Source organism: Wyeomyia smithii, chromosome 2 (genome assembly GCF_029784165.1).
Source record: "Wyeomyia smithii strain HCP4-BCI-WySm-NY-G18 chromosome 2, ASM2978416v1, whole genome shotgun sequence".
NCBI lineage: Eukaryota > Metazoa > Arthropoda > Insecta > Diptera > Culicidae > Wyeomyia > Wyeomyia smithii.
Genome location: NC_073695.1, coordinates 275,896,178 through 275,968,266, shown reverse-complemented (window position 1 = coordinate 275,968,266; position 72,089 = coordinate 275,896,178). Strand labels below are relative to the sequence as shown.

The 72,089-nt window shown below is 39.5% G+C and overlaps 1 protein-coding gene across 6 annotated transcripts; it reads left to right on the top strand.

The window, feature by feature from the left end:
* Positions 1-16,173: 16,173 nt before the first annotated feature.
* Positions 16,174-61,638, top strand: LOC129723042 (uncharacterized). Of its 6 annotated transcripts, none has more exons than XM_055676986.1 (8): positions 16,174-16,245; positions 17,290-17,468; positions 48,498-49,284; positions 58,526-58,613; positions 58,872-58,957; positions 59,430-59,537; positions 60,440-60,499; positions 60,596-61,638. In XM_055676986.1, exons 3-8 carry the CDS (start codon positions 49,180-49,182, stop codon positions 60,680-60,682), a joined length of 534 nt encoding a protein of 177 aa, XP_055532961.1. In that variant the 5' UTR covers positions 16,174-16,245; positions 17,290-17,468; positions 48,498-49,179; the 3' UTR covers positions 60,683-61,638. The 6 variants fall into 6 exon arrangements, with proteins under 6 accessions (XP_055532961.1, XP_055532960.1, XP_055532958.1 ...); XM_055676985.1 differs by having other exon boundaries at positions 16,176-16,291; XM_055676983.1 differs by having other exon boundaries at positions 16,182-16,528.
* The last annotated feature ends 10,451 nt before the right edge of the window (positions 61,639-72,089 follow it).

Here is a 72,089-nt window from a genome sequence, read left to right as displayed (position 1 = left end):
AATGAGGATGCACGTTGTGTGCAACTGCAGATGGAAACATTGTATAAAAATGACTGCTAGGGAATGACACATTTAAATTTAATTATTTCCACTGTAGGCTCACTGTGCTCTAATAATTGACCGCAGTTTTATTGCACGGCAAGTGGGTGCGGAGGAAAGAATACTTTTTCGATAGGATTTACTCTGCTCTGCTATCCTGAAATCGTTATTGTCCTGTCAAGCGGGAGGGCGTCTTATCAAGATAGTCATTAAGCTTCTTAGCGAACAATTTCGAATAATTGTTTCAACAACTTTGACGCTCTATTTACGAGCTTTACGAGCTATATTTTATTACATTTTGGTTCCGTTTCAATATGTTACATTCGAAATTTAATTTGATTATGCCCTACCTGCATTTACGTTACATGGAATGGACCATGGTTGGAATGGACCATGGTTTTGGTGCAGGTCTGGCCGATTCCAGTGAATCGGTTCCCTACATGTAAAACCGGCTATCTGTCAACAGTTCAAAGTGGTCGATGTCTCTTTGATCCTGCCCGACCCTACTCACGGTACCGTGTGCTTACCGGCTTTGGTCGAATCTGTAGCGGCAAACCACGGTCAGCTAACTTCAATCAAAAGGTCGCTCAGTTCCGAATGTCGATTCGATATTTGCTGCAGCAGACAAGTGGTTTTGCTTGCTCCGCCTTTTTGAAAGCTGTCAGGAACACTGGCATACCAAGGTTGCAGCATGAGTGGTCGGGTTAGATTTTAATAAATCAAAACTTAGAGCTTGAGGTTATCACTGATAACTAGAATCAGAGCTCTGTGTTATTGATATTGTGTTGTAAGGAAAACATGAGATACACCCTAATCACCCATGTGCTAACGAGTTCAATTTCGATCCAAGGGTGGTCGGCTTTTTTCTATTTTTGATCAATACCAGATTCAAAAACAGTTGATTGCGAAACAATTCTTTAAATGTTTTGATGAATCTCTAAGTTAAGCAATTTAGATTTCAAATGAAAAGTTGAGAGAAAAAAACGACATTTTATTGCGCTGAACCACAGAATGTTCACAGCAACAGGGCAGAGCTTTCGCCTTTCATTGTTTTTTTTTGTCAGTTAGGGGCGAGGTTCTCAAACGGGATGCTTTATTTTGCTCTACACTCTCTTCGTGGTTTCCAATTTCATATGAGCAAGCAAATGCTATCGTATGTAAAATAAATCCTCACCCTCTTAGGGGCGGGTGAGCTGCACACATTCGATATCAGTGGTGATATCGGTAGCGTTACTATTTTTAACGACGCGTGTATGCACCCCCGGGTGAAAGGCGTTTGGAGTGAAATGGAGAAGCTGGTGTCGGTTGCATGTTTATGCAATTACAATGCTAGACATTTGAACCGCATGTATGTAAACTCTGGCTGGCTGTCGGCTCTGGAGCAGTAACATTCCACTTGGGCAAGCAAATTCTTTCACTGCCATCCCGGGAAGAGCAATTCGATGAAAGGCGTGGAGTGTTTTTCCTGCACGCTGCATTTCATGGCTCGTCTAGTGGATAAAGCGAGTTTGCTGTTAATGAAGATGAGGCAGCTCTGCATATGGTTATAACTTTGAAATAATTTATGTTATGAATGATGAAAAGTAATTGCGATGATATACAGTGAAGGTTGCATATGTTGTTGGATTTTTACTCTGATGATTTGAATACTTCAAATACTTGGTTTATGATCCATATAAATAACTTTATGACCTATAACAATTTTCGAAAATGCCCAATAAACTAAAGTCGTACATCATAGAATCATAGTTAATATTTTACCTATTATTTTTACAACTAACCATAACAATATCGATGAAAAAACTTGCGTATATGTAATCAAAATCACACACTAAAAATTTGAAGGTTAAAGTAAAGTAATACAACTCTTGATCGCGATAGGTGCTGGAGCGAACTACAATAACAACGCGTAGTGTTGTCATGGTACCCAAACAAAACTGTGTAGTAAAATAGTGTTGATCAAAAGATACTGATTTTTTACCTTAAATACAACTTTTACGCGAATCGCGTACCTGTCTAAGTTAAACCTTAAATCCCCGGGGCAATTTTACATATTTTCGTGAAATTCCTCTAACTTAGTCGAAAGTCAATCAAATTTGATCGATCAAGTTCCAAAATACCAAAAAAATATTGAGTTCATTTACAATGAACCCAGTTCAACGCAAGTTATGTTAAACATACCATTAACGAAATGCTGATGATTCACTAGAAAATTACAAAAACTTGAATTTGCAAGCTAATTTTTTTTCACGCATTGGTTGAAATCGGTCGAACGATGAACAAATGATAGCGAAATTTATGAATTTCACAGACAGACAGACAGACAGACAGACAGACAGACAGACAGACAGACAGACAGACAGACAGACAGACAGACAGACAGACAGACAGACAGACAGACAGACAGACAGACAGACAGACAGACAGACAGACAGACAGACAGACAGACAGACAGACAGACAGACAGACAGACAGACAGACAGACAGACAGACAGACAGACAGACAGACAGACAGACAGACAGACAGACAGACAGACAGACAGACAGACAGACAGACAGACAGACAGACAGACAGACAGACAGACAGACAGACAGACAGACAGACAGACAGACAGACAGACAGACAGACAGACAGACAGACAGACAGACAGACAGACAGACAGACAGACAGACAGACAGACAGACAGACAGACAGACAGACAGACAGACAGACAGACAGACAGACAGACAGACAGACAGACAGACAGACAGACAGACAGACAGACAGACAGACAGACAGACAGACAGACAGACAGACAGACAGACAGACAGACAGACAGACAGACAGACAGACAGACAGACAGACAGACAGACAGACAGACAGACAGACAGACAGACAGACAGACAGACAGACAGACAGACAGACAGACAGACAGACAGACAGACAGACAGACAGACAGACAGACAGACAGACAGAGAGACAGACAGACAGACAGACAGACAGACAGACAGACAGACAGACAGACAGACAGACAGACAGACAGACAGACAGACAGACAGACAGACAGACAGACAGACAGACAGACAGACAGACAGACAGACAGACAGACAGACAGACAGACAGACAGACAGACAGACAGACAGACAGACAGGACAGACTTCACATTTGTCATCCCTGGGTTAAAACAATATCGCACGCTAGCCTGGGGGCTAATGCGGTCTCGATCAACTCGATTATTAGTTGAGAGAATTCGTTATCGATATTGTTTTTGGCACATTTTGCATGTGTAGGATAAGTACAACGATACACCGTGCCCCAGTGCTGAGTCGAGAAAATTTCCAGCTCGAAAAGATCCTCGACCTGATCGGGAATCGAACCCGATATCACAACCGTGTGGGAGAGCTAGCCGACCGACATCGCTAACCACAGAACCACGGGGACCACATCCCTGGGTTAACCAGAGTTATATTTCCCTCAAGCCTGTAGCAGAAATGTCACTTTGTGCTTTACTTTACTTGTTTGTTTGTTGTTTCTTATACCCATGTGACGTCGAAGTCGACATTAGTCGACAAAGTCATTAGCCAGCTTGTTTGGAATCATGGTGAATTAAACATGGTGATAAAAAGGTAGACGCAGAGAGAAAAAGCATGTCTTCGCTTTGATGGTGAAAACGGAGCATTGCTAACCGACAGCAAAATCTTTTTTCGTGTTTGCTCATGTATCCTTCCTCACTAGACTAATTGAAGTCCTAGTTTTGTGTGTTTTGATTTGTTTTCAAACGCATGAATATTCGAAGCTAGGTATGCAAGCAGCATTATCATATTTATAATTTGAAGACATCTAAGCTGAATTTTATGATGCGATATATTTTGTGCAGTGTTTGTTTGTTAACAAATTCGGACAACTGAATAGAAATTGCAACACTGTTGGTGAGAGTTTTAATAAAAATTAACGCACTTTGTTCTGAAAACCTTTGGTATTTCATTGTAACGTAGAATGCAACGATAAATATAGAATTGAAACAAAGCGAGTTGATTTTGAAACTCACGCTAAATCTGGTTTGTGTAACAAGAGAGTTTCCGAACAAAACGATATCACGCATTAACCATTCTAAATTTGATTTTAATGCCAACTGAATATATACACTGTGTAAACCCTGTGGATGTGCTGATTGCGAGTCGAGTTAAACCCGTATCTGTTACAGGGGGATGACATGACGACGCACAGTGCACACATAATAAAGAAAAAAATGGTTGCCCAAAATCTTTTGGATTTTTTTTTAATATATAGTACGGTCTTAATAAGTCAGTATTTGAGGTCTCATTTGGTATATTCCAATATACACATCTGATTGATTTGGATTTCTAAGGTTCACGAATTGCAACCATTTTTCTGCTGGTTTCCGCGCAATGTGCCACGGGACACATAACTTAAATTCCAAACGCGACTCACTTGTGTGTAGGTATGTTATAAAATCCCAATTCCGCGTTCGCAGTTTCTCACAGACTAGAAGAGGTCCGCTGGTGCTCAGCTTAATGGACAGCGATGTTTCTTCGATTATGTTTGATTTGCTTTTGAACAAGGGTTGAACATGTTTGACATATTCAGAACCAATAGGAAATTAATCAGTTCGATCTGTTTTACGTATCATTCGATGATGGTGTATAGGTGTGTAAGAGCGAACTGTTTCCGAGTTTTTGTCATTCCAGTATCGATTGATCTCAATAGAACGAAGTAGAGCTTCCATTTTCGACTAATGTGATCGAACAGCTTTTTTGGAATGCAAAAACAACGGTAAATAATTCGAATTTATTTCGAAAGAGACCGACATGTTTGCTGAACAAACTGCATAATAACGGCACACAACGAAAAGCACAAAGAATTCCTATCTAGGAAACATCCATAAGACTATACTATACTGGACGAAGTTTGCCCTTTGAAAAACATTTTCCATAGCACTTAAAAGTGATCTCACCTTCCTCCTGCTGCAATCACATATTTGTCGAGCAAGGATAATGAAACCGGGAAAAGGAATTGTTTACGACTCTTCTTCGGGCTTCGGTGACCTTTAGAAAAAAGACAAGACAAAGTTCGTATCGTTGCCGCTCAAAGTGAGAGAGGGACTTTTGTGTTTCTTTGATGCAACAATTCCCCTGATAAAACGGTCCATGGATGCTGGAATGTTGGTGTCGGTTGGGGCGCAAATAAAACAAGTTCAGGACCTTTTTCCGGCGGGTATCCCTGCTGCAGGTATTTTCTCTGAACACTCGGTTGAAATTGTGACAGGATACGTACTAATTTGACTGCACAAACTGTTGTTTGAGTTTAGTTACTGAATTGGTGTAATTGAAAGCATAAATAAATTGCTGAATGAGTCTTTACTTAGGGTGAACCGGTGAACAAAATGTTGTGGATTTTATTTCGATTCGGCATACCTACTCCAAATATATGCTAACAACGGATATTGACAAATCATTTTCAGCTTTTTTTCATCAGCGAAAATAAACAAGCATTTTAAACAGATGCGAAGCGTTTTCATGTTGATTTTTCGAATTGGGAGTAAACATATTGTAAACTACTAGCCATCAATCAATCACGGCATCCTACGACCGCTGCAAATCCTCTCGGCTGTTTTCCTTTTTTTTTTGCTTCGCAAACAAATCGGATAAGGGATTGAATCAATTTTGACGTACTCCTCCCGTTCAGAAGTTTGCCGCCATGGAGAATGCTTAGTGAAAGTATCAAAGCGAAGCGCCACAAGGCTTCCTTTTTTCTATCAGGAAACAAACCACCTACAGTCCACTTCCTTTGTAGTATTACCATCGACTGCAAAAGTTATAGCGCATCTACACAGTTATAAAAACATCAACCCTATTAAGCGGCTATTGAATGCTGCTTCCTCTAATTTTCTATTTGTATTTCCAGGAAGATATTAAGTTCCCTCTCTTTCAACCAGAAAGTTTTTCTTCGATTTCCAATCCATCTTATAGCAGAAAACCAAACAAGAGGTCCAGTCTTCAGGATGGAGAAGCTTCTTTTGCCCAGCTTGAATTTCCTCAAACTAATACGACCGAAGCTCGTCCGTTGTGGCTTTTATCCGGATTGGTGTCGCGAACGATTGGCCTTCCACGAAAAAAAAATCCCACTAACGAGTTTTGTGGGTTTTTATATTGCTTGCTCGCGGTGATAGTTCACAAAATCTATCTCACTCAATAGAAAGTTTTCCTGGTAAAAGTTGATAGTTGCAAGAGCATCCGATGGTTACCATGCCAACTGATCCATCATCCAAATTCAGGTGTCTTCGATTCGAATGAAACTTTGCACACGTGTTTGGCTTGGCAAACAAATTTCCCGCAGGTGGAGAGTTTTTTATCAGACTCAAGGGTAATTTATTAAAAGGGCGTATGTATTTTTCATTTCAAGCATTGTAGCTCCAAAGCCTTTGGTTGTATGGAAAATAACGTATACAGATTCAACTCGTAGTCAGCAGCGAGGATAAATCATTTGTTTTTAGTTTTTAAGATACTTTATGAAGTAAGATTTGAGTTATAATTGGCTAATAACTCATGGGCTGATGGGAACATTAACTTGTATTGTGCCGTGTCAAATAAACGTTGATTGAACAAAAAAAACCTATATAGATTTTTTTCACATACCCCAAAAATGCAGTATGGTGTGCAAGACACGTCTTCAATGATGATGTCGAATTGCATAAGCCTTGTTTTGGTTTTTCACCTTCTTACGCGGATTTCGAAATTCACGTATTGCACGCATAAGCAACTTCAGTACATGTGCCCTTTTAGTAAAATACTATTGATTATTGAAATCAGCCTTCATGATCGAATTTTTCAAGTTGTTTTTTTTTTCACATATGGCTAAAGTTTTAAATATCAAGAACCACGGGCTTTGAGATTTTCGACTAATTCGCCAAAGTCTCAGTTGAAAATTAGCTTATTGAAATTTTGAAGATCCTTCCTGAATTGAATTGACTAAATTCATCAATCAGAGGTTGACGACATAACCTTTAGTAAATTGATACTTATATTGGTTCATTCAAAAGCAAAATAACGACTAGAAATACTTTCATTAAAAATTGCAAAGTTTTTTTTATGACAACATTGTCTATCATTAACATTTAAAAAGTGGATTTTTTTCGGATAGTCGGGTTCGTCGACTTGGGTACCACATCGATATTCAGCCGCTCTATTTTCTCCAATGATTGCTTCGAGTAGTGGGGCGACGCCAGATTTGGCCAGAACACCGCGTCTTCGCCCTTATGGTATTTCTTGATGATCGACGCAACTTCCGGCAGGCACTTCGTACTATTCTCCGTTCACGGCCAGTCCGGAGCAAAAGAAGAGCGGCTCTGATATCCCTTCTCGCAGATTGTCAGTCACAGCAGCACCTTGTTGGGGAACTTGGTGTGAGAAATGAACTTCACCTCGGTGCTCACTTACTTCGTGGGGGAACTAAAATATGAAGTGCCCTGCCAGTCGTTGCCTGCCAGAGTAAGATAGGTTTCATCGTACATTACCACCGCAACGTCGCGATTCGCCGGGAAAATCGACTTGACCCTCCTATTCAACTGCTGCCCCTGAGTCATTGCCTGCAGCTCCGAAAGCAGTGGACGGGACTGCCGCTTCCGGACATGTCCGGTTGCAGCGATGTAGCCACTTTTCTCACGGTCTTCCTCTTCAACATCCTTTGGAGTTTCTTGTCGCTCAGGGTCTCATAGTGCCATGATGTTGTAGATGCCAGAACGGGCGTATCCACAAAAAGAAGGTCTGGTAGCATGTGCATGTTTGAATTTTCTAATCAATTTCGATTCGCATTTAAAGTAATTTTTGCACTATTTTTTTCTTAGATTTGTTCCGAATTTGTGATGTGTTGACATTCCTACCCAGTAAACAAAAACTTTCGTCTTTTCCCTGCGCTAGAAATACCGATGATGTAGGCGTTGATGTTTCAATGTAAATTGATGTCCGTTTCAACGCGACGGAGTACCGTTCTTTGAAATTTTCTGATTTGATTAATGGGTAGTTTTGTCAGTGCGGGTGGAGGTAAACCCATGAAAAATCGGCAAATTTTGTCCATTTGTTTAATAAAAACGTTATGTCAATGTATTTTTTTTTGCAGTTGGTTTAAAAATACACTTAATTGGGGTTATTCAATTTAATTGTGTGAAGCGGTAAATTTCAGTGATAATTCCCTTTAATTTTTTTAATTATTGCATGGTAACCTTGCAGAGAAGCGTTGATTGGTAACCTTAAAAAAAGCATTGATTTGGATTGCCATTTACCAATGACACGGGATGATTCTAATTCTCTTGTTATTCTCCACTCCGTTCACACTGCAAGCAACAAACAAGACATAACGATCATACACACACGCTATCGGCACACTCACAGTTATTAGTAGTGGACATCCAGACATGTTCGGCAATGCTGTGCAGTACTGCGGTCCGCCGGTTAATCCGTCTGTTGAGGAACGCTGTGATCGAATGAGTCATCTGCTCAGCCTAGCTGCACTGAAAACAGTTGCTCTTTCCGCTGCGGGTCGAGCCAGTTTCCAGTAAAAGTAAACCGTCCTCTTGCTGCGGTGAACGGTTATACAATGAAGACTAAATTTCTGCATGCAAGCTTTTATACGCGACTACTGGGAGTTAAATTCCCGGTAGGCGTGGCTTTGTGGACTACAGGCAGTAAAACAACAACAACAACAACATATCGGTTATAGAGTCAAATCGTTTGTACATTTTGACATTTTTCAATACAGGTAAACCTCGATATAAGGCAACTTTATTTTTATTTTCGTTACGTTACATCGAGTTAGGGAACATCCATAAATGACGTAGCATTTTTTTTAGATTTTTTTGACCCCCTCCACCCCCATCGTAGCTTTTCGTCACAAAGTCAGGACCCCCCTCTAGATATTTACGTAGCTTTATAACAACCCCCCTCCCCCCACCACAACATATTTTTTTTGCAAATTTTATTATTCAAAACATACTTTTAGTCATAAATGAACAAGAAAAGACAAGAAAGTAATATAAATGACCCTAAACAGACAAAACAGTGATAAAAAAAGAACAATTAGAAAAGATCTAATTTTTTTTCTTAGTTTCATGTTTGCTACGTAGCTTGGCTTGAACCCCCACCCTCCCCCTCGTCCCATTTCGTCACAAAACTGCAAACCCCTCCCTGCTCCCTCAAATGCAACGTCATTTATGAATGTTCCCTTACGTTATATCGAAGCAAAAAAATTTTTTTTAATTTATGCAAGAATGTTAATGGTTACTCAAAAATACGCGAAAACCTATTTTCCATAACCTATCAGTATTTTTGAACCTTTCTCATGCCCATTTAGAAAAATTTTCAGAAGCAAAAAAAAATATTTTTTTCATTTGATACAAGAGGTCACTTAAAGGTGCCTGAAAACCTATTTCCCATCACCTATCAGTATTTTTAAACCATTCTTATGTCCATTTAGGACAATTTTCAACAAGCAAATTTTTTTTTTGTAATTGATGCAAGACTGTTAGTGGTTACTCACAGTTGCGCGAAAACCTGTTTCCCATCACCTATCAGCATTTTAAAACCTTTCTTATGCCCATTTAGAGAAAATTCAACAAGCAGAACATTTTTTTTTAAATTGATGCGAGATTGTGAATTATTACTGAAGGATGCGTGAAAACCTATTTCCCATCACCTATTAGTATTTTTAAAGTTTCCTTATGCACATTTTTGACAATTTACACATTGGTTTCATTGGTTTCAAAACTTACTACAAACATTTTTTGAAGCAATGATAGCCAAAAACAGTTTCTGTATCATTTATTTTCAATTTCAATACATTCTAAAAAGTTACGTTATATCGAGGTAAAAGTTACGTTATATCGAGTTACATTATATCGAGGTTGCCTTATATAGAGGTTGCCTTATATCGAGGTATGATTGCACTAACAGCACAAAATCACAATTTTCCGCATTTGTGAGAACGCATAGCTAACTTTCCAATCGATTGCTGTTAGAATGAAGGACATCCGTTGAAAACTGACTGAGTTTTTGTACCACTATATATGTTGCAGTAAGACGTAATTCTATATCAAAAAAGTCAGTGAATGTTACCATAGGGGCCGTGATCAGTCGTTCGGTGCAAATTGGTGGAGATACTCTCACGAAAGCGCAGGACGGCACTGACATCCATTTTCCGGATCCTTGTGGTCAGCTACTTGGTATCTGTAGCCCGCCAAATATTGTTAAGCACTAGGGCACCGAAAACCCCCTCGATCGGACGACACTGGGGCAAGTTGGTCTGGTGCCGTTCCTTGGGTACGTACCGCATCTGTTTTTCCTCAAGGTATGCCAACGTCTTCTTGGAGTAAAGGGAAGACGCCTTGTTCGGCCAGAGAACGTGCTTCCCATCAGAATGATGCTCCTTCAAAAACGAAACTTTTCGTTCCTCAGGCACTTTTCTGGTTGATGGCAAGTCCGCTCGGTTTGAACCAGAGCTTTGAAATCCTTTCGTCGAAGATTCTCAAACTTATTCACCTCAGAGGTTGTGGACGCCTTGTGGATGGTTTCGTACCGGTGCAGCATGAACAAAGTCCCGCGTTGATTCTACGTCATCCACCAGCACTAAAATTTCACGGTAGCTATCTGCTCGTCCGTGTTCTCAGGGGACCTAGTCTTCTTTCGACAGACGATGCCCTCAGATCTGAGAGTTCTGTGGATATAGAAATGGGAGCAGCGAATGTTTGGGCCGTCGTAGCGCAAACTCGTATCGTCCTTGTTGTTAAATAGCTTATTCAAGAATTCCTTCTTCGTTTTCGTCATGATCTTCGCCGGACGGCTACGATTGGTCTTCCGCTCAACGTTTCGGGGTGCCAGCGTCCGGTTAACAGTGCTCACGGGCACATTTTCGTACCAAAAGTGGTCTTTTTCCTTCGACTTGATGAAATGCATTCGAAAGACCGTACAACGCGCTCGTGGAGTGCTTGTGGTTTCGACGCCATCTTTGATCGAATTGACAGCACCTGAGCGAAAAAATAAACGAGTGACCGATTTCTAGGGAGCCCAGAGAACAATTCTCTCGGTGAAAAAAAAATTGTATTGAATGAAACCAGATAAATAAACTGGCTTTTGGATGTATACATTTACAGATGTGCATGAATGAAGGTACTTGCCTAGAGAATTACATTGGCATTTGATTTGTGGCCAAGAGCGTAGAAAAACGTTCTACGGTAACACTCAGCCAGAGGGTATAAATAAAAAATCTAAACATTAGGAGCGTCCCGAAAGTTATTCAATTTCAAATGCCCTCAACTCAGTCAGTGTTCAACGAATTTCCTTTATGCTTACAGAACTTTATTGGGAAATAAGCTACACTCCCATCAAAACGCATAAATTGTGATTTTGTGATGTTGATTATTGCACTGTTTCGATACATGTGAAGCTTTGTATTGAACGCAGATTTCGACCAATCTAAAAACGATGCTAAACACCGTCCAATACGGATATTTACGAAATCAAGAGAACATGGGTATTTCCGTACCAGCGGGACCAGCGGACCTCGTTCAAACGCACTCTAATTTACTGTCATAGTAAGAATTTCATTGAAGATTTTGGGCACGATATTAAAATTGTGCCCGGTATGACTATTGATTTGTTATGAAAATAGGAACCATAATCGGTTGAAAATTGATTTGAAACGGTGCAAAAACGAACCCAGTAAGCTTAATCTCTACACACATAGTTCCATTGGGGAGAAGCTTCAAGAATGAAAAAAAAAATCAATAACCTCCTTTGAGTTGAGAAGGGTTGGCACGTAGGAATGTAAGATTTTGTGTTGAAACACATAAAAAATCATAGAAAGAAACCAAAGCAAAATGTTGTTATGTGTAATCAATGTTTTATCCGCATGCACGAAGAGTGAGAGAAGACCGGTGGTTTAGCGAATAGACAACCAAATCGTATCAGGAAAATCACTTACATGCTTCAGGAGCAGTCATGTCGTCTCGGCAACTATAAGTCGAAAATTTTTACAATTTTCAAACTCTTAGCTTCAGTAGAAATTTTGTAAAATATTTCAAGACTGTATGAAAAAACAAGATCATGCCATTAGCATGATATTGCTGATACTTAAAAATGGATAATGCGATACACTGCCGGTACCCGCATAACTGTCCTATACTGATTTTGGTCACTTTTGAGTTATCGTCAGGAATCGACTTAATTGTTATCATATTTTCTGGAAAAAAATTGAAATTGATACTTTTGTATGGAAAAACATGGAAAAAAATACCAAGTTGTTTTTGTCCCATATTGAAAGTACCCGCATTACAGTCCCACTGCATAGTGGTACAAACTGTAAACATATAATTTTACTCCAGATTAGTATATATCGTATTATTTCAGGCATATGGAATTATGTCATTTAATTAACTAGACTAATGTTGTTTTTCTGTAGTACAATCTACGTTGCCAATGATGCTGCCGGTTGCTGGTTGAATTTATATGTGATGGGACAAAATATGCGAGTATTTATGAAATGCACCCGCATATTTTGTCCCATTTTGTCTTTTTTTTTTTTTCAAGTTATATAACGTAAAACCAATTCCATTCATGATTTTTTGTTCTCAACGTTAAACTTGTGGTGCCATGAAACTGTTATGGTCATTGGTTCTGGATGTAATTGCTGGAAATCCGAAAAGTCACGGATAATATTTAATCGCCATTTTCTCAACATGTTGTTTTTCATTATGGGACAGTTATCCGGGTACCGGCAGTACACACATCGTCAGAAAACCACTCAAGCAGAAGATATTTATTCTTTCAATTGGTGTGAAGACTCACCGGGAACCCATAATATGCTTAACAGCGATTTCGGCCAACTCTCTATTCGCTCCTCAGCCCAAACCGTATACTAGGAAAAAAACAGGGAGCTGTAGTATTGATTGACTGACAGAGCAAGACATCTAGCCGATGATTGTGAATCCGAAAACTGAACTCACTGTGAAGTGGAACGAAAATAATATCTCCTGAATGGGCGAATTTTGATTGATCGTACAGTAGGGAGGGCTGTATTTTATTTTCGATTATACCGTGCACCACCGCCGAACTCTCTTTGTTTTATTCTCTACAGCAGTGGGCCCTGTCTGGCGAAGATTGATACGGATTTGAAATGTATCCTAAGTGGGATGATTCATGGAACACGCAAAATTCACCCAAACTCACCCAATCATTATTAGATATCCTCAATTTGATAAATTGCTTTGTTTTTTAAAGATTTACATTTAATAGACTGGGTGATCACCAATCGCCATATTTACTACAGCTCAGATAAAACGCAAGCATATGGCTGAAGATTTCACGATATCAAGCGGGCGGTAGGCCACGAGATTAGGCAGTGCACGGGAGTCACGTTTCGCGGTACAACTTTCCCCCAGGATGGAGTTTCTTGCTACCGGAACAAAATAGCCTAGTCAACGGGGGCTTACACGTTATATCCGATACGTGCCGCCAGCGGTTAGTTTGTGATTTGGACTCACGATTAGACAATGGTATTAGCCTCTCCCACCCAGACAATCCCAACGGATTTCCTGTGCGGAAAAGTCACCATGTTTTGTTGTGTTTTGCAACTAAAGTGCTGCTAAGTTTGTGATAAATGAACGGAGGTTGAGTCCTTTTTGCGAAACTCACCCACAGAAATATCATAAATAAAATAGCATTATGCATGCCATAATTGGAATTCATCTGGGATGGAGAGTTGTTCCGTATCCGGGTTCGACGTTAAATATATACTCTTGACACGGGGAAAGGTCAACCTTGCACGATGAACCAGACACCGAACGGTAGGTAGTCACAAAGCAGGAGAATAAATCATTCTGGATCGATTTTTTCGGGCGTCCTTTTTCACCTGGTTTAGCGCCAAACAGATCCGTGTGTGAATTCGTTTTTTTCAGGGGCTTGTGCGGTTTGAAATTTCAGATGAAATTTATCATAGGGCATCATGTATCTTGTGCTCTACTTCTTATGGACAGTAAAAAAATAAACCGCTGAAAATTTGAAGCGATTCAAAAACTAGAACAGAAATATGCTGTATAAAATAGTTTGTTATCATTTTTTGAAGTAAAATAGTACTCCCTCTAAAAACTAAACTATTAACATTGAATTTCGAAATCAAGCATTTATAAATAGGAATTCTTAACCTGAAATATAAAATCAACTTACTTGATCTTTTAGCAGTCTATAATTGAGGATATTTATCTCTGAATGCAACCCAGGAGCTCTTTAAAAACCGAATGAAACCAATGTAAATATCGCGTAGAATTCTTTCAAGAAGTACTTTAAAATTAAAAAACTATAGTTTCAATACGTACCGACAATGGACACTTTTTTAAGCTGCATGATGTTCTTCTGGCAGAAATTCACTGGGCTAAATGAAATCAACGAACATATCTGTTGGAATTCTCATAATTCTTGTAACATCACATGCTGATTTGCTGTCTATTATTTTCATACGTACAGAGTCCTCCCTTTAAAATGCTTTGACCACAGCAGAAATTCGGCTTAATCAATTAAATCCAAACTAGAAATTCGCAAAAACCAATTTACAGCAATGCAAAACTCACGTGTACCCTTACTTTTCGTTTGCAAAACTCTCTTGATAAACACTTTTTTATTTACTTGACAACCGTGTTGACAACGACACTGAATTTGTTATCTACCGCACGTATCATATCATGGCAACCTGATGAATGTGTTCTTGCACTAAAAGGCGAGAAAAGTTTAAAATTTGTTTTCAATTAATTCTACCGAATAACTCATATCATCAAAATTAAATTGACCGTTCCGTAGAATGAAAATTTACCGGTCTCCTCTCTGGGTTCAGATTTTTTTCATCGCCAACAAAAAAAGGTTTCAAATTTTTAATCGAGCGAAACCATTGCAGAAGGGAAGCCCAACACTGGATTTATTTTTTGTTCTTATACTCGAATAAGTTTTATATCCAACAATTATAATTTACAGCTGTTTGTTAGCTTTATCGCCTTTAACTCAACCACAAGCTCAAGTTGTCAGATTTAATTTCGTGGAATAAAACGAAATAGTTTTTACAACCCTCCTCGTCACATCACATCAATTAACCCATGAAAGGCAAACTTTCAATACCATTCAACTAATTTGCTTTGTTTCAAACAAACCCTTCTCGTCGCATTAATCATTGTCGTGACCTAATCGTGAAAAAATCGCTCAGCCAGGATTTACGTTTGTCAAATTACTTAGCACAGCGCCGGTCAGGTTTCTGTTTTTCATGGGGGCCAGGAAAAACTAGATGAATTCATTGCTCCGAATAAAGCATTTAACGAATCGACCCCGACCCGACATCTAATCATAAATTCAGGGCCCTGCAGCTGAAAACTCACCAAAGTCGAAGGAGGAAAAGAACGGTCATTAAAAGGTGATTGATGGTTCAAGTACGCAACAGAAGACGAAATTGCTGGATTCAGCTTTGATTCGGAGGTGTTGTGAAGAAGCGGGAAATTTTGCGTTTGCAGTTTATCCACGTAGCTTCTAAAATCAAAGCTGCTGTTGAAACTGGTTTTTCGTTCTACCTCAACTCAACAATGTCTAGTTAATGATGCTGACCTCGGTCCGCTGGCGGAGGAGATTTGAATTGTTGTCGTTGTCGCGTTTTCCACCAACTGGCTCGATTCAGCTAACAACAATTAATTCTCCCATCGCCATCATGCTCTAATCCCCAACTCAACCTAGAAAGCCATTAATATTCTCTAGACTTACTAGTACTGCTTAACCGACTGAAGGGGAGACGACTTCTTGCGACAATACTGCGCGTTATCAAACAAAAAATTCTAAACCCTCATCACTCCACTGTGACAGTCGCTGATTTTTTGTGATGAAAAATGAAATTGAAAATTTTCGTCTGCCCGTCGGAGCCAGGAGCCACTTGTTGTTATGTGTCGGCAGCACGCTCCGGACGTTCGCTCGTGCCTAAGCGTGAAGTGAGTTCTCACGTGGCATCAATTTCGAGGTCTTCACGGCGCATGTTCCTCGATTTCACGACAGTCACTCACTTCCTGAACCGAGGAAAGCTCAACGCAATAAATATCATTGCACTCAACGTCGCTTTCTCCAGTGAGTAACAGACTTCCGTTGCGGGTAGTATTTCGACTAGCAAATCCTGACTAGGATCAGAATCCCCCCGTGGTCCGTTTAAATTTATTATTACTAAACAAACATAAAATTCGGTGTTGTAAGTGATCACATCTCCTCCTCCTCCTCCTCCTTCTATGGTGACCTCATACGAAGGATAGACAGTGCAGCAGAAAAATGCCTCGAAAAGAGGCTTACCCGTGATGCTGGCGGCTTTCGTTTTGTTCGCCGGATCTAATGTTTCCCAAATCTGGCGACGAGTGGTGTCATTGTGTATGTGCGGTTTAGGGCCCTTACCGGTGAAAGCGGTACCTGGAGGCTTGATGGGGAACGAAAAGTGAGTTTTCCAGTGCTGCTTTGGGACCGACCGGCGGGTTTTCGCCCGCATATTATATCGTAATCAGTTGGGCCTGGCAGTGGCACGTGAACCGGAACACACGTCGGAACAGAATTGATAGATTGGAAGATGCTGAGCCAAAGCATACGAAAGTAATGCATTAAAATGTGATCAGGATTTGCCACTCCTGGCGAGAGACGGACCGTTGATGGTGGGATTTGATGCGGTGTTACGCTTTCGGGGCGACCGGAATTAATTTCGTTTGAGGTGTTTTATCGAGACCCGGTATTTTCTTCTCTTCTTAATTGTTATTCATTGGAAAGACTTGATGGGATTTCTTGTTTTGAGTTAGCAGCGGTAGCATTTACATTGTTTGTGTAGCAATGGAAATATTTGGGCTTAAGTTGTTTAGAATTTTCCACTCAAAGCACAGTAAACTCTGAATAGCGAAGAAAAGTACGTGCAGAACTAAATATGTCAAAGTCGGAAACTGGGAGCTCAGTTCCAGGAACAGCAGCTTTCCGCTTTCTGTGTGAGTGTGTTTGTGTTCGTTGCATTGCAAGTAATGTGACGGAAATAAGAAATGCTTACTTGGAGATGGCTCAAATGTGCACCAGACAGAATCAAGACTAGACACGGTCGACGAAGCACGCCATTCCGGTAAATATTCCAAGTGTCATTTAAGCTGATGAGCTGCTGCTCTATATGTGTTTTGAACTAGAAAGGTTTAGTACTTTCATCCTGCATTTGCTATTCTATAGGGTTTTCAAAGCTTCTTGGACAGTACCGATTTTTAGAATGCAGAATGTATCATATCGAAAGGAGTTTTTTCAAGTGATAGAATAGTGACATAAACGATGGGCCAAAATGTGTGCAAATTGTGTTGAACGTTGTGTGACCATTTTAAAGTACATCCTAGCATATGCAATAAATTTACTTGGTAAGTCATTAACACTAAACTGTCTTCTTTCAAAGTAATTGTTATGTTTTAGATGACTACAATGAATTTATTCACATTCCATGTGAGTATTTTGACTTTTGCTTCCTCCAGAGCTACAGTCTTTAGTAGAACATTTTTAGATTTAGCAAAAATGTGTAAAAAGGAACTCTGAATATTGTAAAATTTGAATTTTGATGAAACGATTCGAATATTCCAATTTGCTTATGAACATTCATCAGCATTCGCAACTACGAAAGTCAAATTTTAAGAGTTAGTATATATTTACTCAATTAAATCAAATTTGAAGAAATAAAAAAAAAATTTTCAATATAAATAATCGATCTGAATCAATTGGCGGAATAATTACTAATTGATTGATTTAATTTTGTTTCTTCAGTTTGACAATTGAAGAGGACAATTTACCTCTCAATACTCAATTTGATAGCCTTTTTTGGTTTTTCGGCTCCTAGGGCATACTTTCGTAACTATAGCAAAATCTGATAATAATTTGATTGATTGAATAAATGAAATGAATTGATGAATAAATGAAAATAGAAGCCTTTTTCACGGTACATGAGTAAAATCGTATCCCAAACAACACTTTTAATATGAAGAAAATTACGTCATCGCATTCGATTCTTTCTTTATCAAAAGCGAAAAACTATCACTGTAGACACGGAGATCTGGAGCGTGATTCAATGTCTGGTCTGTCTTGTTTTGATTACCAAGTTTTCATTTTGAACGGTCGTGAACTTACTAAGTTCACTTTGAAATAACACTGCAAAAGTTGGTTGATATTCCAGCATCAAAAATATATTAAGAATGCGAGTTAAGACTCGTTCAGCTCAAGTACCTAAAACTGCTGCTGTCGCGTTTCGAGTGGAAAGATTTTGAAAAGCTTGTAGAGCGTATTGTAGCGACTGATATAAATAAATAAAAATTTATATATACTAATCCCACGCACAGAATTAAAACGGATGTTTATACAGACTTAGTCTGAAGTAGAGATAGTATAAGGTACGAAACCTAACGATAATTACACTGTGCTACAAATGAAAAAAAAAATGCAAGAACTTCTGAAGTCACCTAGTGTAGGTTGTAGGTCTTGTTGAGTGTAACATTCGCTCATACTAGAAATTTTCCAAACACCCCAAAAATCTGAAGTTATGGTCAAAATACGGTTTTTTGGACCTAAGTGAATACAATTTTTTTTAACTCAGTCATTTCTCAACCGATTTTCAATATTTAGGCAGTTTTGAAAAGAAAATGAATAGAGCTTTCAAAATACATACTGGTTTGTACTAATATCACTAATACATGTTGAGTTATTTGAGTTAAAATATATTTTTTTAGATTTTTTCAATCAATTTTTCAATTTAATTTGAAATTTGCCACCTGTTTTTGTTAGAAAGATACTACAGACGAAACAAACAAAAGTGGTTTTGTGAAAATCGGTGAATATTTGGCTGAGTTATATATTTTTTAAGAAAACCAGAATTTTTGGCTTCTATCCCACAATTATTTCGCGGTGCTACAAATGGTGGAAAAACACAAGAACTTCTGAAGTGACCTAGTGTAGGTTGTAGATCTTGTTGAGTGTAACATTCGCTCATACTAGAAATTTGCCAAACACGGGTTTTTTGACCACAGGGCATACATTTTTTTTAACTCAGTCATTTCTCAACCGATTTTCAATATTTAGGCAGTTTTGGAAAGAAAATGGAAAGAGCTTTCAAAATACATACTGTTTTGTACTAATATCACTAAAACATGTTGAGTAATTTGAGTTTAAATATAATTATTTAGATTTTTTCACATAATTTTTTAATGGAAGGTCTAAGAACTGGGTTTTGATCATAACTTCAAATTTTAGGGGTATTTGAAACTTTAAGTATGCGCGCTATTAACACCTGGCTAGAGATATTACCCACACTAGGTCACATCAAAAGCTCTTGCATTTTTTATCATTTGTAGCACCGTGAAACAATTGTGCGTTAGATGCTAAAATATCTGGTTTTCTTAAAAAACCTATAACTCAGCCAAATATTCACCGATTTTCACAAAACCACTTTTGTTTGATTCGTCATTGAATATTATTTCAAAACTTTATTGCATTTGTAGTATCTTTCTCACAAAAATAGGTTATGTCAAGTTATGTTGAAAAATAGCATGTACAAGTTTAAAGAACTATATTTAAACTCAAATAACTCAACATGTTTTAGTGATATAAGTACAAACCTGTAAATATTTTGAAAGCTCTGTTTATCTTCTTTCCAAAACTGCCTCAATATTGAAAATCGGTTGAGAAATGACTGAGTTAAAAAAAATGTATGCACTGAGGTCCAAAAAACCATATTTTGACCATAACTTCAGATTTTGGAGTCGTTTGGAAAATTTCTAGTATGAGCGAATGTTACACTCAACAAGACCTACAACCTACACTAGGTCACTTCAGAAGTTCTAAATCGCTGTAGCACAGTGTTATTTTTTATGATAACACATCAAATGCAAGAAAATCATTGACATTATTTATTATTCATTTTAAATACTACGGTGTTAAAATAATTTTCAGAAAAGCGAAGATGAGAGCAACATAAAATGACAATAAGAATAGACGATAAGAAAAACCTCGCATCGCAAACTCATTTGTGATGAATCGTGAATCGTAGTAAGCGGATTTTGGTTTTGTTCGCGTTTTAGCAATAGGTTAGTAGTATAATACCAGTTTTTCGCTGCTCTGATCCATAGTTTGATATAAGTTAGTGCTTAAAATCCAGTGCTTAAAATAATACTGTTTTGATTTAAACTTCGTAGACGATAGAATAAAAATCTCATTGTTATAAATAGTGTAATAAAAAGTATGAACAGTATTCAAAGAGAATACGCGGTGGGTGAAAAATAAAAAATATAACAAAAAATGAATCCCAAACTCTGCGTAACGGAACCCAAGTAAATATCGAAACCTTGTGAAGTTTTGAACCCACGAAAAAAAAGCTCCACTTGTACAAAGTTTTCATTCATCCCAGCGAAATACTTTCGAATCAGACTAAAGACCAATGGTAACTCTACCTTCCCTGGTGTGAATCAAAAAAAAATTAACATCATACCGTGTAAAAACCACGTGAAAATTGCAAAATCTATGCAAACAAACCGCATCAAGTCCGAAATTTGTGCAGATTTTAAAATTCTAATATAAAAACCGTGATAAACAAACGTAAGAAAAATTGCGTATAAAGGACCTTAGTATACCTTAATGACTTAATTTCTTAAAGTTTGCTCACAAAATCTCTGACTGAGAAGTGTTTTTCATATGAAATTTTCTCAGAAGCACAATAAAATTGGTAAATTCCAAATTAGAATATACTCATTTGCCAAAAAATGCAATATAATTTTTCAAATACAAAAAGAACATATCTGGTTTGTGACTAGAATTTCTTGGTTAATTTTCTTCAAAATTCAATTTCTATAATGTTCATTGATATAACATACCTGGAGATATAAAAAACTTAGCAAAGAGGATTGCTTAAAACCAGAAAAATGTGCTTTATGCCTTAATAATGCTTTAACTCGAGTTTTACTAATAATACCTTGGGGTGATAAATGGTTTTCAAGTAAAATTTTCTCAGAAATACGATAAAATTTTAAAATTTAAAATCAAAATACACTCAGTTGACTCGAAAAGCATTTTCTTTAAGCAAAAATAATATATTTGATAATACTGCTGCCTAAAATAGTTTAATTTCAATTTTGTGAGTAATATTTTCCAAAAACAAGGAATCATATAAATTCATACCCATAATTAAAGGAAAAGAATGTTTTTTTTTTTTTAACACAAAATGGCACTTTTTTTAAATAAGGGGGACAATCGTGCGGATTGAGGGATGCCCCAATTGGCACCAAGATTGAGACTTAACCATGGCGACCTTATACTTTATAACTTTAAGTAACATCTGAAAAGGTCGTTGACACGTTTATACTTTTTTGGCACACTTGAGACGACTCATGTACCATGTACAATCTTTCATTAGAATGTTTCGATTTCGGGCAAGCATAACTTCTCATTTTGGAACTTTCTTGCAGAAAATTAGTTGGCGTTTGAAAAAAGTGACAGTTAATGTTATAACATTTCGACTCTCTCTCAACGGCTCTCGTTAAACTTTGCTGTCTAATCACTTATGGTCTTTTAATAATTTTGAATTCTTTGTTAGTATAAATATACTGTTTTGATCCAAACGTCGAACTGTCTCAAACTTCGAACACTCCAGAATAAAAGAATAAAATCAAATTATTATAACTAGTGCAATCACCGGGCAATCAGCAGGCGTTGAAAAAGTGACGGTCGGTGTTGCTGTTGAGACGGTTTGATTATCTATCTCTCACCGATTAACGCTGAAGTGTTCGGAATTTATACCAAAGCCGAATTCTGAATTCTCATTAGTGAGCATGCGTAAATGACGTAACTTTTTTTAGTTTTTTTTTTTTTTTTCATTCATGGCCAGTACAGCTATATCTGATCGGTCAGAATATGAATTTAATTTAATTTATCAATGTACCTAGTAGCGTAAAGACGAACCGTTTTAAATTTGCTATTAGGTTAGTAAGTGTCCCACACAAATACACTTAAACAACAAAATTCTTAATTAGTTGTTTCAGTTTCACTGTTTCAGAAGTTGAGCGTTTAACAGCAGGATGTATCGAGTAATAATTAATCACACCTCTAACGAACAGTTCTAAATGAACAGCAAGTCGAGTTATTAGGAGGAATTATTAGGTTCTGCACACGTGGCCTTTGGGATGGCAACAGCTTCTCGAAGATCAGTTTGCGCAAGGACACGCATGACGATTCAATCCGTAAACAAAGCGTACACAACAATTTAGCGTGACTCGTAGCTTATCCATGGAGTCTGGACTTGGTTTTACGTGAAGCAGCTCGCCAAACATGAAATGAGGTAACATCAACGCTTTGAATAGTTTCAGGTGTGTGGCGATGGGAGAAGAAGAAGTAGAACCGTATAGTGATATGCATATAGGGGAACTACTCCATTATTCATCTCATTAAGCCGATATTCACGAAGAATGCACGGATTAAACAACAAATTTTCATGAAATCATTGAACAAATAAACAAAATACGCTTACGTGCTCTTATAGAATCGTTCGGTATTGTATATTTAGTAAACTAAGCTAGATTTATCCTGAATTTTGTAAAACAAACCATTTTGCACAATGCTTCCATATCCATCTCAAAACTTAAATCACTGCTCAATTATTCATCTCACGATGTCCCCATATTCATCACACTGCAATGCACTGTTAATCATGAATGAATCACATTATCATGAATCAAAGTAGCCGCAGCCCGTCGTAGTAGGTTACCTAGATATCCGCTGTAGTTGTTTACGTGCAAATATGGTAACCTAGGTAACCACTGCAGTGCTGTCCATTTAAGTCAATTATGTCGGAATAATTCAACATTTTCAGTATGATTTGTTCGTATTCACAGAACCCGTTTGGCAACTTTTGATTTTCTTCAAGGCAGTGAATACAGATGAAAATACATACAGTTGAAATTTGGGAATTGTAGAAACTCATCTCATATATTTCTGCTAATTCAAGCTTGTTTTTGGAAATTTGAGGTGAACGTTTCAAAGATTAAAGTATTCTTAGTGTAGTGAGTGATTTTGTTTTGTGATTAAAATAAAAAATGGTCCGCAAGTGATGAGAAAAACTTTGGTTGGCGGCTGAACGAGTCCCGTTGTAGCCGTACAGAACAATGCGCGGCTTTTGTTTTCTGAGGTAGGTGATTGAAATAAATAAGTTTTCGAGTGCAGATGCCCGACTATTATATCAAATTTAGAGCTTTTAAGTGAGTTTTTGAGGAATCTACTAAATGAGAAATCTAAAGTAAACTAAAAAGATTCCATTCCATGGATTAGCAGATCGATTTAGTTAGAAAATAGGCGTTGTTTCTGTTTTCAATTGTGTTTTCATGTTGTATGAGATGAATATATGGGCTGAGATGAATAATGGAGCAGTTCCCCTATTTTACCGCATTACTGGTTTATTAGATTATGACATATCAAATCGGTTCAAAAATCGCATTCTCCGTCCACTCTATAGATCCCATCCATTGTAACAGAGGGTAAAAGATTGATTTGAGATGTAGTACTTCTACGGTGACCCTTCAAAACAACTGCTTCGCTTTTCGTTTTGTTGACGAATAGCTGACTCCGCTGGGGCCATAGTAAAAATGAAAGGAAAATCCGTAAGCATTTGAAAGTGGAAAATTTTCGTGACGCTCCCGTTTTTTTGATTTTTGTTTTACTCCCTTCTCTCAGAATATTGCCGTAATACGTAATTCTACGTCAGAAAAATTAACACAACTCTCAGCGCTAAAAATTTTTTGTTATTTTTAGGAAAAACGTTCCCGTGTGTAATGAAAACGAAATATTTAAAAAAAGGAACGCTTAAGGAGGCGAAATTTTTTTTAAGTTTTATGAATTTGATAATCTCACTCAACCTGCTGAACTTTATCCCAATCACTGCAGGTCCTTAAAAAAGAGTTTCGGGGAAACCGCCATAACTCTACTAATAATTGATATTTTTTAGGGACAAATACTTTTTTTGTTGTTGTAAAACTGTGAATCTTACTACAGAAAGTTATGAATCTTACTACAATAACTGTAGGTGCAGCAATAAAAAATAAGCTTTCAAAGTTAAATAGCAGCTAAACTGAAAGAGTTAGATGCTTGGTGTCAAAGAACAACTTGTAGAGTAGACTTCAATGTTTAATATGGTTAACAACAAAACCCATGTTTATCGCAGATTTTAGAGCGAAAATTTAAATGATTTAACATTTGTCCCGTTCTAAGTGCTTCTTATTCTCTCTAATTCGACGTTTTGATTGCGAAATTTTCCAATAAAATCGACAGAATTAAGCTAGCTATCATACTTCTTGGGCTATGCCTCGTTAAAGGCAAGCATAACCGAAAACTGGAATAAGTGAATAACTCTGCAGTAGGTAAATTTTGGACATATGCGTAGAAGGATTTTTTTTTCATCTAATAGAGTCCTCTATCACTCCTCAAAGGATTTTCAGTGAGCTACCTAACACTCTGTATAACTTGTTTAAAATTTTAATCATTTTTTAGGATAACGATCCTAATTCAAACAATTGAAAATATTGTGATAGAATGTTTCATCGTGAAAACGAACTGTCTGGATCATAAACCATTAAATCAATCAATTTTTCATAAAACTCTCTTTGCTGATTAGCACTTGGGATAAAATTTAAAAACTTTAGTTTCAGTATCTACACGCAAAAGTTAGATGGTAAGAAACAACATCGACATTGTGTGAAATAAGCACAACTTTTGATTAAGTTTAAAACTTGCACACGAACTTTTTTACTCTCATTGATAGAAAAAAAATGCAAAATGCAGTACTTCATTTTACAAAAAAAAACGTTGCCATATAGCGATATGTAGTTAACTACAAATTGTACTTGAGTATAAGCATAGCTTGACGAAGGGGTTCAAAGAAAGTTAAACTTCCCATTCTTTTATCGCCAGCTATAAAACTGTAAAACCATCTACTCGGGGTAAGGCACTACGTAAAGCATGTTTCATTTTCCGCGACCTTAGCATAGCTTCGCAGATTCAACCCGCACGATGATTATTATCATCACCATAAAGTTGGACTCGAGCTTCTATTGAGCTATCAAAGTAACTCGCACTGTAAAATCAACCAACATAAGCATGAAGATTTTTATCAGGACTACAGACACTCCGACCAGCAGCAGCCAGTACAACTTTTGGGATAGTGTTTGCCAAGAAAATATCCAGTCATCTCAAGCTCAATGTTTACACGACATAAACACTAGCGTAGCGGAAACTTTCGGTAACAGGGTCTTGTCGTAACAAAAATTTATGTCTTATGTGACTCGAGCCCAATCCCCCTCTGACCTACGGCTGTAATTGGCGACAATTTCAATCCCAACAAATTACTTTCGTACGAGGTTTGTTACAATATTCAGTTGATGAGTTGAAAATTGGTCTAGTAAAACTGTGCGTGTCTGGGAGCTTTCATTTCGGAACAGCTTAATCAAATTGTACTCTGTTTAACTGTCTGGTAATAATTGTTACAGGAATGTAACTGTAAACGATTCTCACTTTATGAATACCTTATCACCAACAGTCATAAAAATCTCCTGAAGAGTATATATTTCAAGCAGAGTACTAATGAACCATAACAACAATTCATTAGGACTACCAAAGTTTGGCATCTTTTCGTTAGTTATTGATGCTTCAACCAGCCAACCGAACTGTTCAACACTGAACTTGTCAGTATCATACAGCCAACTTTTTCCCTCACACTATCTGATTATGGCTTTCCAAGTTTCATGACGGTTGCCACAGTAAACCGTACAATTTTATCCGCCTCTAGCGTACGTACAGCCTAACTCGAGCTTGACTGGCGGGATAGACCGAAATATGACTTTGCTCAGATTAATTCGCACTGATGAAGGAAAGAGAATTCCCATACGGCAAAAACTGTCTCGCTGTAACAGAAGCCATTTCACCAAATCAACTGAACGCACGGATTTGAGTCAAAAACCAGAAAAACAAGCTGCTCCCCCAATTCGATTACAATTCCGCAGACTGAGCCTTTCGCATCGGGTTTTGTGTGCGAGGAGTCAGTATGTCGAAGCACACGGTGTTATTTCACGGTTTGACTGTCTGAAAACGGCTTCATTACATTTCGCGAAATTCACCGATAACGAGCACCTACAGACCAGACCGTACGTGTGGGAAATCATCAACTGCGCCGGAATGCCGAAGCCCTTTCGCAGCTACAGGAGGGAAAACATTTGTTTTTGGTAAACATGTCACCTGCATTGCCATACCGACAACAGACGGGGTGTGTGATATGAGAAGCGAGCGCACCAAATTATGCTGATTATCGAAGCTTCGAGCTCCAGGATGGTGGTTAAAAAAGTTTCGGGTTTCAAATTAGTTTAAATTTTATCAACATTTTTAGTGTATAAAACGAAACAGCAAATCCGGTCACATTTTTATGTCAATAAGTTTCACGCTTTCTATGTACCAGTAATTGCTTGTAATAGCTTTGTAAACATTACAGCTTCTCAGTTTATTTGCTGTGGGAACTGTTCGAAGAAGGAGTAAACAGCAACCACAAAAGTTTAAATAAACACGCAAAAACTTTACTGTGTGGCTTCTGTTTCAGATCTGTACACAAACACTTTTCGGGCCCCTTTCGCAGCAGACTTTAACTTGATAGCAGAGTAAACTTCTTCCATGGTTCACGAGACAATCATACGTTCCTCGGAATTGAACCGAAGTTTATGCGATGTTGAAAATCAATACACAAACAGAAAGTTTTATTCATACATAACTGATGAAGGATAAAATATAATGAAGAAAAAATAGCGTGAAAAATCCTGACTCATGAATATAACATCCCTCCGGTAGCCAAACATCGCAATGAATGAGAAAATACTGCACCAGAGTCTGTACCACAGAATAATACACAGCAGGGAAAAGCGGAGTGAAAAAGTGCGTAGCATTTACATTTTTATTCAATGACTACGTGAATGGGGAACCGCCGCGCCGAGCAAGAAATGTCTGGCGGGTCCATTCCGTAAATCAACATTACGCAGTGAACTTCGAGGAATGAATCGGTGCTTAAAGTTGGTATTTTTAGGTTACGAGTTTATTTAGGTATAAGTAAATAACAGTTTAGCATAATTCGACGTAGGTAATCATTTACAAAGTTGTGTTGTTAGCGATTTCGAGAATTTTCCTTCTTGCGTCTTATCGAATGCTAGAAATACATTTAACGATACAAACCCATTTTTAAAAAATTCTGTTACATTTTTTGTGGCCGAAAATAATCTTCCACTGCTGGAACTGTTAACCAGTATCACAAGTAGCACAATATCGAATAGCGTGTCTGACGTACATCAAGCCAATCTCCCAATCGCTGAAACCTCAAATGTAAATGAGCCATTAATGAGAGTGCAATTGTTAATATACTATTTTTTGTTTCTTGAAGGAGGGAGCATCCACGAACAATAACATTTACAAACCAAAAACGAATAAAACTGGCTTCGATAAAGCAAACAGGTCTTGAACAAATACCATCAAGACTGTGACAGAGTAAACCTGAGTAAAGTGCGTATTTGCGAAGCTTCATGTCTTATTTCAGAGTAATTTCTACTTTGAGTTTTGATATCAAGTTTAAATACCGGAAACTTTCCACACATCCGGTTGAACTGATAAACTCGAAAATATCAACATACTTTTGACGGAGAACTACGTCTCTAAAATGAAAATCTAAAAACGGAAAGGAGATGAAATATTTATATCATTTTTCAAATTCCTATCGCTTGGTAAATTTTCGACAGATCCCCCTCATTCTTGCAGCAATGCATTGAAAAATTATCTACGCATCCGCCCAATTGCAGAAAATTGTAATTTTACTATGCAAACCCTTTCACTATTGAAAATTGTCAAGCCTTGCCGAAACGTGAGTGAGAGCTTTGTTTCCATCCAAAACGAAAAAAAAATTGTCTCCCAGCCGCATAACTGCAATATGCAACACACAACAGTGTAGTAAACTGTTGCGTGGCTGAGAGTACGCTGCATCTTCTACTAAGAACTTCTTCGATTTGAAGAAACAGATCGTGACCGCGAATATTTCTCGTATTTTCCTGAATTTTCGAAATCCTTATCTGTCAATCAAATATCCAAATTCGAAATTCAGAACGCACTTAAAAATTTAGACGCTACGAAAGGTCCTGGACCTGACAGAATAGCTCCAATTTTTCTCAAAAACTTGTAAGAAGAACTATCTACACCTTTGCTACACCTTTTTTAAAATGTCTCTGAAGAATGGAATTTTTCCAGAACTCTGGAAAACTTCATATTTAGTACCAATTTTCAATTCTGGGGCTAAATCTGACATTCGTAATTACCGTGGAATTGCCATTATTTCATGCAATCCAAAATTATTTGAATCTATGATTCTAGTTACTTTTAATGATTATCCTTTTTCATTAAGACTTTATGTCAGATGATGCACTTAGAAATAAACAAATAAACAAATAATAAAAAAATTCTTTCAGCAAGTAAAGAACCAAATTATAACTCAACAGCACGGCTCTTATGAAGGCCGATCAACTACCACAAATCTTTTGCAATTTATAACTTTCACTCTGACTGTAATGGACAATGGCAACCACGTAGAAGCTCTCTATGCGGACCTTAGCAAGGCATTTGGCAGGATCGACATACCTTTTTTGCTCTTCAAGCTCGAAAAATACGGAATGGAAACAAATTTTTTGGAATGGCTGCAGTCATACTTAACAAAACGAACACAAATATTTCGTTTTCAGAAATCTTTTTCAAACCCAATAGAAGTAACTTCTGGGGTTCCTCACGGTTCTCACCTGGGCCCTCTTCTTTTTATATTATACGTAAATGACATTTCCTTCATTCTCAAATCAACACGTGTGCTTGTATATGCTGATGACATGAAGCTTTTTATAGAAATAACCAATGCAGAAGACTTCGAAATATTCCTGAATGAAATTAATGTATTCTACACCTGGTGCAACAAAAGTCTATTACAACTCAACATTAAAAAATGTAATTCAATAGCCTTCAGCAGAAAAACAGTAACACCACGAACAGGCATTTTCCTAGGAAATCAACCAGTAGAAAAATGCAAAATCGTAAGGGACCTAGGCGTAGCCTTAGACTCTAAACTTACATTCATAAAACATTATAACACCATATAAACAAAGCAAATAGTATGCTGGGCTTTTTAAAACGCTTCGGCCATAATTGTAAGACCCATATACAATCAAACTATTAAATAAAACATACGTCCGACAAATTCTGGAATACTGTAGCATTGTATGGGATCCCTATATCGTAACACATGAAGAACGCATTGAATCTGTCCAAAAACAATTTCTTTTGTACGCGCCCCGTAAGCTAAATTGGACAGCATTTCCCTTATCATCATATGAAGCACGCTGCATGCTTATAGACATACAAGCACTTAAAAAACGCCGCGAACTTTCAATGCTTCATTTTATCAATGACATTATTCCAAAATTATTATCGCAATTAAATTTTTATGCACCCAGTCGTCAATTAAAAAATCGTAAAATATTTTCGGAAAATTCCCACAGAACTAACTACTCAAAAAATGGCCCAATAACTCGCATGATGCGTCACTATAATCAACACTGCGAAAATATCGACATCACTATGAGCAGAAATCAAATCAAAAAACGACTGACTACTGGAAATAATGTATAGAATATAAGAAAACATTGTATCATTGTAACTGTAGTCTACATTTGCTTGACGAAATAAATAAATAACTCAATAAATAAATAAATATCTGCTTCCATCCAATATGTAAAGAAAAACTCGCTTGTCATTCCGTGCCGCAGCACGATACAGGAATCCATCGGTCCTTTTCCTCTGGTTGTCAACACGAATGAAGTTCAAAACAAAACTTAAAAAAGTAAAGCCTCTTAAAAGCCTCAAAAAGAGCCTGTTAAAATTGTTGTCTGAAATAAACCACACGAGCTCCGTAGCCGCAAGGTTACAGAGTCCACTTTGGTAAGCGGGCTGTAGTGGGTTCGAATCTTAGTAGAATCAGGCCATTTGGTTATCAAAGGACTTTAAGCATGGGTTTATCCCCAGGCTCCCCACCACGTACCCTTCCTTCAATCTGAATTCTACAGTAACCCTGTTGACTCTCCTTCTAACAAAAATAAGTCCCTATTATAATAAAACTGGTGTGAGTAACATATGAAAGTTCTCTCCAGGGAATTGTAACTAGGCGATATTGTTAGGATGGACAGAGGCTCGGTATAGTAGAGCAGTAAGCTTGAAGCGGAGAGGTAATTACACACAAGCACTGATATGAATGATAGGCAGCGTATGACTTACTTAAATAGTGTTACTGCTAATAATATGAAGTGCGGAGTACAGAAAACACCTGGGCAATATCACAATGGATCTAAGCTCTGGTCGCAGTGATGTGTCCACACAGAAAAAAAAACCTCGGGAACATAAAAATGATGAAAACCGGTACAGCTACGCTGCGCAGTAGTGTGATGTTCACCACAGTTCGATAATACTGTGCATAAACAGCGGATACAGTGCAAATCCAATTGGAAACATCGAAAAGAATTTGAATGTCCGCCAGCCGCACAACTGTAATATGCCACACGCAAGAGTATAATAAGCTGTTGCGTGGCTAAGAGTGCTGAACATCCTGTGATCTGCTTACTTCGAATACAAGAATACAAATGATGTTATCTTGCTTTTAAAACTTTTCAACGAAAAAACAGTTGGAAATAAAAAATAACTGAATGATATTGACAAAATCAATGAACATTCTAGGAATTTCTTTGATTTCCATGAAACTTTTTTACTTTGTAGTTGTGGAAAGCTACCTTACCTTGCTGTACGTAAGAGTCGTCTCCATTACAGTCTGTCCATGGCTGCAGTTCGCCAGCTCTGCAGTCTGCGTAGGATCCGTCCTGATCGATCCACCTTGCCCGCTGTGCACCTCTCCGTCTCGTCCCTGACGAATTGGTTTCAAGAACCATCTTTACCAGGCTGTCGTCCGACATCCTTACAAAATGCCTCAATAAATATCATAAAGTATACGACTAACCTGCAATTGTTTATTGTCGAAATGCTAACCCAGCACCGGAACACCTAGTTCAATGAATTTGCACATTTGATTTTAGCGTGAAACCCTTAAAACGTTCTAATCTTGCTTTTTTTCACGCCGCAGTTTTTTCTCTTCCGATTTTGTTTATATTCTCACGCCGGTAGCCACGAGAATGTTTTCTACGAATACCGGCACGTACGAGTCGCGTAATCACTCAAACTACGTATACTTTTCTCTTTACACTTATGATCATCGAGATCGTATCTAATTTTCACAAAAACTCGACCGAAATGGGCTAAAACTTGCCTTTAAAGTGTAGCACGTCGCGAAATTGCCGTTTTTGCTTTTTTCTATTTTCAACTCGTTTGCACCTGTCAAACTGTGCGCCCGTGTTGGCAGCAAAGTCAGCACACTGCGCGAGCATTTAAAGCATATAGTTTGAAATGAGTTGTGTGAAGTAGTAGTGTTTTCATTTGTGAAGTGTGATTTTAGTGGTTTTTGGATCATCATGCCGCGTTTAACTAAACTAAAAAGAGCAGTGGTTGCTCGCGAGAACGCAAAAAAAATTAAGAGAAATCTTGTTGATCCCTTGGCATGGACATATGAAAATCCGTGGAGCAATCAGTTGGATAAATCGAAAAAACAAAAACTTAAATTCCTTTTCATTTGTTTACCTTTTTATCCTCGCAATTGTTTTGAATGTGAGTTTTCAAAAGCTGTGCAGCACCACAGAACGTTGCAGCACAGCTGATCGAAGCCAGCCGTTGACTTTCGGTGGTAGCAGCAGTAGTCAGTAGGTGAGGGAACAAATTAGCTAATAATCTGGCAACCATGTACTGTTTTACCGTGTTGCACCAATACAACCACATATGAGTGTAAAGATGTAGTTGTGTCAACAATGATGCAATGATGCTTGGATTTCGTCCCATTTCACCTTAATAACACCAAAAATTTCAAAGTAGACGTAGACGTAAAAGTCTACGGACTTAGAATTCGAGATTTTCTCACGAATACAAAACGGGTAATACCTATCACTTCAAACTATTCCTTTCAGCACAAAATGGAATCTTTTCACCACATGAGCCACCGTATGGAAGCTTTGACTCTCAGTAAAGCATCAAAACTAAAGAAATTGGAATATATTTTTGAAATTGACAGTTAGTCCATCCAAGGCTTTTTGAAGAAAGAGAAAAGAGCCCAATTAAGATAGTTTTTCACAACACTCACCCACATAACAGAAGCTCTGAAAAGGGTAGCTGTTGAATATGACGTTGCCTAGACACGTCAACTTCGTTCAAAATTTAAAAAAAAATGGAGAGGATATAGTCTACACTAGTAGGAATACCCTACTCAAAACAATATTGGGATCTACTAAGGACTCCATTGCACAGTGGTTCAATAAGGCAAAAAGTGGAACTTAATTCCATAGCGCCTTTTACTTTCGTCCTAGCTTAAAAGTGTCTTCGGAACAATTGTTTGTATGAATGACCCGCATAATCGCAAATTATCAAAAGATATGAAAAGTTTACTATACTAAAAATAAAAAAATAACTTTTTTGTGTTAAGAGATAGAAGAATAGTTTATTCGGCAAAGTTTTAGAAAATTCAAAAATATGAAACTTTGTCGAACAAATGAAAATCCTATCTTTTTTCGGTACAAAATTATGAAGTATATTACATGAAACTTACTTAAAAGTTAGTTTTTTGTACTTAACTTTTGTTAGTTGAATTTTACACAAAAGTGTTGTTCGGAGAAATTGTTAGGGTACACAAAACACACACTTTTACCACAGGCCATATATCTCCAGAACTTTTCCTTGAAAAGTAATATCATATTTTAGCTTTCTTTCGATAACTTGAAGAACGTATAGGTTGAAAAGGGCAAGTGGAATCATGATGTCAATACTTTTCCTTGAAGTTAAGCTGAACTACTATAAACTCCTTCAGGTTCTATTTGTCGCAATTCACCCATATTAGAGTATGGCGAGCATATGTTACAGTAGGATTTCATATATCAGAAATATTAATTTTTTTGAGTTAAGAGATAGAGAAATGATTTATTCGGCAAAATTTTAGAACGTGCAAAAATATGAAGATGTGTGGCCTTCAACAAAAACGTGTGTTCTGTATGCCCAAATGCTTCTTTAGAACAACGTTTTCTTGTAAAATGTAACTAACAAAAGTTAAGTGCAAAAAATTAACTTTCAAGTAACTTGTACAAAAACACTAACCCTATACCCAATAAAGACAGGAATTTTGTTTGTTCAGCAAAGTTTCATATTTTTGCACGTTCTAAAACTTTGCCGAATAAACCATTCCTCTATTTCTCAACACAAAAAAGTTAGTATTTTTGAGATATGAAAACCTACTGTAACATATGCTCGCCGTACTCTAATTTGGGTGGATTGAGACGAATAAAACCTAAAGGAGTTTATAGTACTTCAGCTTAACTTCAAGGAACAGTATTGACATCATGATTCCACTTGCCTTTTTTTATCCTATACGTTCTTGAAGTTATCGAAAAAAATAGGCTAAAATATGATATAACTTCGTAAGGAAAAGTCCTGGAGATATATGACCTTTGGCAAAAATGTGTGTTTTGTGTACTCTAACAATTCCTCTGAACAATACTTTCGTGTAAAATGTAACTAACAAAAGTTAAGTACAAAAAACTAACTTTTAAGTAAGTGCCATGTAATATACTTTATAACTCTTGTAAACTAACTCATCCGCACACGCAAGATAAGTGAAATAAATAAAATTTGAGCAAAATCCATAGAACACAAGAAGTCTGCTTTCAGCTGATGCAGACAAGAAGCCAACCTATCCGAGCCTAGCTTGCTTGAGGTCCATTGATTTGTTGTTCTCGAGCTGCTTGATAGCATCGTTAACTTCACTTATTATGGGGGGCGGCTTGTCTCCCTCATCCGCTGAGCTGACAAAGTCGTTACTCCTACCGTCTGCACCATTCAGCTGTTCATTGTAGTGCTGCGGCTGCCACGACGGCACGAAGGGCAAAACTTGAAACACCGTCAAAACTTGTAGGTAAAGGTGGCAATTTGTCACATTACCCTTGATTTTACAGCGACTAGAGTCGAGTCCAGTTACTTGACTTTCCATATGTAACACTCCTCTTTTTCTAAATTCCATTTACGGAGAATTTAACCCGTTTTGGACCTGGTGTACGTTTTATCAAACAGTACTTTAGGTTTTTTTTGCGAATAAGTAAGAAGTGATAAACATACTCGGCACCTCACACATTTTTTCTATATTTGAACTAAACTAAAATAATGGAAACTATTGATAATTATACACTAAGGTCGCTTTTTACGCGGTTTTTTTAGGCGACTATTTTTACGCGGATTCCGGAATTTAAGCAGTATTTTTTCTTACGCGGATTTTGGAATTTACGCGGTTTCCTTTTACGCGGTTTCCTTTTACGCGGCACGTATCTTCCGCATGAAAGCGACTCTAGTGTACATTCTAGTAGCTAGCAGATAACATTTATCAATGTTCTACAATCAATTTTTCGCTTGAGCCCACTGTAATGAAAAATTAACAGTAAAACACTCGGTTGTGGAAAGTCCAAAAAAACTTGAATCATTATTTTTACCTGGTCAGAACAACTCTAAGATCAATAAAATTGATCGAAATAATATTCATATTTCTAAACGTTAGCCCCTAGTTGACGATGGTTGACATTCGAAATGGCACCGTCCCCAGCAAGCAGTCAAGCAGTAATGAAAATTTCAATGTCAGCTGCTACCAGAATGGACTCATGATGATAAAATTTTAGCACGTACCGCACTGCAGATGTCAGCGGAAATGGACATTACGGTTATGGAATAGACAAGCCCCTATAACGTAGCAAATAATAACTTTATTTTGGGAATGTTTATCATTCATCGTGGCGGCATTCTGTTCGCTATGTTGGGTTAATATTATAACAATACTTGGAGAATATATTAAACTGAAGTTGCCTATCTTACTCGAGGAAAGGTACTAGAACGGAAATAAAGCATTAATTTTGAATAGTTATGAACTTGGAACATAAAACATTAGACATGGATAACTAAAGCTATTCTAGCTTTTGCCACCCTGCGGAAGTCTTCCCTTTTTTGGGTTAACACGGGTTGTAATTACCGACGTACACTTCCGAGGCTAAAGAGTGCGTGTTGATGCTATCCTGCTGATAGAAATGGCCGTTACACGTTTGGGTTGTATGATTCGGACTGCTGCGAGTGACAACGTCAATTATGAGGTAGCATAAATTCATCGTTCGGCTGAATATCGATGAACTAACACCAACTAGCTTGCAACATTGGAATAGTAGGTACCTGAAAGCCATAATTTTGGCGGTTGTACTATCCTTTGATGTCAAACAAAACGTCATACAATTTGGTTCGGCTGTTTTTTAATATTAGTTGCCAGACACAAAGCAAACGAAAAGCCAGCAAAACCATAAACCCTCCCATTCCCGTAGAACAATCGGCCACCAAACGGCACTCTAGCTAACCGTCGTTGGTATCATTTTCGTTTCGGTTGTAATCTTTGTGTTTGCATATCAGCATTGTGGTGGGGGTTGCCTTGGCATCGGATGTTTGGATGCTGCACGAGGGAAAAGTACATACGCGACGAAGCATGATGGAAAAAAGCAAATCATTTCTCCAGTGGCTCAGAAATTATGCAATGACGCTCTTCGTTTCTTTATTTCGGACTACGTTCCGTTGGATTGAGCGACGATTGTGTCGCTCTGTTCTTCCCCTCTAGCGTGACACTGACATGTTGGAGTGAATATCGCGATTAGCTACTCCAGTGACAAATTGGAAATTGGAGCCTGTGTTTGTTTTTTTTTTTACAGTTGACATTAAGACCGTTATTCCCCATCTGCGGTCTCGATGCGCATGCTGCGTCGTCGTAGAGTAGAACAATTAAGATTGACAGATTTATATTCCCAGGCGATGATAATGAAAAACATTGCATCCTTGCTGCTTGACAGTTTCGTGATTAATTAAAGTTTTGACCCGAATGGAAGGGAAGCATATTGCACAAACATTAGTAAAATGCTTGCAACAAATGCTGCGTCACTTACTGCGATGTAAACGCGTGGTGTTTTCTGCTTCGAATTTTGTGCTTCCGTACGCAGTTGAAATATACATAAATGTCCTAGAATTCTAGAACAGTTGGCCATCAAAGCGTAACGTTCAACAGTAGAGTTCCTAGAGCAACGAGTGAAATGCGGTCGGAATGTTCACGGTTTGTTAGGCCTCGAAGAGTTTTGCCTTCGTTAAGCAGCACTTATCGATTCGGCTTGCTTCTATCAGTAGGTAGGTACCATATCATATTCATGAGCATTGAATTAGCTTATGTCTAAAAGCTGACGTCATACACTTTGTTGCGATTCATGCGTTTCTCATTCCAAGCGAGTTTTACTTGTGCTTACCCAGATTACTCCCACCGGAGTAGACATTCGGCACTGGCCCGGATTTTCTGTCCCTTCAGCCCCTTCATGGTGTGTGTCAGCAACGATAAGCGTTAGCAGTACGGTGTCATAATTTTCGATGCCTGTCTACTCTTCCTCCCAAAGTCGCCTCCGGTTTCGCCAAGTTTTGACACGGGAATGAACATACAACATTTATCGTTGACGGATTAAGCGAAAATTCATTTACTGCCACCGTGGAGGACTTGGGGCGTTAGACTGTTGGCGGCTTTTCACCGTAGGTTGCGCTGGCATGTACAACTTTTCGTACGGCAGCGAAAATGATGTTCATTATGTCAAGCTATTTTCTGATTACAGTTCGCAATTGTACGAGATATCACATCGGACGCCCTGGCAGAGAAGCTCTCGTCATTAGTAACGCTAACTGACAAGGAAGGACCCCAGACCCCAGTGGTCCGTAACGTGTTTATAGTAGAACAATGTTTCAACATTTTATAGGGTTATGCTGAAAGGGTGACTTCTAACATTCTGGGATAGAAGTGCAAATTAAAAAACCGAAAACATCGGGAGCGTCATGCCGGTAACTCAGTCAGTTTTTAACACATTTCCTACTTTCTTGCAATAATTGATAAAAATTTAGTAAAGTATTTATCAAAATGCGGAAAATTGTAATTTAATGATGCTAACTATTATGCTATTTGAAAATGTAGAGCCTAGTTTTGAACGCAGATTTCGACCCATCCGAGCTAAAAATAACGCTTGGTAACCGAGAAAAATCTCACGGTAAAAAACCGCGTGCAAATCAAACGGAAATCACCGTGCTTACTATGATTGTCACGTCTTCGTGTTACCGTCTTTGACTTGAACATATCTTTAAAACCTAAATTAATCCACCTAGCGATCAGACCCAGCCTTTCTCATTCAAACTTATTATTTGTAAAAATAGATTTACATGAACTCTTCAATCCAATAAATGTGTATTCACTTATGGGTTGTAAAATAATGATGTGGTAATAGAAGTATAAAATATGAAATTTGACGTAATGTAAATGCTCAAGAAATAGCGAAATAAAAGAAATGACTTTTAATTTCGAACAATACAATAACGAGCGATACCGGAAACATTCAAATGGTAGGATACCACATTTAAATTATATTGTGGCCACATATATTGATCAAAGCAGGTATAGTTTTAAATAGCCTTTGAATTTCTTTTCTTTTCATAACTTTTGAACCACACATCAAATTGTTATGAAGTTTGTTGTTTGTAAGTTTGAGAGATGACTCGTTCGTATGACACTAGTTATGTTCAAATAAGTCGTGTAATAGAATTTCGTTGTTTTATTAACAATTAAATACATAACAGTTGCTTAGTTCGATTATAATTAAATGAAATGGGAACGTATAGGGCAGCCAAACTTTGAAACCACGTGTTAAATCATAATTCATCAGTTAACCCTTAACTAGCCCGTTCATCTGATAATACTATTGATCAAATCGGTTGTGTACTTTCTGAGATAATGAAGTTTCGTGATTTTCACAATTCGGTACATTACAGACGAAGTTACAGTTCGATTACAGAAAATTTTAATAGGGTGTTATGAGTCAGCTAGACCTTTCATTTGACACTAATTTCGTGAAAATCGGTTCAGCCATCTCTGAGAAAAGTGAGTGAGTTTATGTATTCTTCGGAATATGTTTCTTTTCATAGCTAGATTTCACATTTTTAAACATAACAGGCAAAGTAATATTCCGATTGCAAAAAAAAATCAATGGGGTCTTATGGGGTAACTAGACCTTACATATGACACTGATTTTGTGGAAATCGGTCCAACCATCTCTGAGAAACATGAGTGAAATTAAACAGTATTCAGAAAACGTTACTTTTCATAACTTTTGAACCACATGTTCAATCTATATAAAATTCAAACGTTAAGGGTTTTTAAGATAGCCCGTTCATTTGATACCATTTTATTGAAATCGGTTGTTTGGTTTCTGAGATATTGATGATTTCGTGATTTTTACATTTCTAAACATAACCTCTAAAATAAAAATCCAATTACAATGAAATTTCATAGGGTCTTATGGGGCAACTAGAACTTTCATTTGCATATAATTTTATTAAAATCGGTCCAGCCATCTCTGAGAAAAGTGAGAGAAAATAAAAATCTGCACATACACACACTCTCACACACACACACACACACACATTCATACATACATACAGAACTGAGTCGAGTGATATATGCCATTCGGCCCTTTGGAGCACTTCCATATCTTCGGTTTTGCAAGTGATTGCTATACCTTTCTAGGAGAAAGGCAAAAAGTTAAAATAGTATTAATTAGGAGTAAAATATTCGTGCTGAAGAAATAGCGAAATAAAATAAATGACTTTGAATTTCGTACACTTCAATCATTGAACTAGGCTTATTGCGGCTGCGATTGTTATCAACTAATTACCAACCGTGCCATAGGTGCTTATAACGGGAGTCACTTCACGGTGAAATCAGAGTGAAGTGAACAAAATCCTATTACGGGACTCACGTGAGTGAGAAAAACGTCGCAAAGTGACATCTGCCGCGGAATCTGGGTTATTATGAGTGTCACATCAGTGAAGTGAGAACGGAAAAAGCGACGTTTCGCGTGGAATTATTTCACGACCATTTTTAACGGTGAAATGATTCCACGAAAATGCCATAAGTCTTAAAGTTGATCCATTTGTGATCTAATGGTAAATATTGGATTTATACTTCAGTAACGAAACAAATCAGAATTTGATCCGTGCCTTAAAGCGGCAAAGTTTTCATTATTTTGTCCGATGAAAAAAATGCAAACTAGTTCAGGAAATTTTCGATACCGCAAAAAAACATTTTTTTTTATGCCGAATGTCTTAGAAATGCAGAACACGTCAAGATCTGGTGTTATTTTAAAAAAACGGAAAAAAGACTTTCTGGGACTTAGAGATTTTTGAGCTGGGAAACAATTCAAAATTTCATGCGCATATGCTTGAGAGCTACAAAATCTACCAAAAACCTCTCCTTATACCTTATCTTTCTACAATGTCACCATCAAATAAAATCGATTGCACGATGATAACCAACACAGGTGAAACATTTCTCCCGCGACGAGAGATTTCCTTATTAAAAACAGTATTAAAAACAGTTCCGGTGTGTGTGCAGGAACGGCACAACAAATCAACTTATTACGGTTGCTGTCAAGCAATGAAAAGTTGAATTGTAGTTATTGTGGCAAGTAGCAAAGCGCAATCATGCAACCAAACTTATTGCGCTCTTAAAGAGGTAAAGCCAGCTGCTAATAGTATGCGGTACTCTTTCCATGTGGTTTTAAAGCAGTTTTATTGCCATTCTTATAATTGCTTCAATAAGCTTGGCAAGGGTGGGCTGTAAAGCAAACTTATAGCGGTTATCATGAGGTTCTGAAAGTATTTCTAGTTTTTAAAAACAGTTTTGCGAAATTGGTCATGAAAACCGCTAAAAGAATGCAATACGACTAAAATTGTTACTTGGGAGATGATGTGTCTGCAAGTTATGTTCTCACAACTTGTCGATGATCTGTCTCAAGGTGAACCTCTGATCCTTTGTAAATCGTCCCGCTCGAAAACCGCACTAGTATTCACTAACAAAGGCTTCCTGCAATGGCCTCAGTCTATGGAACAAGATATATGCGGTATTGAGAAGAGTTATGCATCAAAATTTGCTACAGTAGAATTTATGTCCCTTCGTGCAGATCGGACATATGATTTCTTCCACCAAGTCTGCAGGTAGTTTTCCTCAGACCATACTCTTAGGATAATCTAGTGAATTGCTCTATACAGCTGGTCGCTCCCTTCTTTTTAAAACTCGGCCCTCAAAGACTCTTCTACCTTGCTTACTGTTCAACACCACTTCGAAGTGATATTTTGAACGCCTGGCTACCTGCGATTTATCGATAATTAGGTTCCCCTCTCTGTCATTGCACATGGCAAGAACTAGCACGGTTCGGTTGTTAATTCCGAGTGGAAGACCAGCCTAAGTAAAAGACAAAAAAGGATTTCGCTCTCCTCATCTAAATCTAAATGTTCAAGCATAGTGGTTTAACTATTATTAAAAATGTGTTTCACCTTAAACTCAATCGATCAGAGTGTGCGGTGCGAAAAACCTCGAACTAGATAAAGGCTACTCAGTTCAACTTTGATGCCATCACTGCTGTAAACAGTTGATTGGTAGAATTGAGAGATGGATTCGAAAATTAGACATGAAGGCCGCACAACGCTCTTGTTGCGGTATCATGAGAAACTTCGTCGGAAAGCCAATTACAGACCTTACTCAAACGTTCATCAGCGTTTTTCCATTTTCAATGAATGTATCTTCATGAGAAAATCTTCATGTTGTCACTTTCCAGTTGTCACCCGATAAACAAAGATGGGAAAATTCGGATTGTTTTTTCATTAGAACAACAAACCAACAAACTGTACCAATTTCGCCACTGCGATTGCTCTGGTGAAAATAAGAGTGAAAGGATAACAAGCAGATTTAAATTTATATGAAAATATGAAAATGAAGAGCATTGATTGTTTATTCTCTGATGATTTCAAATATGCAAACGTAGGGTAATTCTATATGGTTATGAAAATGGTACCAATTTATCGAGAACCAGAGTTGCGGTTCGGTCTAGAAGTGATTCAGATTTGGTTTGAATATGGTGGTGATACGGTGAACATGGTAGCTTGTGTACCGCTAGTGTCTCAATTAAAAAGTTTTTTTTTGTGTGAAATCAAGTGCTTCAGGTGATCTAGTACTAGTGATCCGACGGCCAAATTGGATACCTAAACGGATAAGTAGAAGTGTCTTTGCATGCTTTCGATTTATTCGTTTTTTTATTGATTTAATTTGTGTCAGCGCCGACCATCGCGTCTATATCACATAGACGCTACGGCTGCTGGGTGAAATATTTATTGTTATATTTTTCCATTGTTCGCTGCCTTTTGCCTTCGCCGTTGCTGCTGGACGAGTCCAGCCGGCGGTTGTTTGTGCGTTTGATATGGACTGTGCAAAATGTGGTAATATAGTTCGTGTTAGCGATGATCCCATTGTTTGCGTGGGTAAGTGCAAGTCTCGATTTCATTGAGTTTGCACACCGCTCACTAAAATAGCGGCGAAGGTCGTTAACGATAATGAGAATATTGTTTTTGAATGTACTGCATGTTTATCGGCCCAAGATGATGGCGGGATAGATGATGTTTTGAGTGGTGAGATGACAAAGATGATGGGTACTTTGTTATCTATCTCTGAGTCGCTTACAAATACTCAAAGCGGAATCGAAACTAAGATAAACATCGCGGTTGCTAACGGTATCTATACTATTTTGAAATCGATCAGCAATTCTCTTCGTGAGAGCATGGCATGCATTGAAGCCAATGTTGCCAAAAAGCTTGAAGATTTCAAAATAGAAGTAATCGAAAATGTTAATCGAGAGAAAAGTGTGCCAATGAATAGTAAGAGATCTAGAACTGAGAGAACGGTTCACTCTGAACTGGACTCTATTCCCAATAAGAAAAAAATTATTTCGAATAAATATGATGAACCGATTGAAGACGCGATTATGCAAGATAACGAGGTTTTTTTCTCAAAAATCTCCGACATACGCGAATGTTTTAGCGGGATCGATTGGGAATACGGTAAATAAATTAAAGCGCGCTGAAAACCGTAAGACTCGGCCGGTCATTGTGATTAAACCAGTCGAGTCTTCTCAATCTAGTGAAGACACTAGAATTTTTTGAAAGAAAATTTGGATCCGAAAGTACACAAAATTAGAAACTTTAGGAACGGGAACGCTGGCTCGATAATTGCTGAGTGTGCAATAGGGGATAATATTGAAGACTTGAAAAAAAACATTGGAAGCAATTTAGGTGAAAGGTACAATGCTGTTATTCCTACAAACGCTAAGCCAAAATTGAAAATTGTGGGAATGAGTGATCAATATTCCCCCGAAGTCTTCATTGACTTATTGAAAAGTCAAAATGATGGCATCGGAATCAATGAAGTCAAAGTTATTGCGCAATTTGAAAATTCACGCTTGAAATACAATAAATATAATACAATTGTTGAAGTTGATAGGGACACATTCGACCGCCTGATGTCTGCTGGTAAAGTAAGCATTGGGTGGGATAGGTGTTCTGTTCAAGAGGCCATTAATGTTCTGCGTTGCTTCAAATGTGGAGAACAGAGTTTGTTAATTCCGAAACATGCTTTAAGTGTAGTGCACAGCACAAGACATCGGAATGCTCATCAATTGATTTTAACTGCGTAAATTGTTTAAAATCTAATAAAGATTTCAATTTAAATTTGGACGCTAAACATCCAGCATATAGTACACAGTGTCCAGTATTTCGGAGACTGTTTGAGAAAAGAAAGAGCAGCATGTTGTTAAGTAAATAGCAGCTGAAGAAAACGCAATGTAAAAGGAAATTAGAAATGATTTATTTGAATATTGCTGGTTTATCTACAAATTATGTTGCTTTACGGCATCTTGTGGAAACAACACGTCCAATGTTAGTATTGCTAGCGGAAACTCATATAGTGGAAGCTGATGCATTTGATCAGTATAGCATTCCGGGTTACAAAGTTGCTTTTTGTCTTTCACATTCCAGACATACTGGTGGGGTTGCTATTTACGCCAAGGAATCAATCAAATTCAATATTCGATTAAACGAATCTTTTGAAAATAATTGGTTCCTAGGAATATCAGTTGAAAGAGGCATGACGGTAGGAAATTTTGAAATTGTGTACCACTCCCCCAGTACAAGTAACCAGCGTTTTTTAGAAACTTTAGAAAAGTGGTGGGATAATTTTATTGACTTGAGTAAATTAAATGTTATTGCTGGCGATTTTAATATCGATTGGCTTAATATACCAAATTCGAACCAATTGAGGCAATTAGCAGATTTTTTCAATTTACAACAAACGGTTTTTCAAGTTACAAGAATTTCCAGACACTCTCGTACATTAATTGATCACGTGTTTTCGAATTTTGATAATGTTCACTCTTTCACTGAGGCCGATTATAAAATCACAGATCATGAGATGATTTGTGTTGTACTTGAGAATGATCAAAACCGTGATAATATAGTAAAAATTAAGTGTTGGAATAGATACTCGAAGCAAGCAATGTCTCAGCTTGTTTCGAGAAGCCTGAATTTTCAGCCAATAACAGGGATTTTCGACAATAAAGCAGCTGTTCTAACACGCTAAAAGAGTGTACCAATAGCCTAGTTTCCGAAAAGTGTGTTGAATTGCATAATTCGAACAGCTGGTACTCTTTAGAACTTTTGCGTTTAAAACGTAAAAATGATAAAAAGTACAAAAAATTTTGCAGTAGTAATGATAGCAATGATTGGAATAGGTACACCGTTGCGCGGAATATACACTCACGCACCTTGAAAAAGGCACGATGTGAATATATACAACGGAAGATTGATCAACATCAAAATAATACCAAAGAGTTATGGAAAATTTTAAAATCATTAATAAAAAGTAAAGATAGTTGCCCGCAAACCATAACTTTTAATGGCTTAGAAGAACATTCGGCGCGAGTGATTGCAAGTAAATTCAACAGTTATTTCGTTGATAGTGTTCAATCGATCAATCAGAGTATTGATTTGGTCAACGAACCTCTCGAAATAATACAGCCGGTCCATAATAACTGTAATTTTTCAGGTTTTCATCCTATTACTTTTGCACAGTTGAAAGATATTTGTTTTTCTCTTGAGAGATCGGCTGGTATCGACAATGTCAACGCAAAAGTAATACAAGATTGCTTCCATGTCATTGGACACGATCTGCTGGACCTTATCAATGAATCACTGCAAACAGGGCACGTGCCTCAGGTTTGGAAGGAATCACTTGTGGTTCCTATCCCCAAGATTAATGGGACGGATAAAGCCGAAGAGTTCCGCCCCATTAATATGTTGCACACATTAGAGAAAATTTTAGAACTAGTTGTGAAAGGCCAGCTGATGGATTATTTAAATAGTAATGATTTGCTAATCCCAGAGCAATCAGGTTATCGAGAGGGTCACTCTTGTGAGTCTGCTTTAAATCTGGTGTTAGCAAAATGGAAAGAAAAAATCGAGGCTAAAGAAACTATTTTTGCGGTGTTTTTGGATCTAAAACGCGCTTTTGAAACAATTTCTAGGCCCTTATTGTTACAAAAATTGGAGCGCTTTGGTATCGTAGGGACAGCATACAAATGGTTTGAGAGCTATTTGTGTGCTACAACTCAGAAGACTCGTTTTAATGATTCTGAATCGGATTCCATTGCTAATACACTTGGTGTACCGCAAGGAAGTGTTTTAGGGCCCATTTTGTTCATTATTTATATTAATGACATGAAGCGAGTTTTACGGTTTTGCGATATCAACTTATTTGCTGATGATACTGTTCTGTTCATTGCGGCTAAGAATCCTAATGACGTTGTGGCACTTTTAAATCAAGATTTACATTATCTGGCGAATTGGTTGAAATTTAAACAGCTTAAATTAAATATTAGCAAAACAAAGTACTTAATCATTTCTTCTGCCAACTCCAGACCAGACGTAAATATTGCAATTGATGGTGAGACGATTGATCACGTAAACGAAATAAAGTATCTTGGAGTGATTATTGATGACAAATTAACTTTTAAGTTTCACATTGACAATGTCATCAAGAAAATGGCAAAAAAATACGGATTTCTGTGCCGTTTGAAAAATGAATTGACTATTAGTAATAAAATTAGTCTTTATAAGTCAATCATTTCACCACATATAGATTTTTGCCCATTCATATTATTTCTTGCAAACAATACACAAATATTGAGACTGCAGCGCTTACAAAATAAAGTTATGCGATTAATATTAAGATGTAATAGATACACTTCCTCGAGTTTTATGCTGGACGCATTGCAATGGCTTTCTGTGAAGCAAAGAGTATATTTTCTGACAATGGTGTTTCTATATAAAATTTTTAATAATATGCTGCCTCGATATTTGTGTAATCGAATTGATAGGGGAAGTGATTTTCATAGGTACAACACTAGAAACGCGGATGATACTAAAACACCAAATGTTTTTTTTGGAAGATCACAGAACTCTCTGTTGTACAAAGGAATATTTTTTTTCAATTCGATGCCAAGACAGGTAAAACGTGCAGCAACAATGGCGGAGTTTAAAAGGCTTTGTATTTCACACATAAAGTCTGTTTTGTAGACAGATTATATAGAATTTTTTGTAAATTAATGACGAAGATTGTAAAATTTATGTATTTTTTTTTTTTAAATTATTGGGTAAACTAAGCTATTATGTTCACTGATGATGATGGATTTTTGTTTGAATTAGTTGTATAATATTTAATAGTAGAGTTTAAAAAAGAGTCGACTACACATGTTTGAGCCACGCGCGCGTAGACTGACATAGACAATCTGGATATTGAGTACATCAGGATTAAACCCCTGAAATTGAAACAAAAAGCATATCGGGTTGGAAAGTTGCTTTTTGGTATGAAATAGCATATATGCTGTTATTCTGATTTTTAATATTTATCTGTTTTTACGATTTTGAACTAGGGTTGGGAGAAAAAACTGAAAAGGCTTGGGTTCGCCTGTGGACTGTAAAGCTTGTTATCGAGAACTATAGTATCACAGGATCTCTCTCGTAGTTTTGGATCGTTATCCAGAATCAATTCTGATTAGTTAACACTCCTAAATGTGAGGTTCAATTCCTAAGCAATTCCAGATAATTTTCGGGTTGGAAACGTTCTGGATGAGCCTTGGATCCATGATGGTATTGGAAAATCGTTTTTTTATACTCATTGTTAAATTATTGGTATTCTTTTGAAGGGTTACTATGTCTGTATTAATAACCAGTCCGTTATTTGTTTGCCAACTGGTTACATTGTATGACTCTATATAATATCTTACTTAGATAAATCGACCAGCTCAAACCGATGTAGGGGTATGAGGTGGGACCATCATCATCATCATCATATCATGCGTGGTCCATGTAAATTGTACATCATCATCAGTAAACGCTCTCTCACACACACACTGCTTTGTTAAATCGTGGTCAAAGTTTCAAAGCGTTATCATTCGAAAGTTACACATAGCACAAACGAACAATACCCTGTTTGTCGAACCACCCAAGGGAATAGAAATGTTTATTTGGTTCATTGCAAGTATTGCCGCTACAACAGCAAACTACCTACACGGCAAGCCAAAGCAAACAGGAAACTTTTCCCACAATTTACCACTTCTGAAAGCTTATCTCAAACGATGGCGCATTCAATTGCGAGGAAAAGTCAGCCACGTGTGAAGCATAAGCAAACGGACCACTTGCAGAGGAAAGGCTCTGGTATCACCGTACAACTCTACGTGCGATTGCTAATCAAGCAAATGCGACCATCACTTGCTGATTAGAAGAGCTACTCATGTCAGATTAATTTACTAATTCAATCCATACACTTGTTGCTTTAGCAATGAAACAATGTGGATATTCAACGAATTTAATCAACTGATTTGTTGACAAAATTATCCTTCTTATCAAATAAATTATTTACATTGTTTTTATCAAGAACTGAAAATGAAGAGCATCACAGAGTATTTTATTCGTGGGAAGTGGTACATTTTAATCACAAAATAATCAAACAAATGTCTTACCATTTTGCAGCTCATCGTCCAGTTTGCAGCTCGTCTTTTCCATTTGAAAATTGTCTTTCTCCATCCAATTTCATTTTCTCCAGCTTCACTCTGAGTCACGAACAAAGCGCCGGTGTTGCAACACCCGCCTCAAGCGCTGTCCTTGTTTGCCGATGGGAAAAATTTAGAGCAGCACTCCAGCAACACTCTGTTCCCATGTATAAATACTTCCGAGAAGCGATAGCATATATTCCAGATGCGCCCAAACAGGCCACTACCGTTGTATTTTCCAATGATTAGGAAATTATTTATCGAATAAAAGTACTGGAAAAGAAAACAAAATTATGTCTGTTCAGGTCCTCCGGCTACTTCGATCTTCCATAGCTTTTATGATTTACACTGAAACAAAATTGATAACGTTTTTATTTGAAAGCTCTCATTTGACAGCAAAACAAGCACAAAAAATCAGGTCACAATGACTCCATCATTCCATTAGGTAAATAGATTTTTGTTTTGCGGTTGGTATCGGTTGTCTAGCAATCTTCAATTCGCCAGCTATCGCTTTTGTTTCATTTCGCCTTGTCAGGAATAAAATACAGCAAAAAAATCCTTCGACAAAGACCGCATCACGATGTGTGCGTGCACATGTGCGTTGCGTCGTCCGTTAATGCCGTGAAGTTCGCCATTAAAACGCTCCACCAAAGGTTACCGCCTCCCGCTCGGGGATTCGGAATGATCAATTGTTGGTAGTAAAAGTGTCACACAGTCCATTTGCCACGGCCGATTTGATGAATTGCTCCGCTCATGGCAGAAGATGTGTCAGTCCCTTATCAATTGTTAATTGCCACCCACTTGAGTTCCGGTGGATGGAACGATTGATATCGACCCTCGGCTTTTTCGATTGATTAGTTTGTACGGCCGAAAACGGTTGATTGACGACCGAAACGTTCATCGCACGCAACCCAATTTTGCACTTGGGCTTTAACCAGGTGCGGTGTGGAGCAACGTGCCAGTTGAGCCGTTTTGTCGATTGTTTTTCTCTAGTACGAATTTGATTTGCTTGAAAACAAACAAATAATTAAATCAGTAATTTGTATCCAACTAAAATTAATTTTCTATTCAAACAGCAGACAAGACCAGTCCTACACAAATCGTAGCTAAGAATTTTCTTTCATTTCTTCTTTCTTCACTCCGAAGGTACTCTCACTGTCGAAGCTCAAAGTTCGCCATTTAGCTGTCGTCAACGATGCGCCCACTGAAAAGCAGAGCAGAATAGAAGAGGGAAAAGATAGAGCAACAAACGACCGGAAAAACAAGCACCATTTATCAATGTACCTTGGGAACAGCCCTTTCGGAAGCTAAGCTGGTCGGCGATGGTCTGCAAGGATGCACACAGTGAAGACATGAATCAAATTATTCGCATCTTTACTGACTCAGGTTGGCATCTTCGGCTGGATGCTGAATACGGTCGCAGCACGATGCCATCAGACTGAAAACGGAAATTGTGTTATTTTTGTTCAGGTACAAGTTTGCGGGTGGATGTATAAATAGCAGCAGTGGAAAGAGCTATTAATCTAGTTCTGCTTGGCGTCAGAAGAAATGAAAAAATTGTAAGTGGCAATGAGTGGAAATATGCGCTAATGTAGCAGCACAAAGGCGTTCTCGTGAAAACAAGTACGGTACAAAACAAACACTCAGTGAAAAAGAACAATATTAAACTTTTCATGATCACAAGGATAACAACGACAACATCACAGTTAAGATTTTTCTCCATCTAACTCTTAAAAAACAAAATCATTACTAATTGCTGCACAGCACTCGAAAGTCATTTCCGCTACTCAGCCGTTGCACGCTAAAACGGACTTAGTAGTAAACCACGATGAAATCCGCCATCCTCTACCCCTACGGACCTCTACGCGCGAGTGGATGCTGCCGAATGCTGCACGCGAAACATTTAGCACTGACGAGTGCAATTTACACGTTGGTAAGTGTAATGCCTTTCTGCCACCAGCCCCAGATCCATTCGCCACATTTCGGTCCCGTAATGTAGTGTAAAATTCGTCCGACATCCACAGCGGCTGGGCTTTCAAAACGAGGGTGGTAATTTCAACAGCCACCTAGGTTCTAGCGTTTTTTTTTTTTTTTTGCTCTACAGAAGCTATTCCAATGGCTAGTGGAGGTAGGTAGTACCTGCCTTCTTTCAAGAGCTTTGATGTTGTTCGTCTATTCAGCAGGCTTACATTACCGGATAATGGCCACAATTACCATACATAATTACATAAATCTTCATCCGGTTCCAGCGAATGTTTCACAACGGCCATAAATTGATGGGTAATGAAAAACGCCATTATGGCCGTTTAAATTTGAAATCAATGACCCGGATAGTGATTAGCTGTCTGCTACACTGCTAGGTTCACTTTTTCTGATAATTAACTCGATTTATCGGCGAAGTCTGCTGTCGAAGCTCCTGGACTGGGACTCAAAGTAATTTTCGTTGCACTAAATGTAAAATTGGTATGCGGAGTAAAAGCTTTTGGAATCTGTCAGCATCAGATTACAGTGAAATTTTGTGAGGAAAATGTTAAGAAATTTTACATAAAAGGTAGTATAATTATTATCTAATCTTCTTTCAATTTATAATACTACTCTTTCAGAAAAAAATCTTTTTTATATATCCTACCTTCTCCACATATTGTCAAAAACTTTTGGAATTTCCTTTGAATTAGAATATGCTCTAGCTGCTATTTGGGGTCGTCTTCAGCTCATCTTGTTATTCGTTTATGATTTCCTTCAAATGTTATTCAGCTTTTTAATTCTATATTGGTTTGTTCCTGCAATGGCTGGTTTTGTTCAATGGTTTTATAATGTGTAGCTGTTCCATCAAATATAAATGAAGCTTTCGTGAAATCAGTAACCTATTTTTGTAAAGAACAATTTAACTGTTATCGTGGAATATTACTTCTGCAATGTTTTTGTTCGATATTTTTCAAATTAATTGTCTTTAATGTGTTTTCGATTGGACATTGCTTAAAAATTGTTTTGGGATTTCAAATTGTAAAGCGAATAGGTTTTTGAGACGAATGAATTCTACCTTTTTGGGATCAAAAATTAGAGAGCAAATTCGATATTACTTTTATGCAATTTCAATTTCAAATAATTCAATTTTGATACCTGGCAAAGGCCCAACCTATTGCAGTAGCTACCGTCCGATTAGCTTGCTTCCAGCACTTAGCAAAATGTTTGAGAGGTTCATGTACTCTCGAGTCCTAGGCCACGCCGAAATGAATAATATTTTGCTATAAGAATAGTTTACTTTTCGAAGAGGCCACTCGACTATACACCAATCAAAGCCAGTATCCAACATAATACTAAGAAACAGGCAAGTGTTAAAATCTATAGTGATGGCGTACTTAGATAATGAAAAAGCCTTCGATAATGTTTGGCATAACGGATTGATACACTAGTGCAATTTAATTTTCCAACCTATCTTGTCAAGATAATTCCAAAGTTACCCCAAAGTTCGAAAATCCAAACTATGCAGAGCAGGAAAATTTGTGTGCCTCAGGGTAACATTTTAGGACCCACCCTCTATAGTCCTATGCCTACACTACCTGGTGGTGGGGTTTTGTCACGGGTTGCTGACGACACTGCGATTCTATACAACGGAAAAGTAATCAACGCAATGGTTAAAAAGCTCCAAGCGGGACTAGAATTGTTTGTCGAATATCTGGAAAAGTGTAAAATTTGTGTCAATGGCCAGAAAACATACTGTTTTTATGTACAGACTAGTTTCCTCGATATAGATACGGATGGATGTCGTAAACGTTGAATAGTCCCAAGCAGGCTTGTAAACAGTCAGCATATTTATTTGATTTCGATACTTTAGCGTGCGTCACAGTAGGCTTTCGCTCGTAAATTTAAAACAACCGTCGCCTCTCATACAAAGACTGGATGGTTAGAGATGCACACTGTCATTCGTTTGGCGATGTTATTTTGGCCTGTTTCTGTTTACTTCATTCTATTTATGTTGAGAAATATTATTACAAGATCAATGTTATAGGTAATTTCCAAAATTTCCGCCCACAACGTGCGTAATTCTCATTTCTAGCAAAAATGTCAAAATACGTATGAGGAAAAAAAACGTCGTGGTGGCAAGTACGCGTTTGACATGTTTGTTCAAGAAAGTATTTAAACAGCGAGCCTTACCACCGTCGGAGGATGTCAGAGGTGCCTTAAGGGGTTATATACCTGTTTGGTCGAGATGAGGGAAGGTTGAATTTATTTTTAAGTGCATAGCACCATTTTCATTGCATCAAAGTGGTATTTTTCTGAAAGTACAGTTTATCAACAACAAAAAAATACGTTTGATTTTGAGATATACCAATTATTACTGGAGTAATGGCCGTTTCCCCGAAACGCTATTTTTTTGCAGAGGCGGTTATCCTGATAGAGTCAGCGGGTCAACCGAAATCAAAAAACTCGTATTGTTTCATTAGTTTAGTAGTGTGCCGTGTCCTTGAACGATCACATTTATGAGTATTTTGTTTTCAGTGTAAACGGGAACTCTTTTCCCAAAAAATGCACGTTTTGAGCGCTAAAAATTGCATTCAAATTCTTTTTACGGCAAATATAACTGTATGTTTCAAAAAGCGATCGTTCAAGGACCGGTGAATTTAATAACGAAAATTTAAAAAAAAGATGAAAGAAATCGGTTCAGTAGTTTTCCCGCAATCAGGATCACGGCAAAGTCATTTTTCGGAAAACACTATTCCGAGATACTTAGCGAAATCTGAACGGCCAACTCTTCGAACACTTGCAGTATGGTTTGTACACGGTGCAGTTTCCGGATGAGCTGACTAACATCTACCCAGCGGGGAACCCATCAACCCTGGATTTCTTCCTGGCCAACATCGAGCTGTCTAAACCAGTTGCGCACAACGATCTGAGCTCAGACCACCAACCTGTCGTAGCTGAGGTGGGGATCAGCGTAGCTCCTGCCAGCTGCCTGCGGAAAGACTACCACCATGTAAATTGAGAGCGCTTTGCTCGAATGGTGGACAACAACATCGACGATGCGCCGCCGCTTGACAGTATAGAAAACATCGACCAGGCGTTGGAGGGTCTCCAACGAGCCATTAACGTGGCCGACGGAACGTGTGTTCGACGTGTTCCTGTGGTGGGGGGGGGGGTAAATTCCTTGCAATTTATTCTCATACCCGGCTACTAATAAGATTGCGGAATGTGCGTAGACGCCTGTTCCAGAGATTTCGAACGTGTAGTTTGGACGACCACTCCAGGCCATTTTGGAAAGTAGCTAAGTGCTGAAATCGCACCCCAAACCAGTTCCTCCCCTCGAGGTCGGAGAGAGGCTTCTTGTTACTCCGGTCGAAAGAACGAATGCGGCTGGTGCGGGTGATGAACAACATCAGAAGGGACAGGGCTGTATCCAAGTCCACAGTCATGGCATTGTTGGATGTCGAAAAGGCATTTGACAATGTCTGGCATGACGGGCTGGTATACAAGCTCTATACCTTCAACTTTTCACTATATCTGATAAAAATCATCCGTAGCTACCTTCGGTCGTTTAGGGTATCGCTGAATGGTTGCCTATCAAACACCAGCAGGGGTCCCGCAGGGCAGTCTGCTGGGCCCTTTGCTGTGAAGCATCTACGCCTCCGACATTCCTTTCCTAGGAGCTGACTGCGTGCTCTCTTTGTTCGCAGATGACACTGCAACTGCCGTCAAGGGAAGAATGCCTCGCAAAATCACCAACAAACTTCAGCGATGCCTGGACGCCTTTGTCGAATATGCTAACACCCGGAAAATCAATGCCTTTTCTTGCCTTCAAAACTCAAACAATCATGTTCCTCCATCGACATTCTCCCAAACTGAAGCCTTCTTCATCATGCGTTGTGGTCATGAACGGGGTCTTCCGAAGTCACTTATCTTGAACTGCTATTCGAAGAGAAGCTTCTCTTTCGATCACATGCGGACAGGCTACTGGTTAAATGTTCCGCTTTGGTTCGGTCACCCGCTTATTTGTCGTGGATCCCGCCTCTCAGTAACAAACAAACTGGCAGTCTACAAACAAATAATTGCCCCCGCAGTCTTTAGCGTAGCTCCGGTGTGGGAGTCATGTGCACAAACTGACAGGAACAAAATCCAAGTGGCGAAAAACAGAGTTTTGCGGATGATTCTCGATTGTCCCTATGATACAAGAATCACGGACCTCCACCAGGAGGCGGTAGTTATGAAAGTAGATACAATAATACACGACACAAAAATTAAATTTGTGCAAAAATGCCAAGATTCTAAACACGCTTCAATAAGCGGACTGTATATAGTATATTAGGTGTATACAGTAGATTAAGTTATATTCAAATTGTACATAGTTGTTTATAGTTTAGTTACTTTTTAAATTTTTAACAGATACCAAAGCCACTAATATGCTCATTATTCAAAATGTACTTGAAAACCACCATCAAAACTTTAAAAAGCAACCAAAACACAAAAAACAAACAAAAATGAAAACATTAATGTAGGGGAACTGCTCCATTATTCATCTCAGTCCAGACATTCATCTCATATAGCATAAAAACACAATTGAAAACAGGAAAAAAACGCATATTTTCTTCTTAAACCAATCCCCTATTTCATGGAATGAATTCTTCTTAGTCCACTCTAAATTCCTCATAAAGTATAATCCTCAAAAACTCACTTAAAATCTCTGAATTTGATATTATAGTCGGGCATCTGCACTCGAAAACTCATTCAATGCAATCACCTACCTTAGAAAACAAAATCCGCGCATTGTTATATACGGCTACAACGGGTCTCGTTCAGCAGCCAACAAAGTTTTTTTCTCTCCACTAGAGGACCACTTTTTATTGTAATCACTAAACAAAATCACTTACTACACTAAGAATACTTTAATCTTTGAAATGTTCACCTCAAATTTCCTAAAACAAGCTTGAATTAGCAGAAATATATGAGATGAATTTCTACAATTTCTAAATTTCAACTGTATGTATTTTCATCTGTTTTTACTGCGTTGAAGAAAATCAAAAGTTGCCAAATCAGTTACCGTTAGTACGAAAAAATCATACTGAAAATGTTAAATTATTCCGACATAATTGACATAAATCGACATCACTGCAGTGGTTTCCTAGGTTACCAATTTTGCAAGTAAACAACTACAGCGGATATCTAGGTAACCTACTACGACGGGCTGCGGCCACGCTTATTCATGATAATGGGATTCATTCATGATTAAAAGTGTGATAAATATGGGGGCGTCGTGAGATGAATTATTGAGCAGTGAAGTTTTGAGATGGATATGGAAGTATTGTAAAAAATGGTTTGTTTTACAAAATTCAGGATAAATCTAGCTAAGTTTACTAAATATACAATGCTGAATGATTCCATGAGAGCACGTAAGCATATTTAGAATATCGGCTTAATGCGATGAATAACAGAGCAGTTCCCCTAAATCACTAAACCAAACAAACTCATAGAATTACTACCCCACCGTTGGAGGAAAAAGAAGGTGATTATCGCAGTGAAAAGTGGTTCTACCGTGTCCATTTACAAGCCTGGTTCCAAGAAGTGTGCTAAGTTGGCCTGATCTTCGATAAGAAACTGCTTACTAGCACATAGATATATTTTTGCACCCGAGTTTCCAGTCGATTTTGTATGGGAAATCCACTAGTTTTTGAACAATTTCATTCTCCAAAGATGTCCAGTTGAATACTAAGAACTTTTCCGGAGGAAAACTGCTGCTGAAGACCGTAAGGTGCTACGATGTTTGTAGATAAAGTTGTCTACCTCAAACTGATTGAATAGCTGACAACCGGCTCAATATTGAATTTTTCCAGCGACACTGCTGCAGCATGCTATTGGTGCAGACTTACCTCGATGTTTCTGGGATTTAGCAACAGCAACCTACTGCAGTATTATTGCTAGATAAATTGTGCTGGGCTGTTCGTCAGATATTCAGTTGTTGTAGGACTCATGAGGAACAGAAAAAGGGCATTGGAGCAAGTAAATAACACTTTCATTTTTTTCCATATAACCGAGTTCCAGTTTGATACACATATCGTCAGTTGAATTCAATACTGGCCGGTACAATTCAAAATGTATAGTTTCGAGAAAATCGTGTTTGGAAATTAGCGTCAAATATTTCTTTTTTCCTATTTTTGATTGAACCTGTTTGGGTTTATTATGTGCATATAATAAGCAAGCAACTCAGCTTTCCACGAGCGGTAATGGCGAACACTGAACGCAACCCGTGTTTTTACGTGTTTAATAAACTTTAAAAACACTAACAAACAGATTTGTTTATGGGTCATTCCATACGAAGTGACCACGAAAAAGCACAAACTTGGACACGACCATCACGAATTTTGCTCAAAGTTGGGAGAATTATTCATCTGCTGTCACTTTGGAAAAATCCCAAATTTGGTGTCGATTGGACCCCCCTGTTTATTGCAAAGTCACGCATTTTTTGTTCAAAATCTCTTTTTTCTTTTTCTCACAATTTATAGACGTAATTTTGATGGTTTCATCGTATTTGTTGGAAAATTTAACGTAAGAAACACTTATCACGTGGTAATATGAGCCAAGCTCGAGATATAGCATTTTTACGAAAATAGTTCTGAATTTAATTAATTTTTCGTAAAAATGCTATATCTCGAGATTGGAATTTTCCCAGAAATACGATGAAACCATCAAATTTGAAATAAAATTAGCTGCATTTGCCGAAAAATGCAAATTTAGTTTTGAAATACAAAAATAATCTATCTGGCAACACTTCCGGACAAAAAAAAATATTTTTTTTGGATTCCTTGGTTTATTTTCCTCAAAATTCACCTATCACTATTTTTCGGGTGTCTAACGTCTATAAATTCTAAAATAAAACAATTACGATATTTACAACTTTTTTCGCAAAAATGTTATATCTCGAGATTGGCTCATATTACCTCGGGAAGATAGTTGTTTCTTATGTGAAATTTTCCAAGAAACACGATGAAATTATCAAATTTAAAATAAAAATAGCCACATTTGCTGAATAATGTAAATTTAGTTTTCAAATGCAAAAATAATTTATCTGGCAACACTTCCGGTCAAAACTATTTTTTCTGGATTCCTTGGTTTATTTTCTTCAAAAATTATCTATCAGTATTTTTCGGACATCTTACGTCTATGAATCGTAAGAAAAAGAAAAAGGAGATTTTTGACAAAAATTGCGCGACTTTGCTATAAAGAGGGGGGTCCTGGAAAGCGGGGGGTATTCCAATCAACACCAAAATTGGGATTTTTCCAAAGAGACAGTAGATGAATAATTCTCCCAACTTTGAACAAAATCTGTGATGGTCGTGTCCAAGTGGCATGTACACTTCGTATGGAATGACCCTTATTTTGATCCGTGTATGCAAACGACGAAATTTAAATAACAAAACGCCCACTGCTTGTTGAAATTGCTATGCTACCTTACGGCGTTGTTATATTTTGTACTCAGATACTGCGATTGAAATTAAAAATGGGCTGCCTCAATTGTCCGTCATCACCACTCGTAGAAAACTGGATACAAGCTGTAACCTCATTTTTCGTCTTTTATAGGATTTTTCAGATTTGAGCTATTTATTACTCTAAAGCTTTAGCTACTTATAACTTATAACTCTGGATTTTTTGAAAAGGGTCTTTGTGACATGAAATTTTACAGTATTTAACAACGTCTGCCAATAACATTTCAAAACTGCTAAATTTTGCGTTGTGCCAGTATTGAATTCAACTGACGGTATATATTATACGCTAATAATAACACTGGTCTTAGTGGTTCCCGTGGCTCTGTGGTTAGTGATGTCCATCGGCTAGCTCTCGATTTTAAAGGCTTGATTGAAAACTTCTCTAAAGCAAAATGCAGACGACAATGCTTCACATAGTTTGAAAATTTAAGAAATTATACGCTAATAAACGTAACGTAATATACGTGATAAACGCTATCAAAAACAATTACGTGCAATTCTCTTACCTCTGAACCTCTGAAACCCTTCAAATCCGGCCTTGCTGCTAGGTGAATTGGAATAAGATACTTTAAAAACTAGAAGCTTCTGAATGTAAATTTAAACGGCACTCTAAACGGGTCTCCTACGAAAGGCAGAAAATCAAAAGGCAGAATCACGAAAAGCAGAATTACGAAAGGCAGAATATTTCATAAGGTAGAATAACGAATGGCAGAATCAAAAAATGGTCTGTTTTCTTTTTAACAACACACACTCGCGGCCTTTGGCCGACTTGATTGTCCAAGTGTATGCTGTCCATACTCGCTAGCGCTCGTTCGGACTTAACTAAGGGAAAGAAAACCTGTTTGAATAATCCTAGAAAACCAGTAGATCAGTTGTTTGTATGCGAGAGGCCGCCGCTTCCGACGGCGGGTCGGCGGCCGACTCGGACCGCAGAAACCACGGCGGCTTTGTGCCGCCTCGGTTCCTTGCCCTCGATTATGCGTCTTCGCCGCATGAATTGTTTTATGTTAACTATAATCAGCAAGCCGTTGAGACTAGTGTAAGTTATACCTACCATCGAAAAATTTCTCTCCGCGAAGCCGTGAGACTTTTTAAGACCTGAGCCAAACCAGTTTGCGCGTTTCGGATTCTATAATTAGGCTTGATTTGCACCTCACATCAAAACTGGTCATTGCTTGTGACCAGTTATTATGTCTGGTTACCAAATAATAATAAACAATAAAGGTAGCGTAGCAGCTTTCATACCGTGACCAGGATTCGCACCAATTTGTCATCACGCACTTGGCTATCGTGAGTCAGGTTTTTCCTTTCGTGCCCTTCGAAATTCTGCCTTTTGAAATATTCTGCCTTGTGTGTACGCCCATAGAGTTCTGCCTTTAATGATTCTGCCTTTCGTGCTTCTGCCTTTCGTGCTTCTGCCTTTCGTGATTCTGCCTTCTGTGGCGAACCCCTCTAAACTGTTATTACGAAATGAGCGAATTCCAAACCGCCTACTATCATTGTGGAATGAGACGAAAATTTACCATGGGTTAACTGTCTAATGTCTACAAAGCCGGCCGCTGCAAACGCGAACGCTTCGAACATTGTATACGTATTTGAGCCTTGTAACATGCAACATATTCCGAAAGCATTATCGTGCTCAACAACAGTCTAGTTTCTCACACGTTTTTCTTTTCTTTTTTTTTCTGACTATCCCATCAGAACATTTCCATTCTTGTGGTGCTGCTCTACTCCTGGCGGATTAGTGTCAATGTGAAGAAGTACAGCGATCTGGAGGATGTGTACTATGGTATGTATGCACTGTTGGCAGAATCCATGCAAGTTTTTTTTAGTACAACCTCTTAGCGAGTTGAAAGTTTTGTTTGCCCTGTTCCGCCAGTCGTGAAGAAAGGGCTGCTTGGACTCGTTGCAAATAATTCAAATGTCACTAGGGAAAGATCCTGGTTGCTTGAAAGCTTAGCATCCATTCATTTTTCATTTTTTTTTTCAATTTCACTGCTACTGCTGCTACGTACGGCCTTATGCAACATTTGGGAAACCGCCTCAGGTGTGCAGATTGCATACTTCGCCATCATCGGAACACAGTGCTCGATGATATTGCTAAGCGTGGTTCTGCTATTCGGTATCTACAAGGTAAGATAGCACCGGCAAACTGAATTGCTAAATTATGGAACGCTGCTTCCATTGAATTACTGTCTCGTGCAAAAGTTTCCAATTCGACATTTGTCAAAGTTAATACAACCTCCCGTAGGGTATTAATTTGCTCGTCATAACGGCGGTGGGACGCAAAATAAAAAGTAATAATAACGATAAAACATCGAGCCAGCAAAGTTTTGACAACTTTATCAGTTTGTTTTGCATTTTGTTTTTCTTTCATGACACGCGGCCAGCACAATAGGATTCGGCCATGCCACAGCAGCGTCAAATTGTGATGCTTGTGGGAAAATTTTAATTAAATTAGTTAAGCTTTGGATTTGCAGTAGCGGGTTGCGTTCGCTGTGGCGGTGATTTCGTTCAATTTCTAATTAACTCTGCTTATTTTCTTATTGCCTTTCGCTTGGCACCTTGCCCTGATAAATACTGAATGGATGGTGCAAACCCAAAGGAGAACATCGGTCTCGTCGTCCCGTGGATAATCGGATTCATTACTTTCATGGCGCTGGAAGCCGTGGCAATGGTGTACTCCAACGTTCTTCGGGATCACGTCAATCGGGTTAGTATGCTTATAGATATACTAGTTTTCTAGCAGTAATTTAAAACAAATGGATTAGAATACTCTCATGTTTGTGCGGTTTTGTTAAACCCTTTTTCATAAGGTTTTGTAGATTACCGCAGCGAGTGCGATGCAAGCTCAGAGCTACATTATGTGCCATGAACATCATACTGTGAGCTGTTAACGTCCGACTTAACTGTTGAAAATTCAAAGTTGGTTTGTTTGAGCTTTTCGTCTGAGCTACCGTGCAACACTATTACCACTCACGTAATGTTTTTTTTTTTCTACTAATGAAAGCATAACGCTCTCGAAACTTATTGTTCAACCTTGGGTTACTGGCGATTTATTAATTTGGTTCAGCTTATAGCTAACTGTAGAGATGGAAATAATAATTGGTTTATTGAAAAAAAGTACAATATTTTAATTCGCTTTATTCCATCGCACCACTTAAAGCAAAACTATGATCGACACTTTCAATTGGACTCTAAAATATCGGATATGGCAGGGTGAAAAGCCACGGTTAGGGGCTAAAGAAATGACGACAGAAACATAAAATAAACATCTCAACCCAATATACCAGTGTATATTTTTCTATTTTCGCGTTCTTCCAATTTCCTGTCTACCGAAACCCGGTCTCAGCAGTTGTTATTTATTCATACAATTCCGGCCACAGCAGCATTCGCCCCCGACCGAAAGAGCCGGGCGCATTAATTGGGCGTTGTGTACAACGCAAATAAATTAAACTGATTCGTGCTCGAAATTTCACTCGCAGTCGGAAGGCGAGCTATGGAAATGAAGGCCTTCCTGCTTTCTCCTCTTCACACAAACAGCAATAATATCCTTGATCATGAATTCAGCCGCTCTAACGTTGTTCCCGTGTCCGTCTCATTTTCACCCGGCAGCAATTCGACTCTCTGTGCAAGGCTGAGGTGGCGTTCTTTGTATCGAGGGCATTTATCAACGTAAGTAATCACGGTCCCGGAGCAGCGGAGAGCCATTTCCGGGTGGTCGTTACCGGGTTTTGATATCTAATTACGTTCATCTCTGTTTTCGCGCAGGCACTGGCAATGTGGGCCGTTACACGTTTCTACAATCTGCTTCGAGCTGGCGTTACGTGGAAAGGACCGGAAGTGATCGAACTATGACACAACTCGAACGACACGGAGAAAACGCTGGCGTCTCTCCGTGACGAAACTCACCTAATAGTGCGGATTCGCAGTTCGGAAGCCGGAGGCGGTATCCACCGTGGTAGCCGAGATATGGGCGACGAAGAGGACGTCGACGATAAAGATGACGACGAAGACGATGACGCCGGCAACAATGGTGAGCCCAGACGAAAAGCCCGTCGCCGAGATGCTGCTGACGGGGACGATACTGATGACAATATGATTGATGCTTCGAGCAGCGTCGGCAGCCGGGGGAGAAAGGGTGGTCGCCTGAGAAGATTTTCACTGAGTGGCGATTCGGATGACTGTGAAAAGAGCGCCGGCAGTGGGAGCGACGAGGACGATTCACTTCTGGTCGCGTACGATAGCAATTCTGTGGCATCCGTTTGACAATATCGAAAGTTGGCACGGATGGTGGCGGAGCTCCAGCGGCAGGCGGACAGTGCCGTGTTGTTGTTCTTGATTATATTTTGTATTGAGGTTTATGCGCAGATTTTTATATTTTTCTAGGTTACGCTGGGAGCGACGGCTTAACGAATAGTTATACCTCGAAGTGGAAACGAATTTCTTGTACATACTTTTATCGCTTCCAATGTACCGAAGAGAGTGGATGTAACGTGTACGTGAGCAAGAAGCTTCAATTAAGGTAGAAAACAAACAAAAAGGAATCATATATTTATACGTGTTTAGGTTGCGGAAAGCAAAGGCTTTATAAATATTAAGCTGGCCGGATTGGCTACCAGCGTAAAGCTAGAAAATCCAGTTGTGGAATCCGTATCCCAACACACATAATACATATATTGAAGTGGTACAAGATAACAAAACAGAAACAAAAGAAAGTAATAAATGAATGTACAACCCTGAAAAAAAATATCAAACAAGCCGAACTACACAAAGGGCTATATAAATTATGCCGAAATTATACCGCCAATAAATTGCTCGCCACATGTATGAAAGAAAACCCGATAAACCCGTAAAGCAGATTGACTGTGTCCATGCAATAGTAGACGGATAGTAATCTTGACCTTAATTTGTTAACGAGCCTCTGGAGTGAAATATTCACTCTCTCTCTCTTTCTATTCCTTATATGCATATGCGGGTAAGAAAATTAATCTCACCAACTGACAGTGATCCTAGCCGGCGAATGGTGAACAGCAAATAATACACATTCGGGAAATGTTTGCTCTGCTGGCTGAAAAGGGTAGCTTGTGATTCATATCTAATCTCACAAAAGCTTTTATTCCTCTAGACTGAGCAGGTGCAATCTATATTTCTTAGAGTCTAGCCGGGATAGCTGAATTTATTTTATTATCGTTGAATACCAAATAGAACAAAATTAAGTTTTTCATCAATTCAGAATTTATCCTCATTTATTGTTTGAACTTACCTATCCAATAGCTTCCTACTAGCTTATCCATATTCAACACACTGAATCGTACATATATCACAATCAGCTCCAAAATTTGACACTGATTCACTTAGCTCAGACACCGCTCAAGAACAGTACTAATCCGGTAAATATTACCACACAGAACCGAGAAAAAAAACATGAGAACGTGTTTATCTTCCTGATTTTTTGTGGCATCCGTCGTCGTCGGCAATAGAGATGGCATAATTTGCCGGTGTTTTGCCGTTATGTAAGTGTGTGACACAACACGACTCAGCACAGCACTAACAACCCAGTGGCTGCCCTGCCACCCCTTTTCAAGTGGTACGTGTTTCGAATGCAGAACAAACTCTGTCTCTCTCTCTCTCTCTGCCACATGGCCTCACACAAATCTGTCCCATGTTTCCTCTCTGCTGGTACCACGCAAATAATTCCGAACGACCGGCTTGCTATGTTTTGCTCCCAGTCTAAAGAAACTAATTTCATTAGGAGATGCTACAATATCGTAGTCAGCTGGAGGAATGATGTTACGACGGTATCGTTCAAAATTAAATAGATGATACAACATACAAAGTAGTTTTCTTGTCAAATGTATGTGACAAATTTTGCGAATGTTTTCCGCACTTATGCATTTTTTTGAGAATCAAGTTTCCACAGATATAAAAAATTAAATCCATGTTTGATATTTTGGGTGTAATCACGAATACCTACTTGATCCGATCTTCCTTCTTTCTTTTTAGCTGATGATATAGCTAATAATAACTTATTAATTAATTACCTAGTTGAGCGGTTTTTCAGCACAGCTTGCTACTGGTGCCAGCTAACGGGATGTGATCGATACAACTGTGACAACTGTAGTATGACGTTAGTCGTTGCCTAGCTCAATGCGGCTTTGATTGCCTAGAGCCTGGGCGCTCTGGTGGAGTCTATTTTTCGTAGTATCTACTTTCTTATTTTTCCATTTAATTCATCTTTCTATTTTCATCATAGAATTATTCATTTTTCAACTTCCTAAAAAAAAAAAAAAAATATAACTTCGAAGTTTTCTGTTTTGTAACAGTGCGTCTTTTGAAGACTACCTGAAGGATAGTTTACATTTTTTTTGCAAGACAACCTTTTTTTTACCTTTGTTATACTAAACAAAGGTTATAAAATCGGTCCAAAAACGCAAAATGGATCCAAGACCCGGAGGGCCGAATCGTATATACCATTCGACTCAGTTCGACGAACTGAGCAATGTCTGTTCGTGTGTATGTGTGTGTATGTATGTTGTCTGTATGTATGTGCCGCAAAAAAACTAAAGCACCTTTCTTACAGAACGCAATATTCGATTTTGATGTTCTTATACGCAAACAAAAGCTACTGTTCTCCCCCAGAATGCTACCGAGTGGATTTTCGATAAGTGGCTTAAATTTTAAATTATTGATCAAAGAGTATTATTTATTGGAGACATTTACCTTTAAAGGCAAAATTAATGGCACGGAGGCCATGTGTTGTATATCAATCGACTCAGATCGACGAACTAAACAATTTCTGTATGTATGTGAATGTGTGGCTGTATGTATAGATGTGTAAATATGTTGTTTATATGTGTAGTATATCAAAATCGAACAAAAAAAAAATAACAAAAAACACCCTTTTTACAGTACGCATATTCCGATTTTGTTGTTCGCATGCTCAAATGAAAGCCCCGGAGCTCTTTGAAAATCATACTGAGTGCGATTTTTTATTGGTTGCTTGAACTGTAGAGTTTTGACCAAAGTTTATTTTAGGCATGGGATATTTTACTTTCTGGATAATTTATCTCTCTCTCTCTCTTCATGCTCTTCCTTCTTCTCTATCCCTCTTTTTCCGTATCGCTATTTATTTCTCAAAGGAAAGCAACAATCATGGACAACTTTGCATAATTTTTACACTTTTTCGTAGTGCGTCTTAGCTGGTGGAAAACAATTAATTTTAGAGCAAATTGCAATGCTTACTTAGCTTCTTTTCATGCTTGCGAAGCTTCCGTCCACACTTTCTTTAAAATATATAATCAATATAGGTTCTAAATATACTTTTAACTCGTGATCAAGAATTTAAAAAATTGTGAACATCGAGATGCGATTATTTGTAGTTTGGATAAAACTGAAGCAACTTTACATGGCTATACACGTTTACTAGTGTTTTTTTTTTTTTTTTTTTTTTTTAAGGTGGCGGGGAAATCTGCAAACAGACACCTGAGAAGAGAACTCAGGGTGTGGGGATGAGACTAGGGGAGAGATGCTGGGGTAGTTACACTCGCCCAGACACCTACTGATCCCTGTCCCGACCCACTAAAACCCCTCCAGTCTCCAGCCCTGGTCTTCCCGGAACGACGGTTAAGTATTACGTCGGGGAGTGGCTTTTGTGCGTGATGCACCCTCTTTACTCTTATAACCTCCTAGCTAACTACCTGGAGACTGGTAATTAGCTACCACTGGCGTGTTGGTGGTTGACCCGCCACACACGTTGCAGCTCCAGAACAATCTGAGAGGCGGCCGCACAGACCGCGTTCCAGATGTCCGGGTCGTCGCACATCCTCCGGACTAGATTGTCCGGAGTAGTGCCAGGCCCGCTCACAGCCATCATGTTGCTCCTCGCTCTTGCGAAACGGGGGCATACGAAGAAGACATGCTCAGCAGTCTCCTCCTCCTCCACGCACTTGGGACACATGGGGGACACCGCGTGTCCGAACCTGTGCAGATATTGCCTGAAACAACCATGGCCTGACAGGATTTGTGTCAGGTGGAAGTTCACTTCGCCATGTCGTCTCCCGACCCAGCCGGATATCTCCGGTATGAGTCGGTGCGTCCATCTGCCCTTTGTGGAGTTGGACCATTCCCGCTGCCATCGGAGCATCGAGAATAACCTTCTGGTACCTCGTATGCCCCTTGTGTCACGTTGGTCGAAACACTCTCTGTCCTCCTTGATGGCGATGCTGATAGGCATCATGCCGGACAAGACACAGATTGCATCGTATGAAACCGTACGATACGCACTCGCAACTCTCAGGCACATGAGCCTGTAGGTACTTTCCAGTTTACCACGGTAACTGTTAGTACCTAGCGCTCTGGACCACACTGGCAAGAAGTCTTCGCTTGCTGCCATAAACCGCTGAGCTATTGGACATCATACGAGATAGTGCTGCAATAGCCGATGAGGCCCTCTTACAGGCATAGTCGACGTGACTCCCGAACGTGAGCTTGTCGTCCACCATAACCCCCAAGAGCTTCAGGGATCGCTTCGAGGTGATGGTGCAGTCTCCGACTCTGACCACCGCCTGTTGCTCCGATTTACGGTTGTTCACAACCGTGACCTCCGTCTTATGATGCGCGAGCTCCAGTTTCCTGGAGCGCATCCAGTCCTCGACCTTGCGTATACAGTGCGCGGCCGTCAACTCGACCTCCTCGATAGACTCGCCGTAAACCTCCAGCGTTATGTCGTCTGCAAAGCCGACGATCACAACCCCTACAGGGAACTTGAGTTTCAACACTCCGTCATACATGACATTCCACAACACCGGGCCCAGGATAGAACCTTGCGGAACTCCTGCGGTAATTGGGACGCACTTCTGACCCTCCTCCGTGTCGTAAACAAGTACTCGATTCTGGAAATAATTTTTCAGAATCTTGTACAGCGACACCGGTACATGGATGCTCCTGAGCGCGAGCGCTATGGAGTCCCAACTGGCACTATTGAACGCATTCTTCACGTCGAGCGTGACGATTGCGCAGTAGCGTATTCCCCTTCTCTTGCGCTGGATTGCTACCTCCGCCGTCTTGATGACGGAAGAGATTGCGTCCAGCGTGGACCTGCCCTTTCGGAAGCCGAACTGGTTACTTGCCAGACCGTGTACACCCTCCGTGTACCTCACCAGTCTGTTGAGGATGATCCTCTCAAGCACCTTGCCCGCGGTGTCCAGCAGGCAGATAGGCCTATATGCCGATGGGTCCCCTGGCGGTTTCCCAGCCTTCGGCAATAAGACCAGTCTCTGCCGCTTCCACCTGTCCGGAAAGAGACAGTCATCCAGGCACCTCTGCCTGACTGCCCTGAACAGCCCGGGGGCCGTTTTTATCGCCAGCCTGATCGCCAGGTTAGGGATACCATCCGGTCCCGGTGCCTTGCTCACCTTTAGGGATTTGGCGATCACGATGAGTTCCTCATTCGTAACCCTTGCCTCCTCCCCTGCCTCGACACGGCTGTCGTCGCTCACTGATTGGATGCTCGGCAGGTTGGCCGACCATCTCTGGTCTATGTCTGAGATACTGGAACGTCGGACGTGAGACTCGACTGCCGGAGGCCAAGGACTTGGCTCGTGGCGTGGAAAGAGTCCCTCGATGATACGCTCCAGCATCGCTGGTGATCGCTCTGCAGGCGCCAGCGCGCCTTTAGTCTTGGCCATTACGATCCTGTAGGCGTCACCCCACGGATTTGTATTGGCACTCGCACATAGCCTATCGAAGCAGGCCCTCTTGCTGGCCTTTATCGCACTCTTTAGCATCGATCTTGCCGAACTGAATGCTGCGCGGCGCTCTGTCCTCTCTTCTTCGTTTCGCGCACGCTGCATCCTCCGTCTTGCACGGAGGCACGCACTGCGAAGGTCGGCTATCGCGTCCGTCCACCAGTAAACCGGTGGCTTTCCATTCCTAGGTTGGCGAGTCCTAGGCATGGTGGCGTCGCACGCCCGCGATAGCATAGCAACTAGTTGGTCAGCAGTCGGGCGGAGCCAACTGCCCCCTCGCGCTCCCTTCTCATTGCCTCTTCGAATACCTCGGCATCAAAGTGCGATGTCTTCCACCCGCGAACGGTCGGAGTGTTGGCTCTACCCGTCGCTTGCCGCCTCTCGTTGTTGTCTACACTATAACAGACCGCCTGGTGGTCGCTATTAGTGTAGCCATCGTCTACCCTCCAGTTCTTGATCAGTCCTGGGCTGGAGAACGTCACGTCGATGATCGACTCCGCACCATTTCTGCTAAATGTTCTTTTGTTCCCAACGTTGGCCAGATCTGGGTTGAGCTTTGCAAAAGCCCCCAACAGGACCTGGCCCCTCAGGTTCGTGGAGCGACTTCCCCACTCAACAGCCCAAGCGTTGAAGTCGCCCGTCACCACCAACGGCGTTAGGCCCGTTAGCTCCATGGATAGGAGGTCGACCATCTGGGTGAACCTTTCGGTAGACCAACGTGGCGGAGCATAGCAACTGCAGTAGAACACTCCGTTTACCTTAGCAACTACGTACCCTTCTTCTGAGGTTGAGACAACCTCCTGAACCGGGAACTTGCTCGTCGTACATATGGCCGCCAAACTGGACTTATCCGCAACCCAGTTACCGTTTCCGGGAGGGATGCGGTAGGGATCCGATATGACGGCGATGTCCGACAACGACTCAGTGGCTGCTTGGTGTAGCAGCTGCTGAGCCGCGAAGCAATGGTTCAGGTTCAGTTGCGTCACCCTTACGCCCGTGGTTTCGCAGCCGGCTTACCGGCTGGGCACCTGGGGCCTCCCATAAAGTGTTTGGCGTCCCGTTTCCCGGAACATACCATGCACTTGGGAGACTCCACACAGTCCTTTGCTTTATGGCCTGCACCTCCACATCGCCTGCACAGCTGGCTCCTATCGGGCCCCTTGCAGGTCCAGGATTTATGTCCGCCCTCAAAGCACTGGAAGCAAATGTCTGGTTGCTGTAGTATGCCCAGAGGACATACAGACCAGCCGACCTTCAACTTGCCCTCTTTCAGGGCCAGGTTAGCGTCCGCCGACGGTAGTCGGAAGGTAGCTATCTGGGTCCCCGCCAAACCTTTGCGGAGGCGGATTGACTCCTTAGCCACCTCCACCCCGCACTTCGCTTTTAGGGCTTGTGCAATGTCGCACCCCTCAGTGATTTCGTCCAGGTTTTTAAGCTGGAGAGTCACTTCTGAGGTGAGTGCCCGCACTTGCACCTCCTTCCGCGGATACTCCGCACATCCGCCCCCAGATCCTTGAGCTGGGTTTCCCCCCTCATCTTCTTCAAGATTTCTGAGTACTTCGACCCATCCGTCTTGAGTATGAGGGCATCACCCCTACTCCGCGCCTTTTTGACCTTTTTTGGTCCTCTGGCCGCTCCGCCATCATGTCGCGTCGCACCTTCCCGACGCTTCCTACCCTCTACGGTAGTCCAAGGGTTGCCCGTAGCCTCCACCTGTGCCTTTTCCGCGGTGGACCTTGAACCGGTTGGCGTGTGTTCCCGTGGGAGTAGCACGACCAATCGTTTCTTGGTGTTCCCGGGGGCCGTTTCCCCCGGGGACTGCCTCGTTCGCTTAGCGACCTGCCCCGTGGAGCAGACCGACGCGAACGAGGGGGCGTCTGTCTGCGCCTCTTTAGATGCAGTCGCCCTCCCGGTCCTGGCCGCTTTCTCGGCCGCCTTCACCCGAGCTACGAGTTCTTCGTGCTCCTTTCTGGCTTCATCAATGGTGCTCCGAAGCAGGAGGAGGCTCTGCTTCAGGTCGCCAGCGATGTTTCGCCTGTTCGCCAAGAACTCGATTATGGCATCGAGTTGCTCAGACAGCGCCGCCACTCTTGGCCGCGTGTCCATACACCTTTCGACGGCCTTGACTAGCAAGGGACCGTCTACCGAGATGTCTGGTGTGGACACCGACGGATTCGCCGTTTTTCCACCTCCAGACTTCGCCGCATCCGTCTCCGCCTTCTTCTGCGGAGACCGCTGGATGCCACCTCGTGCGAAGGGATTCGGTAACCCCTCCGCACCCGTCTCTTTTGTTTTTGAGTTCAACATTTTTGTTTATTGGGTCCCCCTACCAGCCGCTATCCTTATCCATAATGGAGTAGTCGCCTAAATGGTCCCAAGGTAGTCTATGCCGGAGCAGTGAGGCCATGGCTAGGGGCGGCTGCCATAGCGCCTTATGGGCAACTATGACACCCCCGACCGGCGCAAGTCAGGAAAAGACATCTGATCCTACTCCTGCCGGGTTCCCACCCGGCAATGGACTCGGAACGTACTAGAAGGCCTGCCAGGTTTTACGGGACGGAGACCCCTGCACCGGTTGTAATCTCGCCGTTTCAAGCCGTTATCACACGACATTACTAAGGGAGATCGGCGCAGGTGCCAGCCCAAAATCATGGTACGAAAACGAAATCCGACTCTTATCCTATAGTGATGCGACCAGTTGCCGTAATTGGGAACATTACTGGCATCAGTCCCAATGGGCGGTATAGTGCATTTGGGTGGTGGGAGCGGCACTACTCGCTCCGTCGGAGCTGCTTCCGGCCAGTGTGGCTTTTGCGAGAATTCAGCGGCCCAGTGCCTGAATCTCGCCACGACCTAGGCTAGCTCCCGCTGATGGTCCGGGACTGCTTGCTAGCAGTGAGCACTTCCGTGGCCTTCGGTAATCGCCAATTACCGACCCGTGGTGGCATTCAGCTCTGCCATTTACTAGTGTGTGCAGGTGGAAAGTCACTTATTCCTATGATATGATACACTACGCTCATATTAGATATAAATATTGGTTTCTAATTTAAGACAAAGTGCAAAGATGTTATTCCATTTCTCGTTATCGCAGGAAGTTTTATAAAGTCTTTATTTCGGATTTTATCGTACAGCCTAGGCCTTCGAAAAGAATAATGTTCTCGTCTACACTCCGAAAATCCAAATCTCTCAAATGTTGCGAAAACCTTCATTTTCAGATTATGCATTTGAGATAGAATTGAATTGACAACTTTCGTCAATGGTTATATTTTTTTCTTTGTAATGCTGATCTGAGGTTAGTAGAAGTTTGCTTCAATTCGTAAAAAAGACTTGATGCTGATTCATAATTCTATGTCCTGCGATTTCTGAAATAATGCAAATGTGGTATTCAAACCTGGATTATGGGAAATTAAAAAATCAGAACTGCCTCGACTTAACATACATATTTGCTGTTCTAGTATGAAATCAGCATCTTTGTTATCTATTACCATTTACTGTTTACTGTTTCTGTTTATTTAAAAAAAATATGTCGCTTCTATCCAGCATTTAAAAATTGGCTCTCGATTGAAAAAATAAGACCCATATACTCCAGTGATAACATCCATAATATTTGCGAAAACCACGTCAAGCTATAGTTCACAGATCGTCTTTGGTTCACCTTCTGAAAATTATCTTTTGAATTCATTTTATTCATAATTGAAATTGGATTTACGTTGATATACGATTTGTGAATTACTGGCCTACTGCCTATAATCGCAAACCAGTCCCACGTGCATTCTTGTCGTTCTAATAGAGAAGTTATGGTAAATGTCTCTCTCATTATATTATTTCGAAAATGTGGGAATAAACTGCGCTCATCAGTTGAAATAACTTGAGCACGAAAAATACCTTTACGTGCTGTTTTCCCAACTTGATGAAAATGAAGATGGGACTGATATGCGATTATAGGCAGCCTAATAAGTATACAATTATAGTTAGTATAACAAAGGTTTCTGCACCACTAGGTGGATTAATTTAAGTTTTTGAATTTAACATTTGCTCAAAACTGTTTTCGTATCACCTGAAACGACAGGGCAAAAAAAACACGTATCGCTACGACGAGAAAGAGAGATCTCTCTCTTTATGACATTTCGAGTGCATGTACCTGGTCCCGAAGGATTACCGGCTTTTCTAGTGTTCCGATGTGCTGCCAATCTAGCGCAACCGTTTAGTGCTATTTTCAACCGCTCATTGCAACAAGCGAAATTCCCTCGCATTTGGAAAAAATCATGCATGATACCCGTGTTCAAAAGAGGAGATCGACATAATGCGGCCAATTACCGTGGAATTACAAATCTTTCAGCTGTCTCTAAATTGTTTGAGATAATCGTGAGCGGTGTAGTTCTTAATGCGACGAAGTGCTTTATATCTGTCGTCCAACATGGCTTCATGCCAGGTCGATCAGTAACAACTGATCTGGTAAATTTCACATAGGAATGCATTTCAAACCTAGAAAAGAAAGTTCAAGTCGATGCAATCTATACGGACTTGATGGCGGCGTTCGATAAAATTGACCACAAGATACTACTGCGCAAACTGTCTCGTCGCAATTCACGTCTTGGCTGGAATCTTACTTAACGGAGCGCGAACTTCGCGTTAACATTGACGGTTTCGTATCAAGACCGTTTTCAAACAAATCGGGTGTGGCTCAAGGTAGCAACCTTGGCCCGTTACTGTTCATTTTGTTTTTCAACGATGCAGCTTTGATCTTAAAAAATGGGTTCAAGCTAGTGTATGCAGATGACTTGAAACTCTACATTGTAGTGCGCTCAGAAGAGGATTGTCGGCTTCTACAAGACACATTAACCACGTTTGCTGATTGGTGTCGCCGGAATAAATTAGTCATTAGTGTTGACAAATGTCAGGTCATATCGTTTCACCGCGCATCACATCCAATTTTGTTCGATTAGAGTTACTGAAGTGTCGGATCTGGGAGTTTTACTGGATGTCAGAATGTGTTTTGACTCTCACCGAGCGGCGATCATTTCCAAATCAACGCGACAGTTAGGTTTTCTTTCCAAGATTGCGAAGGATTTTTCGGACCCCCACAACTGGAAGTCATTATACTGTGCTCTCGTCCGTCCAATTTTAGAAAACGCGTCAATCGTGTGGCAATCATATCAGGTTTCGTGGAGTCTCAGAATTGAACGTGTTCAGAAACGGTTCATCCGTTTGGCACTGAAAAATCTGCCTTGGAGAAATCCTGATAATTTGCCACCACAAATGTCGGCTACTGGCCCTCGACACACTGGAACGACGAAGGAAACTTCAACAAGCGCTGTTCGTGGCAAAAATGTTGCACGGTGAAGTTGATGCCCCCACTCTGCTTGAAAAATTGAACTTTCGTGTACCAAACAGGACTCTTCGGAATACAACGTTATTGCAGCCAATCTTTCATCGGACCATGTATGGTCAAAATGAACCGATCTCAGCAAGTATACGGACGTTTACGGCTTCGGAAGAGCACTTCGATTTCAATG

Excerpts from the sequence above, each read along its gene's own strand:
- LOC129723042 (XM_055676986.1), top strand. The coding sequence starts at position 49,180 with ATGAAATCCGCCATCCTCTACCCCTACGGACCTCTACGCGCGAGTGGA. Across the intron at positions 49,285-58,525 it reads CGAGTGCAATTTACACGTTG|AACATTTCCATTCTTGTGGT; the intron begins GTAAGTGTAATG and ends CTATCCCATCAG. Across the intron at positions 59,538-60,439 it reads TTCGGGATCACGTCAATCGG|CAATTCGACTCTCTGTGCAA; the intron begins GTTAGTATGCTT and ends TTCACCCGGCAG.